This window comes from Puma concolor, chromosome A3 (assembly GCF_028749965.1).
Source record: "Puma concolor isolate L17-30 chromosome A3, mPumCon1.1.hap2, whole genome shotgun sequence".
NCBI lineage: Eukaryota > Metazoa > Chordata > Mammalia > Carnivora > Felidae > Puma > Puma concolor.
The window spans coordinates 80,535,632-80,607,720 of NC_141669.1; the positions used below are offsets into that span (position 1 = coordinate 80,535,632).

A 72,089-nucleotide genomic window follows, 5' to 3' on the forward strand; every position below is an offset into this window, starting at 1 on the left:
GTTGCAAAGGGCAAGATTTCATTCTTTTTGATTGCCGAGTAATACTCTATTGTATATATATACACCACATCTTCTTTATCCATTCATCCATCGATGGATATTTGTGCTCTTTCCATACTTTGGCTATTGTTGATGGTGCTGCTATAAACATTGGGGTGCATGTGCCCTCTCAAAACAGCATACCTGTATCCCTTGGATAAATACCCAGTAGTGCAATTGCTGGGTCGTAGGGTAGTTCTATTTTTAATTTGTTGAGGAACCTCCATACTGTTTTCCAGAGTCACTGCACCAGTTTGCATTCCCACCAGCAGTGCAAAAGAGATCCTCTTTCTCCGCATCCTCGTCAACATCTGTTGTTGCCTGAGTTGTTAATGTAAAACGGCATTTTTAAAGAGAGGATTTTAAATTCAATACAAATAAGCATCAAGATGGCAACTAAAAAGAAGTAACTGGTAGATAATTCCACCCCAAGAAGACAAACTAAGGGCTGCTTCACAGGCCAAACCCAATGGGGCTGGCAAAGAGGGGTATCTCAGTCAGTCACTTTTAGGGTCTTTTAACTTTCAGAGCTCCCTCTCTCTCAGGAATCCTGTGTCCTTATGACCCCCTGGCTTGCAAAACCCCTCACTCTGGGGATGTTGCCACCACGACATAACCAATGATTATTTAGTGATTTCTCAAACATTTTTTCCTTCAGTCTTCACAATAGTCTTCACAGCCCCTGAGGCTGGTCTTCTTATTAGGGCCATTTGTCATCTATGTTCTTTTAGTATATCTGTGACCTCTAATAATGTTCTCAGCACTGACCGTCCAGAAAGAGATAGGATGAGAGGGTAACCATGAACAAGTCCAGCTAGGGAAATGGTTTTAGATATTTCTTTTTTATGCTTTGAAAACTATTTATAAGAGAATCTTCTTCATTTTCCAGAGACAGCTTAGTTCTTAGACAACAAAAAGAAGTGACACTATGCACACTAGGATGTAAACATAGAGCCATTCATTATCTCTGAAGAGGGTACAGGCAAAAAATATAAAGAAAATTGAGAATGACTGAAAGAATATTTAATGGAGTCACATTTGAGTCTAACATCTCTAATATTGTTCTCAGAATCAACAGGAAAAAAAGAGTGGGACAGTTTATTATATCTAATTAGTAATTGTAATAGATTATGGAAAAGCTTGACATGGAAATCATGAGGCATAATGAGGCTTATGTTTATTTTATATTGTTCTTACTATGTTGTTAGGTTATGGAGGAAAGCAAACAGTGTTGGAGGGATTTTTCCAACCCCCACGTATCTCTAATCTGTGAAGTAGATGGTGCCAGTGCCTTTCCCACATCCCTAGATAGTTCAGGATTCTCAGGTGATTTCCATCTGCCAGTATCTGCATCTCTATGCCTACAATCTCTTTTCCTTGGAACTGCAGAAAAGTGTGCTGCCTACTTGCATGGCAGACCAGAGGAGCAAAGAATTAACATGCCCTCCCTTGGCCCCCAACAGAAAAATCCCTCAATCAGTGACTCTGAAAAATTGTATATAAACACCCCAGCCCCTTGTCCTTTGGGTAGAATAATTCTAAACTGTGTGTTGTACATTCCTTGAGGTGTGCTTGGAAGGTAGAGTCCCAGTATGCACCATGGTAGCTGGCTTCATGACACTTCAGGCTTTTTTCCCTTCCCTGTATCACCAAGCCACTTCACACCAGTATTCTCTGCACCTCTCAGATAAGCTACCTGGATCTGAATCCTTTGTCTCAGGTGGGAACCAAACTAAGACACCTTAAATATGGACTCTCCTATAGAACATCTCTTGGTATCCCAGTCATAAAGAGAATACTGGGGGAATCAATTCAGAGTCTAAGTCAGCATACTATTTCTTATTTTTCAAATTACTTGGAAATTATCTCACCTAGATGTACTTTACTGCTTAGTAGTAATAGTGAAGGGGCTGGCAATTAGGTGGAGTACATGCTTGTGGAGGAAAGTCCAGAAAAAATCATTCTTGAGCAAAGGGAACATCTAAAGAACATTCTGGATTGCCCACATATAGGGATGATAATCAAAATATTTAACAACTGGTACAGTATGGTCCTTCACCAATCATAAAAGATGGACTGTATGCTGCATGGCTGCCATACTAGATGACCATTGGCTCTGCCCAGTGAAACACAAGGGGCCTGGTTCTGCCTTGGTCAGATCTTTAGACTGGGTTGAGAGGTTGTTGGGCAGAATGGTTTACTTGGCTTTCTCCGGGTGCACTGGAGTGTAGGTGGGTTTAATTTTTATTCCTCCTCAGAAAGAGAAATAACGAGTAGAAACTTTTATCAAATATTCCCAAAGGAAGCTAAAGGCCAAGCAGGAGCCATGTTGGCAGGGACTTTGAGGGATTTACACTCCAGCATTATTATTTGTGTCCTCTCCTGAGTATGTAAGGAAAGCCACAAACTGCACCAAGTTTCATTCTAGAGAACTGTCTCTTTTCCATCACGGATTGTTTGTGCAAGACCAAAGAGCAAAGTAGCCAAGGCATAGGTATGTAGATGCCCCAAGATAAGCCCGTCAGAGCCTCTCTCCTGGGACTATGAAAGTGAAGCAAAATGATGAAAGGATGGGAGAGAAAGTCTCTGGAGTCTATTTATGTAGGGAGAGTGCTAATCTATTCATGCAGTGGGAATGCTATCAACTATGGTCAACTGGTTCCTGCTGCCCAGAGTTGCCTGGTTTCTGTTCATGTCCTTGACCTTGTTGTTTCTGGGAGTCTTTTGATATCCTTCTCATAATGGCCATTCATTCCTTAAATTTTCCAGAATTGGTTACTTTTGCTTAAAACTAAAGAACCATAACTCAGTCAGGTCCTATATGCTTATCTTCAGTCATGTTTTGTGGGAAGTGGACTTGTTCAACAAGTGTGTGGCAGGAGTTACTGAAATAAGCCAGTCCCTGGATCTTCAGCAAATAAGAGGAAGAAGACAAAGAAGCTTGATGTGAGTCAGGGATGTGGAGTATATCACTTTCAGATCAGCTTTACCACAGTCAGCTCTCAGTTACTTGTGAAGCTAGAATTCCATCTCTAGCTTCTCCATTGTCCCACAGGTTGACTGGCTTATGAGTAGGCATATCTCACAATCACACCCTGGTGGCTTAGACAGATACTTGGAGAAAGACAAAAGCTCAGGTCAGGCTCTCTTGTTAACAATTCCAGTAAAACAAGGGTCAGTTTATCCCATTGAAATCATGGGATAAAATAAGGCCTCACTGGAATATGTAGATGTCAGTCACCATGATATTTACACTTAAAATAATTATGCATATGTCTATGTGTGTTTCATGGGAACTGTACTATGAACTGGGTGGGTTTCCTTTTCTTTTTTTCTTTTTAATTTTTTTTAACGTTTATTCATTTTTGAGACAGAGAGAGACAGAGCATGAATGGGGGAAGGTCAGAGAGAGAGGGAGACACAGAATCTGAAACAGGCTCCAGGCTCTGAGCTGTCAGCACAGAGCCCGACGCGAGGCTCGAACTCATGGATGGCGAGATCATGACCTGAGCCAAAGTCGGACGCCCAACCAACTGAGCCACCCAGGCGCCCCTCCTTTTCTTTTTTAATGCTTATTTGCATTAAGAAAACTGAGATATGAATTTTCTGTCATAATTGCAGCTATTTCTTTGCCAGTGTTGGGTATAACGCATCCATTTCAAACTCTCAAAGGGGGGCCATCTGAATACCTGCAAACTCAGCCCACCCATAGAGCTTTGCCTAGAAGCCATGTCTTTTATAGAATTTAGCTCGGGCGAGAAGATCATTGACCAAGTCATTGTCTATGTCCACTGGGGTTGCAATAGCATCGATTCCTGACTTAAAGGCCGAGAGACCACCTGAAATGAAACAGAAGTTCAGAATGAAACATTAACTTCCAGCAGAAATCAGCTTTGAGCATTCCCAGGATGTAAGCCCCCTAGGTAAATCCAAAGCACGCAGTCCCAGATCCTTCCCTTTTCCTCCCCTCCTAAAAGGATCAACTACCCCAAGAATCTCTGGGAAAATTCCAGATTGCTTTCCTTCTCTCTCCTTTTAAAAGTCCTTTGTATTTCTTGCTACAAAAGTTGTATTTGCTTCTTATACAGTCCAGGTCTGACAAAAGTAGATCCTCAGCAAATCAGTCTGAGAATGCTTATAACATTCTCTCAGCCATTAAATATCTTACTAATTTTTAAAAAATTACTTATTCACTCACTTTTTTAGGCATTCAGTTAATGTTTTTAAGCACCTACTATGTGCCAGGATGGGTGCCACACTGAGTTCAGGGTGCACAACGGTATCCAAGACATAATCATTTCTATGTAGGGATATGTGTGTGTAGGTGTATTTTACCAAGAATTTTGATCTTCAATAGCTAGTTATGTGTTTAACATAATTATGCTCTGCTCTGATGTATAGAGGAAAAGCTCCCTGGTCCTGATCCCTGATTTCAAGGAAAAAGAAATTGTTTGTTCTAAATTAAGGATGTTAAAGGAGGAGAGAGGTATATACATACCATGAGTCCATAGAAGGTAGAGTTAATAGGACTTGGTGTGGTTGGATGTGAAGACAGAAAGAACCAGAGAACCTAAGAAAACAATCTGTTTTTCTGGCTGGAATGACTAGACATATTTTGACACCTTTCAGAGGTAGAAAATGCAGAAGAAAGAGCAAGTTTATAGTGGGAAGCTAGTGACTTAATTCAGTCTGGAAGATGCTGAACTTGAGGAGATCTGTGATCAACCAAGCAGAAATCTCCACTTGGACATGTCATGGTACCTAAAGCCCTGATGTCACTGAGAATGCTCACAGAGTAAAAATTTGTTCAAACAATTCATAAAGAGGTTAACAGTTTCTTTCATCAAGAAAAAAAACTATCAGAGGGAGGTAAACATATTCTTTTAAACTATGGCATTAATACTCAAGACATCACTCAGTGGCTCAGTAACCAAGGAGAGAGGTAATGAGAATGCCAACGTCTGGCAGAAGAGGAAATGGAAGTTGGGAAGGAAGACCACTCAAAGTAACTCAGTGGTTTGGAGAAAACTAGTACAGTCATCCGGCAGCTCCTCCTATGCCCACTGTTGACCCCATGAGAATGCCCTCAGGGAGGCCCAGGGCACATCTGGTCTTCAGGGGTCTCACTCACTGAACTTTTTAACAAAGCTCCACAAATATGGCCTACCTTTGAGGTGTTGAGCCACACTCCACGTGGGGAACTTTTTCTGGATTGCCTTTATTTTGTCTGTTAGAATCCCAACAGCCTGCAATAGGTGTTCTTTGCTGTCCCAGGTACCAACAGGGTGATGAATTTTTTTATCAAGCTAGAAAAATCAGATAATAATGTCAGCATCTAGATGAAACAATGCATTTTTCTGCTATTCCTGATTTCTCTTCCTTGTATTCAAGTACACAGACAGTGGCCTCGGCCCCCTTACTTTATCTCCACAGAATCAATTCTATAGTCCTTTTTCTCACGAAAAGAGAGTTGGAGAAACAAAGTATGATTTAGGAGATGTGAATGTGGCATAGTTTTAGTTAAGCTCTCAAATAGAAATAAATATATGAAAAAGTTGTTTCAAAACAAATAATTAGCACTCAATGTCTAGATACTTGCAGTCAAAAATAAAAATTTGTTTCTAACTGGGACAGCTAAAGTCTGGGTTTCTACAGACAATTTAAAATAAAGACTGGAAGCAAACATCCAAATAATTTGGATTGTCTTCTCCAATTTGCTTAAAAAAACAAGTTCGTTCAAATAGAGCTTAATTATAGTGTTTTGATCTACGTGGATGAAATTTACTACTTTATGAACCCCAAATGGACACCTTTAATAGTACCCTTTATAAGATTTTCTCAATTAAGTGTATTACATTTTATTAGTTGCAAACTATAATTATAAAACTCATTAAATACTTTTTCTGAAGACAGCCAATAACTGATAAATCTTGAATGAAATAACCAAAGATAAGTTAGAGAAATACAGAAGTGCAAATGATGCTGAAGTACCAGGGTGTTTTGAAGACTGGAAGTACTGCAAATGAGTATCCAGATTGGATTGAGCTTCCAAAAGGAAGGATAAAGTGGGACTGACTGAAAATGTCCTTGCCAGGTACCTGCATCAAGCCAAATCTAAGTCCTCTGTGGTCCCAGCCATCTTGCAGGACTGCTCCACCATGGCTTTCTCTGGAGATGATGGCTGCAATGAGAGCAGGGTCCACACAATGCCTCAGCCCAACTTCTTTAATCAGAATCTGGTAAGGCTTTAAGGCCCTCAAATCCATCTCAGCAAACATTTCAGAACCACGGATCCCTAAGTCAATAGAAAATAAACTGTTTACTCCAGAAGAAAACCCGCTTTCAAAGTTTAGTAAGTTAGTCATGGCACCTGACCACATCTTGGAACTATTCTAGGACATTTTCTGATCTCTAATTGCATAAACCTTGAAAGGTTCACAACCACTGGCAGATACCACTTCTGCTCTCTTTCTTGATCTTCTGCTACCCGCCACATTGGTGCATTGGGAAGACTCTTGAACTAGAAGTCAGCCAGCCTAAATTTGAGTCTGGTTCTGCCACTACCTAGTTCCAGACCCATGGGAAGTCTCTTCTTGCTGAGCCTCCGTTTTCAGATCTATAAATCGGGGGAGGTAGGATTAGATTGACCTTGTTGTTGCTTCCAGTACTGATTTTCTAATACTGGGATAACATGAAGAAGACTTTGGAACAGGATTCTCAAAAGACAAGATGTACAGAGAGCAAGAGGCGTGCTTAAAATGCTCATGCTGTAACATGAAGTAAAAACCAACAAAAAAACATAAAACAAAGCCAGAATGTAATATTTTATGTAAACAGGCATTTCAATATGTAGAAATAAACCCATTAAGACAAAGTTTGGAAAGAATAGGGGGAAAATGAAAAGAAACAGATTGTTAGGTTGGTGAGGATTCTGCTTTCTTCTAATTTTTAATTTTGGTATCATTGTTGTAACAGTGATTATACCTTTTTAAAATGAAGCTACTTCCTAAAAATGAATCTGGAAATGATGAAAATGGGAAAGCCAAATGTTTGCTTTGCTTTTCACTTACCACAGTTAATCAACCTGGTTATATCACAAGAAGCACCAGAGGTCTCCATGGTCATGATATCACCGTAGCAGCCGTGGTACAGGCGGGGATGCAAGTGAGGGCTCATTGACTGAGTGAAAGGGTATGAGCCCCTAGAAGTGCCTGGTGGATAGAATGATAATTCACATGAAGCCTGTGAGAAATATCACTCGAGTTGCTATAATTAGCGTTACTAAACCAAAGGCGAAGCCATAGATTTACTCCTCCCCAAGTCCCTCCCAAGACCCTTCGGATGGTTCATTAGACAAAACAGAATAGAAGATTCCTCCTTCCCACTTTACCAGAACCTTAAAAAAATTTTTTTTTAAGTAGTCTTCACACCCAACATAATCTGGAGATCAAGAGTTACATGCTCTACCGACTGGGCCACCAGGCATCCCCCCCCCAAATTTTTAATAAAGCACTAATTCCAAACATTGTAGAAAGTATTATGAAAATCAAATTTTTATAGGTCTCAAAAACATTTGCTGTAATCTTGATCAGAATTAAAATTGCCGCTAGAGGGGAGTCTGTTTGGCTCAGTCAGTTAAGCCTCCGACTTCAGGTCGGGTCATGACCGCACAGTTTGTGAGTTCCAGCCGCATATCGGGCTCTGGGCTGACAGCTCAGAGTCTGGAGCCTGCTTTGAATTCTGTGTCTCCCTTTCTCTCTGCCCCTACCCCGCTCACACTCTGTCTCTCTCTCTCAAAAAAAAAAAAAAAAAAAAAAAAAAAAAAAAATTAAAAATTTTTAAATAAATAAAATTGCTACACTAGAGTTTTAAGCAGGAACTTTGAGAGAAATGTTAAGACGCTTCTGACACAAATACTTCTGGGATATAAGCACTTATATTAACAACTGCTTTTGTTTAGGAATATAAGAAAGAAGGGTAAAAATACCATGTAAGATAAAAAAGAAGGATGCCATTACCTTAAAATATCCATTTTATATCATGTTTCTACAAATTTGAGTGTCTAAGTATAGTTAGTAACCTTGGAAATAAAATTTAACTTACCATAAAAATTTAAGTTAAATTCATTCTTATTTTTTATTTTATCATTATGAAGTGACTTTCTGTCCAAGTCTATTTGCTAAAGGAGATAAAGAGCTTTTCTGTAAGTTGGAAAGTTTGTTCTAATAATTCCTAAGATTGTTGACTAATATCTTAAGACTACATATATTTGTTGTAAGAAATTATGTTTGTTAAAACACTTGATGTAAAAAATTATGTTGGGGCACCTGGGTGGCTGAGTCAGTTAAGCGTTCAACTCCTGATTTCAGCTCGAGTCATGATCTCACAGTTAGTGAGTTCAAGCCCCACGTCAGGCTCTCCCTCTCTCCCCCGCCCCCACCCCTGTACCCTTCCCCTGCTTGCTCTAGCTTCCTCTCTCTCTCAAAAATAAATAAATAAACTTAAAAAAAACGCTGTTGTTTCATTTAGTGTTGTAAATGGTGTTTTTAAATAGGACCATTCACCACAGTTAATCTGGTTCTGATTAACTTGACAGTATAAAGAGACTCTCTTAGAATTAGGCACATAACCAATGGAACTCTTCCTTAAAAATATTTATTTTAAAAGGAAAACAAAGCAACTCTAAAGATTAACTTGTTTAAAAAGCAAAACTCAGGGCACCTGGGAGGCTCAGTTGGTTGAGCATCCCACTTTCTCTCAGGTCATGTGATCTCCAGGTTAGTGAGTCCGAGCCCTGCATTGGGCTCTGTGCTGACAGCTCAGAGCCTGGAGCCTGCTTCAGATTCTGTGTCTCCCTCTATCTCTGCCCCTACCCTGCTCATACTCTGTCTCTCTCTCAAAAATAATAAATAAATAATTTTTTAAAAAAATAAAAAATAAAAAGCAAAACTCATCTAAACAAATAAAAATACAGGCACAATCTACTCTCTCCTGTCTACAAACAGGCAAAAAAACCAAAAGTTTGTAAATGGACAAGGAAGTCAGACAGTGCAACTATCAAGTAAACTCAGAATAGTAAGAAAGCCTATTTAGATAATAAAAGCAGCAGAAACTAGAAAAGCTTTTCAAAGCAGTGTGGATTTCCATGTGATGGCAAAGAGCAGGAACCATCACATTGGCACTCTCCATGGCCCTCGGTATACCTTGTGCCTACAATATGTGTAGGAAATATACATGAATGAATTAATGAATGAATGAGTAGATTTCCATGACATAGATTATATGTAAGATAGAGGCATGGAAGCTGTGAGTGAGGGTGCAGACTGACAACATATATCCAGAATCTAACCACTTCTCACTACCTCTGCTACCACCACCAGGGTCCAAATCACCATTGCTAATCTTGATTATTGTAATAGCCTCCTAACTGACCTCCCTCCTCCACCCTTACAGTCTAATCCCCAGCAGCCAGAGTAGTCTATGGAAACATGCCTGGAATCATATCAGTCTTCTCTCTTAACCTTCCAATAGCTTTCCAATCATTCAATTCTGGCTTCCAAGCCCTACTTGATCTGGACTGAACCAGAACTTGATCTCTACTTGAACCAGAACTGTTTCTTACACATTATAGACACATACTAAAACATTTACAGGTGAAATGTTTTGATGTTTTGGGTTGCTTTAAAATATTTCAACCTCCCCATCACCAAAAAAAAAATTTTTTTTTGTAGAGATGAGGGATAAATAAAAATAAGAATACAAAGTGTTGAAAACCATAGATGCTTGATGGGAGTTAATTATGGGTCCATGGGAGTTAATTATGCTATTCCCTCCCCCATTTTATATGTTTGAAACATTCTACAACAAACTTTTTAAAATTACCTTATTAAAGAGCCTTTTTTCCTACTTACATTAAAAAGGCAACATACTCATGCCTCATTCCTTGTCACCCACTACCTTACATTATTTTATTTATATCACGTATCACCATCTGACATGTCTTCCTTCCTTTCTTCTTTTATTTCTTCCTCTCTTTTTTCTGTCTGTTTCTCTCACTAGAACATTTTTTTTCTACTACATCTTCCTCAGCACCTAGAACAATGCCTGACATAAAGTGGACATTCAGTACATATTTGTGAATAGATACATGAATGGATGGATGGATAGATGGATGGATGAGAAGTAAAGGGATTATCTGTATCAAGTGTCCATATGTCAAAAGTTTCCATTTCTTTCCACTAGAGAGTCAGCCTTTGCCATGCTCGATATGTGGCTCAAAGGCCACAAGTATCAAAGTGATCTGTATGCTTATTAAAAATGCATATCTGGGGCGCCTGGGTGGCGCAGTCGGTTAAGCGTCCGACTTCAGCCAGGTCACGATCTCGCGGTCCGGGAGTTCGAGCCCCGCGTCAGGCTCTGGGCTGATGGCTCGGAGCCTGGAGCCTGTTTCCGATTCTGTGTCTCCCTCTCTCTCTGCCCCTCCCCCGTTCATGCTCTATCTCTCTCTGTCCCAAAAATAAATAAACGTTGAAAAAAAAAATTAAAAATACATATCTATGGCCTCCTCATTCTAGGTCTATTGAGCCAGTTTTTAGGTTTAAGGTCAAAGAATCTCCACTTTAACCAGGATTCCCAACAGATTCATGCATACCAAAGTTTGATTTAAGGGGATTATAATATGACCATGGACTTTACGCTACTTGTATTGACATCGTAAACACACAGGCCTTCTTAATTATAGTCACCTTTCAGTTAAACATAGTATAGTAGCTTATAATTAGTCTACTAGCTATGTAACTCTGCTGTCACCTGGGAATTAAAGAAGGAATAAAAATTCTAAACTATGTTCCCCTGCCTTTGACCATATAAATAATTGGAAATCATCACTTTTCTGTAGTCTTACTTTTTCAAATTTAGAATTAAACATTTTAGAAACACTTTCTTCTCAATCTTCACTCTATTCATAAAGACAATTTGGACATTGTTTACAATGTCTTTTTATTTTTCATAAGCCAAAATTTCAATTTTTTCTTTTTCAAAGTCCCTCACCATCTCACCAGCCTAACTTTTTAGCCTTCCCTTCAGAAATCGTTACTTCTGTTCTTGTCACGCTGATCTGTTTATTGCATCCCAAATACTTTTCATCCATTTCTGCTTTTCTGTACTAAAGTCACTCTATCCATTCAGTGACTCCTTTCTTCTTTTATCAAAATACAAAATGTTCCTCAAGTATCACATCCCCTAGGAAAGCCTTTTGGTATCAACATCCTGACTAGATGTGAACTCTTCATCCTAAACTCCTCCAAGACTAGTGTCTTTTGTGTCTATATTCATTTAACTCTTATTTACTGCCTGGTATTGATAATTTTATCTTCATATGTCTTGCCTCCTAAGGCACTGTTCCATAAATTCTCACTGAGATCACCTTCACCTGCTTGGCAAGCAGAATACACTCTTGATTATAGATATAAGCAGTTGATTGATGGCCAGGCTGATTAGGAGTGCCCACCCCTCCATTGCATGTAATCATTGTCTTTTCTGATTCATGACTGTGCTGCATATTTTTGTGGACACCCTGAAAACAATACTAAATGTCAATCAGTGACTTACCAATGAGAGCAACAAGTCCCCAAAACAGGATAGAGGATAGCATGGTGGTGAATCTTATCCTGCAGCACCTGTTATGATTTGAAAGAGAAACTGGCTAATTTTAAAACTTGAAAGGTTCCTAAAGGAAACTTGTTTTGATTTTAAAAAGTTTAGAGTCATTTATAATATAATACTTTTTCACCAGTTCCAAGATAGTATTCTCATAGGCTCAGAATTATGGTTCACTGAATCACTCTCTTGTCTAAGTATAACCTCCCAACTCTTTTTAATCCAACTTCATATTGACATGAGTCTATGAAATGTTACACACACACACACACACACACACACACACACACACACACTCCCATCCCATCTCCAAGATTGCTTACATCATAATTTTGTTCCAATTCTTATACCAATCTCCTTAGAAAATCATAAGAAATCACGAGAAGAGCATTAGAGATCATGACTCAGAAGAGGTTAGCTGTGCTCCCTACATTCCTCCATTGACTCTATTCTTGGTGTCATTCAAAAGACAGCTTAAGTGTTCTACAAGACACAAGAAGGCTAGCACTAACCTGGTTTGTGAACTTGCAGAGAAAGTCTCCCCTCTGAGTTTGGGAAGGTTCCCCGTTCTCAGCACCACCTTGCACGCCAGGCTTTAACAAAGCAGTGGCCTTCGTCCTAAAAGGTTAAAAAATTTAAGAATCCATTAGTTGGTAGATCTGTGAGTACCTGGCTTCAGTCCAAGCAGACTTCAGTGTGGATCTGCCACGGTGGAGGGAAGTTTTAAATGCCAGCATGTAGACTCACCTGCCTCTTCTTACCTTCATCCTGTACCACTGATCATTGGAGGAGGTTTATATATGGTTTAAAACCCTCTCTTTAAGCCACTGACCTCATTAGACCTGATTATAATAATACTTTGGACTTAGGTGGCCCTTTTAATAAAAATATTTCAAAGCATTTATTAACCACTATTAATTAATTAATCTAATGAACCCCCAAGTTGTAGTGGAGGCATATATTTGGTGGACAGTATCTAAAATTGAGGAAGGTCAACAGCTTCTAAATTTGAGAACAAGAAGCAGATAATTAGCATAAAAAAGATAAACAGGAACTACTAGCAGCTCTCATTCCTGGATTGGTTGTTTGCCTGAGGTTTGAGCCTCCTGCTCTTTGTTCCTCATTCCATTGTCGCATGATCCACATACTAATATGCCACAGGGCTTCTTGTTCCAATTCTACACTGACAAACAGAGCCAAGATTGACTACCTGCTCTGGGAGATCAGTACAAAGCCAGGGAGTAGCAATATGAGTGCTGGTTTCCCAAACTATCTGAGGAAATGGGAAAAAAAGATTTGGCCAGGTATGAACATTTTTATCAAGGATGGAGTATTTTTCTTCACATTTATGTCCAAAGGAAGAGATAAAAGCACATTGTGCAGTGCTGGGAACAGGAAATGGAAGAGACATTCTTGAAATAGACAAAGCACATTTTCCAAAGGGGAGGAAGTTTTATATGGGTCCCTTTCACATGTATGAGAAGTTTCTAACACTGTACACAATCCTTCCATAAATCCACAAGATGAAGACAGGTGTGAGAGAGACTGAGCAGGAGATGGGAAAGATGAAGGGCCTGAGTCAACCAACTTGCCAGGCTCCCTGGCAATGAATAAACCACAACTTCTAGGAGATCATGCCTTCATGAAGCTGATCTCTGCACTATCTCATTACATTCACTTCTGCCCTGACTGCCTTCCTGTCTGTAGAATAGATTTCCTTTTAAGTGGCCTCCAGTCTTCTATTCCAAAAAAAAAAAAGGTGGGGGGAGGAGAGAGGGCAGGGATGTTCTGAACCAATGATGATTCCTGCCCTGACTATCATGAAAATGACTTGTGGTGGGGGAAGGGAGACAGCTCTACCATCACCACAGGTGCTGTAATCAAGGCCACTCTTTAATAAGAGGTTTTACATGGGTCCAGCTTCTCCAATATTTCCCTCAGGAACAAATGAGCCATCACCATTAACAGTGGCAACATCACATTGACATTGTGCTCAAGGCCCCCATGAGTATTTTTTATTTAAAAATAAAACACTGAAAGTACTGTACTGTTAAACGTGAAGCATATTTTACTCTTCTCCCTGTTTTCATATAGTAGAGTTATAAGTCCTTCTGGGCATGAAGGTCTTAATGCCCAGGTCTTCTGCAATTTAAATAAATGTTTTCAAACTGATGCGGATTATTAAGCTTTGCTCAAGTTGTGAGAATACAAATAAACATTTATTTGACACTCATCATACATCAGGTTTCTATGTGCATTATATCATCCAATCCTCCAACAGCTCTGTAAGGTAGGTATTATTCCTTATTTTAGAGATGAGGAAACTGAGACTCAGAGAAGTTAAGCAACTTGTCAGAGATGGCACAACAGGACATGGCAAAGCTGGGATTTGAACCCAGGTCTATAAGATTCCAAAATCTGTGCTCTTCCACTATGTACAAGGTGCTAGCACTATGCATCAATGACCCTGCACAGTAATTATTACAATAGGTTCAAATCAATCAATTCAAAGCATTGTCTATGGTCTGAATAAATGATTCCAATTGCAGATATTTCACAGTTATTTGTTTGTAGATGCTGTTGTAATTTTTAAATACAAATGTGAGTTAACTGAATCCACAGTGGCTTTTTGTCACTTTATATCTTCTCCACCAATAACATGCATTGAGCTTGTATAGTAAGCCTGGTACAACAGTAATAAGGTGCATGGCCAAGGTCTGCACCCAGCTTTGTTGCGCTCTAAAGTATAACTTTTAACTACTATAATCTACAACCCAGTAATGGTTAAGTGTGGGTACTATTGTATAAAGATCTGAGAAAATTTTTGATATTTAGAAAGTAATTTACTAAATGATTCCCCATCTCTTCCCGGGGGTGACAACAGTGACTCTGCATATGAGTTGTACTGATGTTGCCAGGAGGAGCTTGGCGGGACCAGTTACCTGGTATAATCTCCATCAGCATCCCCGAGTTCCCAAAATAAAAATATGATCTATATGCAAAACATGTCCTTGCTATACAAATAGAACTCTGTGACCAGTTCCCTGATCTCCTTCCCCTCCCAGTCAGTTGTCCACCTCTAAGACTTTTCAATATAGCAATTCTTTGATAGCCTCTGGTAGCCAAATAATACATTTGTGGTTCCTGGCCTTGGGGATGAGGACTCCAGTCATGCCTAACATCTAAATGACCTCAGCAAGAGACCTTAAGCCAAGACGTATGTAGGTTCCACAAAAACAACTTGTTTTCCATCAGTCCCACCAAAACAGGGTGTGGCAGGAAGAGCTCTGGCCCAGAAGTCTAGAGATCCAGCTTGTGGTCTAAGATCTGACTCCAACCAGCTGAGGGCCCTTGGGCCCTTGAGTTGAGGGCCCTTGGGTAGGTCACCAGTCTAGACATCATTTTCCCATTTATAAACCTGGATGACAGCAGATGATCTCCAAGCTCTCCTCTGGCTCCAACAATCTACTGGATCCAAAAGAGAAAATACTGTGGGAGGTCAAGCAGAGAGGATTAAATATGCATTAAGTCTACATTACAGTTTTTAGTGTTTTTCATGAAAAACTTGAACTTCATTTTAGTTTTAATCAAAATCACAAATTCCATGAAAGTCATCCTGTGTTTTAGGGTGGCTTTCAAAATACATTTTCTTCTCTATCTTGCAATTGGCAAATCGTAGAATTCCTTTGTCATATATAGGCACAGAATTGAATTCAGAATCCTAGTCATCAACCATTTTCATTGACAAGGATAGTAAGAAAGAGGTGTCGTTTATTTGCTTGCTTGCTTGCTTGCTTGTTGGTTGGTTGGTCTCAATCATAGCTACAGATTTTTCCCGTCAGGCTTGGTGAATTGCAGGAGATATGAGTAAGGCCAATGAAAGTTTCAACTTTGCATATGTCAAAGTAGCCTCAAAATTGCCCAAAATAATGTAAGTGGCTGAAAAATATAACAAATTGAAAAAATCAAGATTCTTTTTGCCAAGAAAGTCTCAGATCTGGGTTCTGATCACTGCTGCTCATAGTTTGGGGCTAGGTGGAGGCCACAGTCTGGGACAATCACTACCACTGTGATGTTCAGACCCAAGACAAAACTCAAATACTCTGGCAATTCCACAGAATTTTTCAACTTTTCTTTCTGTTGACTCTCTACTTCCTAACCTCAATGTCCTACTCTCCCTTAGGTTAATCTAATAACAATTGTATTAATTAGTGACAGAAACTTAAAGTAATATCATGTCAGGTACAATTTAATTTTAACCAGGGCTTTGAATTCCTGAAATCTTGTTTTTACAGTGAGAAATAAGTCAGTCTGCCAAAAGAATACAGAAACCAGAGGACAAACAAGATAACACACACATGCACATACACACACACACACACACACACACACACACTTTTGCAAAAGGGTCATTATTTTTATTATAAAATACATGTGTTTTAAAAATACCCATGTATTTTTAAACTTTATTGTGGAGAAAAATGTGAATTCTACATTAAAGTTTAAGATAAAACACCAGATTCAGAAATGTCTCTCTCTCCCTCTTGAAACTCTGCTCCAGACCACCACCCACCCAGAGTGGCCTTTATGTGCCTCTGCCATTGAGAAAGCTTCAGTGGAAAAGTTTAAGAAGTACTGTCCTAATTAATAGAAGGAGAAAAATGATTATGGAATCGGAGGTACTGTGTGTGCCCAAAGAAGGGAATGTGGGAATTCCTTGAGGGACTCCTCAAAACATATCATAGAAAGAGATGCACTTGTGCCTTGAGCTAGCCTAGGTCAGCACCCTTTGGAGTTATAAGAGCTCAGTATCTGAAGCTTGCTTGGTCCCCTTTCTTTTCTCATCCATATCTACCTCCTTTTCAGCACTGGTCTGTGGTTTTAGAGACTGGGTTGCCTCTTCCATGTTGTCATTTGTGGATCCCAGTCACAGCTCTCTTTTCTCAAGAACAACCAATGATGATTACCATGGCAACTCATTTAACCTCTCTGAGCCTTAGTTTGCCTCATCTGTAAAATGGAGATGATAATGATGCCCCATGACTGTTTTGATGTTAAAAATAAATTATATGTGTGAAAACATGTTATAAATTGCAATGCTTCATAACACGCCAGTTATTACTATGATGGAGTTGCACACAGATCCTGATGAGTTGATTTATTCATTTGTTTGTTTATTTGTCCATGGGATACCAGGAAACATAATGAAGAGTTGACTAATAGGGTAGGAAGTAACAAGTGAAGCCAGGAAGGACATATGACAAGACAAGAAGGGCTATTGCTGGGACTCTGCAGTCTGCCTGGTGGGACTGGAGGAATGGTAATATCAGAAACAGTCACAAGCAGCCTAAGCATCCACTGCACAGCTTAGAAACTAAAGAATGAAGGGGCTGCCCAAGAACACATGGGAAAGGCACTTTAGAAATGAGGGCTGGTGGGAAGGCAGAAGAGGAGCCCTTGCACAAAATTTCACTAAAAAGCTTGATTTAACCTCAAGATATTTCTATGCCTGGCTTGAACTGCTTAGTGCTTTTCTTTTCTTGTCTTGAGTTTAATATACTCGATGGTAAATAAAATGCCATACCCTGCGGAAGGTACATGATCTTCCAGTGTCAAATATTTGACCAACAGTTCAGAAAAGAGACACAAATGGTCAAAAAACTCACAAAAAGATGCTCAACATCATTGGGCATCAGGAAAATACAAATTAAAATCACACTGAGCATTTCACACTCTCTAAAAAGGCTAAAATCAAAGACTGGTTATAACAAATATTGGTGGAAATATGAAGCAAATGGAACTCTTGTACATTCCTAGTTAGAGTGTAAAATGGAATAATTGCTTTGGAGAACTGCTTAGCAGTTTCTTATAAAGTTAAACATGTGTTGGGGAGGAAAATTTTTTCTCTACCCTTCACAAATCTAGCTAGTCTAAGAATTAAATGACATGAGACAGATTCACAGAAGAAAAAAACAAATTTTAATTATGTGCACATGGAGGCCCAATAATGAGATTGAGATCTAAAGAAATGGCCAAGGCAGGCAGTTTTTATATTTTTTAGATAAAGAGACAATAACTCTGCAGGTAACTGACAAGACAAAGAAGACTTATGTTTGGGAGCTTCAATTACTATGAAATTCTGCACAGAATTTGGGCTGGGGTAGTAAATTAGTAAAAAGTACAAAGTTTGTTGATAAAGGCTTCTTGGCCCTGAATCCCCTCTCTCTGTTGATAAGGATATCTCTATGCCTCTTGTACAGGGAGGATAACTTTCATATAGGAGATTTCTTTCCTGCTTTCTGGAGACAAAGCAGGGTAGGAGTGTTCTTGCACTGGCTGTTTTTTGTTTTTTTTTTTTAACTAACTTTAATTTAAAATAATTACTATGCCAAAGTAGCACTTTGTGGGGTGGTCTGATTTGGTCACTTATACATATATCTACCATAGGACACAGAAATTCCATTCCTGGGTATTTATCTAAGATAAATGGAAACAAATGCCTCCAAAAAGACTTGCACAAGAATGTTCATAGTAGCTTTATTTATAATAGTGAAAATACTAGAAACACCAAAAACTCACCAACAGGGGAATGGATTAACAATCGTGGTTTAGCCATATAATGTAATAATACCCAGGTTAATAAACAAACAAATTAGGGAAGAACTCCAATTAACCTAGATTGGGTCAAATGCCCACTTCTGGACTATTCAACTATGTCTAGGAATAGATTTGTTTGAAAAGGAGAAAAGAGAAGTCTGATTTTTTTTTTTAATGTGTCATAGTTGTTCACTATACCTGTATTGGAGAGAAGAGCTAGGACAGTATCTGAAGGAAGACTTGAGTCAAAGCCACTTTGTCATGATTTATGCTGGGAATGACTTGAAATATTTAAATGCTGTAGAAGATATTGAGGATATGGAAATGGAAGCATTATGTGATCACAGAAGGTTAAAGTCATGAGTTCAAAAGCCTAGGAATAGAGATTGGCATGAGGCAGGAATGGGAACACTTCTTTTATTGTTAACAGAAAGAAGAAGAAGACAAAATCAGATAGTAATGCAGTTAAATGTATAGTCAATGGGAAAAAACAGAGTTCTCTAATGGTCCCTAATTCTTCTATGAAATAGAAGGTCATGGGGCGCCTGGGTGGCTCAGTCGGTTAAGCATCCGACTTCGGCTCAGGTCATGATCTCGCGGTTCGTGAGTTCAAGCCCCACGTTGGGCTCTGTGCTGACAGCTCAGAACCTGGAGCCTGTTTCAGATTCTGTCTCTCTCTCTCTGACCCTCCCCCGTTCATGCTCTGTCTCTCTCTGTCTCAAAAATAAATAAACGTTAAAAAAAAATTAAAAAAAAAGAAGGTCAAATCATGTGCTAAGTGTAAAAATTATGTAGAATTAGATGCTTATGGAAATGGAGAAAATGTAGAAAAACCACTCTTGAGGTTTGAGACTTGACAAGAAAGCCAAAAAGATAGTAGTGTCCAGATATGGACTAGTTGAAGTCAGAGTCCATAAATGTTTTAGAAGCACCAAAATGCTAGGCCCCCCAGAGTGCAGAGAGAGGAAGCATGGATTAGGAGCCTCTGCTGGAGGCTTTTTAATAATAAGTTTTCTTGTTTAACAACAGGAAAATGTTCGTGATATACTGTTAAGCTCTTTACTTAAGCGGGTTGTTAAATAGTATTAATGAATGGTTCCAATTTTATTTTAAGTGTGTGTATATATACAGTCATGGAAAATAAGCTGAATTGCATCTTCACCTGCACTAGATGTTAGAAAATTTTCTTCAAAGAAGCTACACCACACCTACCCTCTAAAGTGGGATATGAATGTTCCCAATGTCCCATATCTCCACCAACATTTGCTGTTATCAGACTTTTTAAATTGGGTGGGAAAAGTCTCATTTCCTGGATTGAGGTTGGGTGTCTTTTCATCTATGTATATTCACCATTACACTTACAGCTTCTCTAAACTATTTACTCATATCTTTTGATAATCTTTTACTAGATCATTTGCTTATTTCTCATTTTTTAAAGTAGGAATACTTAATCCATTGTAGTCTGGGTCCTAGTCCTTTGTTAATTATATGAAATATAAAGAAAGGAATTGCAGAACATAAAGCAAAATAATACATAATTTATGGGGGTGTAATCACAGTATCTTTCATATCTTTCACATATTCTACAAAGAATATGTATTAATTTGGTTATCAAAAGGAATGCTATTTCAAAATTCTTTGGAATTTTAAAGAATCCTGTGTTCTCCAGAGTGTAGCTAGGTCTGATCCCACAGGTGGACACTGTAGAGATTTCCTTTTGATGGCCCTTGGCCTCTAGAGTTTTATAAAAACTTCAAAGACACCTTCCAGAATTCTAGCCCCTTGGCCCTCACCTCAGTAGGTGACTGGGAAGGTGGGATAGTCAGAGGACATTTACATTTGCCCATTCTTCTTTGAGTCAAATTGAGAGCTGAGGGAATGAAGTCTGAGTTTTAGCTCCAGATGTGCACAGGAACAGAGAGGCCCAGGAAAACACTGGCCTCCCTGAGGGTCCAGTCCAGCAACAGGCAAGGAGGAGAGGCCTGAGGAGTCATAGCTGTCTGTCTCCCAACCTGTTGACCCAACCTCAGCCAGTATTCCTGAGGCTGGCAAAGGGGTGAGAATGCCTCAGGCATCACTGGCTTCTCCTGGCTCCTTTGTAGGAACTTCTAACAACCCTGGGGCTGGAGAACTCACTGTTCAAGAAAAACAGGGAAGTGGCCCCAGATGGTCATGCCACATTGTTAACAACAGAGAGCAGCATTGTGCTGCCTTTGCCTCTGAAAAGAGCCAACCCAAGAAGATGCCAGCTTGGGCAGAGTGAGCAGCTCAGCCCAGAAACATCATCTTACAGCAATTCTTATACTATTTTATTATCTCAGCCTGATTTACTTGATTTTGTCAGGTTCCAGAATTCTCATCCAAAGGAAATTGTAACTACCATAGAAAAAAGAAGAAAACGGGAGCTTCTGGCTTTCTTCATCTTCACTTTCTTTTGCTTCTCTGCATAGACGTAAGCACAAAGACACCAATATGTTCAATGACAAATTGTCTATACAGTAATTACTCACTTAGAAAATTATCAACAACTCTCTGTACAGCTGGATTGAGCCAGGATTATAACATAGGCAGTGTCTTTTTAATATCTTATATTTGTACAGTGTTTCAGAATTTCAAATGGACTTTTGAATAAGTTAAAATACCTGAAATAACCCTCTGAGAAAGGTCAAGCAAATTTATCTCCTCCATTATACATAGAAGAAAAGAGATTAAGTGATTTTCCCAAGATGTCCCAGCTAATAAATGGTGAAGCTGAGACTAGAACTCAAACATTCCAACACTGCGTCCAAGGCATTTCCTTCACATTATTTACTGGACCAGATGATCCACAAGGCATTTATTTCTTAAATCATGAAATTCCAAGATTCAGTGACTTGTTTTCTCATTTCCAAAAGCCAGACACTAATTCCCTCACTTACCACTTGGCTGCACAAAGACCTCTTTTCCGAGCCATGTAGGTCCACTTTAATTTCAACACGGCCCAGCATCTGTCTTCCTTCTCTGATATACACTCACTCCCATTGGAAAATATACTTCTTAGAGTTCTATGTTCAGAGGTTTTCCAGACCAGCACTGTCCAAAGGAACTATAACATTAACCACAAATTTGATTTTAAATTTTCTATTAGCCACATTGAGAAGGGGGAAAAGAAAATGAAGATTAATTTTAATAGTGTATTTTATTTAATCTAATACATCCAAAATATTATTTCAACATGTAATCAGTATAAAGACAGATATTTACAATCCTCTTTTTAATACTCAGTCTGTGTATTTTAGAATCACAGCACAGCTCAGTTCAACTTAACCATGTTTCAAGTGCTCAGTAGTCACGTATGGCTAGTGGCTACCATACTGGGTGACACACTTTTATTTTATTTTATTTTATTTATTTATTTTTTGTTATTTATTTATTTTTAACCAAGTTAGTTAATATATAGTGCAATAATGATTTCAGGAGTAGATTCCAGTGATTCATCCCCTATGTATAACACCCAGTGCTCATCCCAAGTGTCTTTCTTAATATCCCTTACTCCCCACCCATAACCTCTCCAGCAACCCTCCATTTGTTCTCTATATTTAAGAGTCTTTCATGGTTTGTCTCCCTCCCTGTTTTTATATTATTTTTGATTCCCTTCCCTTATGTTCATCTGTTTTGTATCTTAAATTCCTCATATAAGTGAAGTCATATAATATTTGTCTTTCTCTGACTGACTTATTTTGCTTAGCATAATACTCTCTGGTTCCATCCATGTACTTGCAAATGACAAGATTTTATTCTTTTTGATTTCCGAGTAATACTCCATCGTATATGTATTTTTTTAATACGAAATTTATTGTCAAATTGGTTTCCATACAACACCCAGTGCTCATCCCAATAGGTGCCCTCCTCAATGTCCATCACCCACTTTCCCCTCCCTCCAAGCCCCCATCAACCCTCAGTTTGTTCTCAGTTTTTAAGAGTCTTTTATGGTTTGGCTCCCTCCCTCTCTAACTTTTTTTTCCTTCCCCTCCCCCATGGTCTTCTGCTAAGTTTCTCAGGATTCACATAAGAGTGAAACATATGGTATCTGTCTTTCTCTGTATGATTTATTTCACTTAGCATAACACTCTCCAGTTCCATCCACGTTGCTACAAAAGGCCATATTTCATTCTTTCTCATTGCCAAGTAGTATTCCATTGTGTATATAAGCCACAATTTCTTTATCCATTCATCAGTTGATGGACACTTAGGCTTTTTCTATAATTTGGCTACTGTTGAAAGTGCTGCTATAAACATTGGGGTACAAGTGCCCCAATGCGTCAGCACTCCTGTATCTCTCGGGTAAATTTCCTAGCAGTGCTATTGCTGGGTCATAGAGTAGATCTATTTTTAATTTTTTGAGGAATTTCCACACTGTTTTCTAGAATGCACCAGTTTGTATTCCCACCAGCAGTGCAAGAGGGTTCCTGTTTCTCCGCATCCTCTCCAGCATGGGTGACACACTTTTAAATGATGACTGTTTAAATGAGATTTTCCTGCCCTAAGACAAATGATTCATCTAACATAGAATTTTTATATCTATGGAGGAGATATTTTTAGGTATTTCAAGTTGCACTGTACCAGGTCCTGTCAGCCCCAGTGTCCCTTGAAGTATTTGTAGTGCTAAAGTCTTGGACTTTAGTTCAAAACCTGCTTCTTAACTGGCCATTTGACGCGGAGAAACTGACTTAACCTCCCTGATTAACTAACTTAACCAGAATACTATTATTTATTTACGATATTGTGAGAATCATATTTAATTTTATATATAAAGTACCTATTATGATGCTTGTCATACACAGCAACCATTCAACAAACAGTACCTCTTGGTTACCAGTATTGATCCTCCTATGCTGCTCAGTTGTGCTGGACTTTCCGTGACTAGATCAGGCCAGTAGGCAGCCATTATACAGGGAGGAGGGGAGTAAATGTCCTCGTTGGAGCACCCTGTACTCCCCCCCCCCCCCACCAGCATACTCTTTATCACCCATGCTGGGTCAAATAAGGTCACTTCAAAATTCACAACCACCAGGAACCAGTGAATGAATGGGATCTTATTTAGAAATAGGATTTTTGCAGATGTAATCAAGTTAAGATGCGATCATACTGGATTAGGGTGGGTCATAAATGCAATGACTGGTACCCTTAAAGGAAGATAATGTGAAGACACATGGGGACACACAGGAAGTAAACATGTGAAGCCTGAGGCAGAGATTGGAGTGATGTGTTTACAAGCCAAGGAATGCCAAAGATTGCAGGAAACCACCAAAAGCCAGAGGAGCATGGCCCTGCTGACACCTTGATTTTGAACTTTTAGACTCCAGAACTGTGAGCGATTAATTTCTGTTGTATTAAGCCACCCAGTTTGTGGCAGTTTCTTACAGCAGTCCTAGAAACCAAATACACCACTGAATTTCAATAGTCTCCTTTCTGGGTTGTCTCTCTCACAGTCTGTTGATTCATGTCCTGTCATCTTTCTATCCCTAGTACTTGGCATAGTATTTGGCATATCATGGGTGCTCTATACATGTTTGTGGACTAGAATTGAAGTGAGAAAGCACATGGGAAAACCAACTCTGATAAACATGTAAGGATGTCATTCTACTCCTGATAAATCTCTAAGAACTATTAATATGAGCCAGGAAAAAAGCACACTTGGAAAAATCTGTGGGTTACTATCCTGGAGAACAATCCATGAAACTCTGACTGGAGATGTTTTTGGTTTTGGTTTTAGTTTTCCTGATTGTAGAGTTTTGACGTAAGACAAAGAGAGTAGAGTAGCAAGAAGCAGAAAAGTCCACAGAACGAAGGTGGGAAGCGGAAGCCATGAGGCAAGAGAAGCCCTGAGTGAGAAGACAGGAGACCAGAGATTAGTCAGAAAAATCATTTGGCTGTCAGAAGTAGTAGCTGTTTATACAGAGATGGAGCGTTCCTGAATCCCAAGAAGAGATCACTAGGAGTTGCTCCTAGGCCACTTATGGGGCTGTGGTCTTCTGAAGAACATTCTGCTTCTCCATACCACCTGCTCATTCCCTGCTGTACCAGCTTCCTCTACTTTCTGATGGTGATCAATAGATCACCATCATCTGAGGTAACCTGAGCATTTCCCTCCACTGCAGACCTAAATATATATATTTTAAAATGTTTATTTTTGAGAGGTGGGGAGGGAGGAGAGAGAGGGGGACAGAGGATCCGAAGCAGGCTCTGGGCTGACAGTAGAGAATCAGATGTGGGGCTCCAACTCACAAACTGTAAGATCGTGACCTGAGCCAAAGTCAGACGCTTAAACTGAGCCACCCAGGTGCCCCAGTCCTAAATATATTTTAATTCAATTTGACTGCTTCTGATGTTATTTTTACTTTACAGATGAAGAAATTGCAACTTATATTAGCACATTGGTGGGTTTATCATATATATATATATATATATATATATATATATATATTTATATATATATATATTTATTTATTTTGAAAGAGAGAGAGAGAGCAGGAGAGGAGAAGGAGAGAGAGAATCCCAAGCAGGCTCTGTTCTGTCAGCACAGGCTCGAACCCATGAACCGTGAGATCATGATCTGAACTGAAATCAAGAATTGGACGCTTAACCCACTGAGCCACCCAGGCACTCCTAGTACATTGATGGGTTTAAATCTTGTTCTTTCTCTCTCTCGCCTTCCCCCCTCTCTCTTGCTATCTTTCCTACTCTCTTTAAGTTAGTCAGAAAGCATAGAGCACGATAGAGAAGACAGACAACAGGAGAAGTACCTTTTGATGGAATAAGGTAGGTGTTTGTGTGAGAATCATTAGGGGGTAGTTGGTGCTTGGGTGGAGGCAGCAGGGCAGCAGGTTACCCACAGGGAAGAAATGCTTGAAGAGAAATTCCCAGTTTTTCTTAGGAATAAATTTTTAAAAATCACAGACTGTAAACTATTTCCCACAGAAGTCAAGGAGAACATGAGAGTAACAAAGACCTTTAAAAAATTTTTTTAAATGTTTATTTATTTTTGAGAGAGAAACAGAGTGCAAGTGGGGGAGGGGCAGAGAGAGAGGGAGACACAGAATCTGAAGCAGGCTCCAGGCTCTGAGCTGTCAGCACAGAGCCCGACATGGGGTTCGAACTCACAAACCACGAGACCATGACCTGAGCCGAAGTTGGCTGCTTAACCAACTGAGCCACCCAGGTGCCCCAACAAAGGCCATTTTAAAAATGTTTTAATTTAGGGGTGCCTGAGTGGCTCAGTCGGTTAAGTGTCCAACTCATGATTTTGGCTCAGATCATGATCTCATGGTTTGTGAGATCAAGCCCTGCATGGAGCTCTGGGCTGATAGCATGCAGTCTGCTTGGAATTCATTCTCTCTCTCTTTCCCTCTTTGCCCCTTCCCCATTCACACACTTGTCCACGCATTCTCTCTCTTTCAAAATAAATAAACTAAAAAAACACCCTGGTAAATAAATAAATAAAAATAAAAATGTTTTAATTTGAATGTTTCATCATTGTATTTTCACTCTGCTGAGATTTAAAGGTCATATCATAGAAGCAACTCTGAGCAGAGTCCTATTTACCTGGCATGCTGTGATCACGTTGCTACCCTAAGCTATAAGGAAAGTTATAACCAGCTTTCTCTCCTGAGATGTTTCACATAAGATGTCCCAATGCAGATTCATCAAATAAGGCAGCAGCAGACTGTGAGACCATATAAACACTGTGGGTTTTTTTGGAAGATTAGATTGCATAATTCCAGCGTCATGGACATCTGTGGTCTCAGGCAGATGAATGAACAAAAGATGAAGTCATATGCCAATGAGCAAAGTGTGGGTGGGGGTGGGGAATGGTGGAGGCAATCTTTCATCTGAGGAGCCAAGAAAGGGCTTCCCTTCAGGACCGACACATTATGCACCCTCTTCCCCTGGAAACTGAAACCACAGCTGTGGGTCTGAGCTCTAATGCTGGACTGGCTGCTGGAAGATATCCCTGAAAAAAAAAAAAAAGCCTTCCCAAGAGCAGGGCAGGCATTTTGCTCTTTGCTACATACAACCTTAGGGTTTTTATCTTCTTTCAGAACATGGAAATGAAATCATACCAGTGCTAGCAAGAACAATTGTCTTTATTTTTCTAAACTGATTTTTTCCCCCTCTAAGCTCTTATATCAGTAAACAAGGACATCCCAAGCCCCTCTTTCATTTTTTTCCAGGTAATGATGTTTGTGTGTCAGCATTCAACCCAAGAGGAGAGACTGTCTGGGGTCCCACTGCCACAGTTGATCAGTACAGCCTTGGGCATTCATATTGATCTCATCAAGATGAAAGCCTAAGAATATCCTATTTGCCCCAAGAGCCCTGCTAGGGCTTCCTTAGACAGGATCCTCTGTGAGTACATGTGAATTCCATCACATGAAATCTTGACCCCTTGTTACGAGGAAGTTAATTAACTGTACATCTATCCTGTAAAATAATACTTATTTTTGTCATTGATTGACTTCCTACCTGTGTCAGGGGCTCTAATCAGCATTTTACACACATTGTTTCCTTTTTTAAAAATGTTTTTTATTTATTTATTTTTGAGAGAGAGCGAGAGCATGAAGGCTAGCGAGGGAGGGGCAGAGATAGGTAGAGAGAGAGAATCCCAAGCAGGCTCTGCACTGTCAGCACAGAGCCCAGCATGGGGCTCGAACCCACAAACTGTGAGATCATGCCCTGAGCTGAAATCAAGAGGTGCATGCTTAACTGACTGAGCTACCCAGGCGCCCCCACACATTATTTCCTTTAATTCTCATCCCACAGATGGGGAAATTCAAGCAGAGATATGTTCTGATGTGAAGCCACGTCTCTCTTGCTGCATGAGGGGAGCTGCCTTTGTTAAACTGGTATCCAAAACAATTTTCCAATATATGTTTAGATTAGCTGAAGTGGATATGCCATATGAGCAAATATTTAGCATAACAGGCAGTCAAAACAGATTATAAATACAACTACCTAGAGGCAGTATAATTATATTAAAAGAAATTTACACCTGGTAGGAAATTCAGAGCATCAACATGTCCAACCCCTTAATTTCTAGATAAGGAAACTGAGGCTCAGAAAGCTTAAGTTACTATAAAAGTATACACAATAAACAGAAGCAGAGTCTAGACTTCTGACCAAACGTGTACTGTGACAATCCACCTTCTTCCCTTAAGACAAAATATACCTACCTCTACTCCCCAGCCAAGCACTCAGGGATGTCAGGAGGCAGGGAGCCTTGGTGCTAAGAATTCATTCCTGCCTTGGCATCCACAAGCTATGTGACACCATGTCAGTCACTGAGCTTTCTGGGTCTCAGGTTTCTCTTTTGTAAAATGGAAATAACATGATTCTACCTATCTCACAGAGCTTCTGTGGAAACATAGTTCAATAATGGATATGAAGGCATTCAAAAAGGGGAAATGTACTGTTGGATGTATGACATAATCACTATCAAAAAGTGAGTTAAGGAGTATTTTCTTTGTTAAGATATGGGTTTGGCTAATGTAACAAAGATCCAAAATCACAGTTATTCAACAAATTAGTTATTCAACATGAGTCAGATTCTTCTTCTACATACTGCTCTGCCTTCCCTAAGTTTGCCTTTTCTTCATGGTCCAAGTTGGTTCATCTCCATGCCATCAAAAACTGAAAAGACAACCCACAGAACGGGAGAAAATATGTACAAACATAAACCTGATGAGGGACTTGTATCTAGAATGTGTTAAGAATTCTTACAATTCAAAAATGAGACAAGTAACTCAAAAGTAAGCAAGGCATTTGAATAGACATTACATATCCAAAAGAAGACATACAAGAAAGCCAATAAAAGGATGCTCAACATTATTAGTCATCAGGAAAGGCAAATCAAAACCACAATGAGCTCCCACTTCACACCCATTAGATGGCTAAAATTATAAAGATGGACAATAACAAGGATTGACAAGGATATGGGAGATAGGAACCCTCATTCATTGCTGGTGGGAATGTAAAATGGCAGAGCCCTTGTAGAAAGCAGCTTGGCATTTCGTCCAAAAGTTATCCATAAAGTAACCACATGACCCAGCAACTCTGCTTCTAGGTGTACACCAAGGAGAAATGAAAATATATATGTGCAACACAAAAAGCCTGTACACAAATTTTCATAACACTATTATTTACATTAGCCAAAAGTAGAAAACAATCTAAATGTCCATCAACTGATGAATAGATAAAATGCACAAATCCATACAATGAAATATCATTCATGAATAAAAAGAATTCAGTGCTGACCCATACTACAACAGGAATGTACCTTGAAACCATTACGTTGAGTGAAAAAATCCAGACACCAAAAGCCACATATTATTTGATTTCATTTATGTGAAATGTCCAGTAGGCAAATCCATGGAAAGAAAGTAGATTAGTGGCAGCTGGGAGTGGTATTTGGGTATTTGGAGGGGAGTGGGGAGTGACTACTTAATAGATATAAGGTTTATTTGGGGGTATGATGAAAATGTTCTTGGGGCACCTGGGTGGCTCAGTCCATTAAGCGTTGGAATTCAGCTCAGGTCATGATCTTGCAGTTCATGAGGTTGAGCCCCATGTCAGGCTGTCGTGCCGACAGCTCAGAGACTGGAGCCTGCTTTAGATTCTGTTTCCCCCTCTCTCTCTGCCCCTCCCTCCTTCATGATCTGTCTCTCTCTCTTTCAAAAATAAATAAACATTTTAAAAATTTTTTAAAAAAAGAAAGAAAATGTTCTGGAATTAGACAGTGATGATGGTTGCACAACAGCATGAATATGCTAAAAATACTAATTGTATACTTTAAAGGGTAAATTCTATGATATATGAATTATATCTAACTAAACTGCTATGGAGGCACCTGGCTGGCTCAGTCAGCTGAGCATTAAACTCTTGATTCCAGCTCAGGTCATGATCTCATGGTTTGTGGGTTCGAGCCCTGTGTCAGGCTTTGGATTCTCTCTCTCCCTTGCTCTCTGCCCCTCCCCCACTCATGCGTGCGTACACACTCTCATCTCTCTCTAAAAAATAAACAAACATTGGGGCGCCTGGGTGGCTCAGTCGGTTAAGCGTCCGACTTCAGCTCAGGTCACGATCTCGCGGTTCGTGGGTTCGAGCCCTGCGTCGGGCTCTGGGCTGATGGCTCGGAGCCTGGAGCCTGCTTCTGATTCTGTGTCTCCCTCTCTCTCTGCCCCTCCCCCATTCATGCTCTGTCTCTCTCTGTCTCAAAAATAAATAAAGGTTAAAAAAAATTAAAAAAAAATAAACATTTAAAAAAATGAAAAATCTTTAAAAAACAAGACAAAGCAATATGTGTAATATACATGTTATGCATAAGACTAAGCAATATACATTATATTGATAAGAAGGGAATGATAAATATAAAATACAGGAAAATGGTTGCAGAAAGCAGAGGATGGAATAGGAGAAGAACCATATAGGTAGAGGTCATTTATTGGTAATATTCAATTTTTTTAGATTGGCATCGATCCTCAAGTGCTCATGATATTTTTTTAAATAAACAGATAATAGAAACCCATAAGTCACAGGGGTGAAAGGCACAGCATAGGGAATATAGTCAATGACATTGTAATACCACTGTATAGTGACAGATGGGAGCTACACTTGTGGTGAGCATAGCATAAAGTATAGAGATGCTGAATCGCTATGTTGTACATCTGAAACTAATGTAACATCGTGTGTCAACTATGTTGACATTTTTTTTTTTAAGTGTATGTATAATGGGGCAGGGCACCTAGATGACTCAGTTGTCTAAGTGCCAGACCTCAGCTCAGGTCCTGATTTCACATTCGTGAGTTCAAGGCCTACATTGGGCTTTGCACTGGGTGCAGAGCCTACTTGGCATTCTCTCTCTCTCTCTCTCTCTCTCTCTCTCTGTCCTTTCCCCACCTGTGCACTCTCTCTGTCTCAAAATAAGTAAACTTTAAAAAAAATAAAGTGTATGTATAACACTTAGTCTTGTGCCTGAAAAAGTTTCTCAACATCTTGAGTAATCAGGGAAATGCATATTTAAAGCACAATCCAATAACATTTCACATCCACCAGATTGGCAAAAATTTTAAATGTGCACAGTGCTGGGGGATGTGGCAAGAAGAGCATTCATACATTGCTGATGAAAGTGTAAAGGTTATAACCACTTTGCAAAACACTTGGGTATCATTGAAAATTAGATCCAGCAATTCCACAGTAAGATAGATACCTTATTGAACAGCACTGTCCTAGAAATAGAATGCCAACCATATATGTAATTTTTAATTTTCTAATAACTCGTGTAAAAAAATAAAAAGAGGGGCACCTGGCTGGCTCAAACAGCCAACTCTTGTTTTCAGCTCAGGTCATGATCTCACGGCTCCTGAGATGGAACCCCATGTCAGGCTCTGTGCTGACAGTGTGGAGGGAGGCCACTTGGGATTCTCTCTCTCCTCTCTCTCTGCCCCTCCCCTCACTTGTGCTCGCTCACGCACTCTCTCTCTCTCTCTCTCAATAAATAAATAAACATTTAAAAAAATAAAAAAATAAAAAGATTTAGTTGAAATTAATTTTAACAATATTTTAACTTAAGCCAATGTATCTAAAATTTTATCATTTCAACATGTAATTAATATAAAAACATTAATAGTGAGATATTTTACATTTCTTTTTCATACTAAGTCTTCACAATTCAATGGATATTCTAGACTTGCTGCACTTGGACTGGCTATATGTTAGGTGCTCAATAGCCACATATGGCTAATGGCTACAGTACTGGATAGCACGGCTCCAGAAACTTGAAGCATGCAACAGGAGGCTTGCACAACAAAGTCTATAACAGCATTGTTCACAGTAGCAAAATCTGTCACCACCCAAATGTCCGTCAACTGTGGAATTGATAAACTGCCACATGCATACAAAATGGAATATCAGATACTAGTGAAAATAGATAACATTACAGCCATAAGTACCCACTTGTTTGTTTCTCACAAACAAGATCGAGTAAAAGGAACAACTTACTGATTAACATCTACAAAATGACCTCACTGATATAAAGTTCATAAGCAGGCCCAACTAAATGCTATATCATCTGAGAATACATATGTAGTCCGTAAACATGAAAAGCAAAGCAGAAGTCTGGTTAATACAAAAATTCAGTCCAGGTTCCCCCTGGTGGTGATGGAAGAGAAGCACCTTGGAGATAGAGTAGCAGTGGTGTTCTGGTTCTTAACCCGACAGATGGCTATATGGGTATTCATTTTGGTGTTCTTTAAACTGTACATAAACACTTTATATAACACTGTGCATAAAAGTATATATAGTATGCCTCTGGTTGTGGGGAAAATAGTAAAGCCCAAGAATATTACATGCATATTTATTCATATGTATAACATATGTCTGAAAAAATACAAAAGAATAGGTAAAATTAGTTGCCCCTGGAGGTGCCTGGGTGGCTCAATCATTTAAGTATCCAACTCGTGATTTCAGCTCAAGTCGTCATGTCACAGTTTGTGAGATCGAGCGCCCTGCGGGCTTTGCACTGACAGTGCGGAGCCTGTTCATATTCTCTCGAAAGAAAGAGAGAAAGAGAGAAAGAGAGAAAGAGAGAAAGAGAGAAAGAGAGAAAGAGAGAAAGAGAGAAAGAGAGAGAGAGAGAGAGAGAGAGAGAGAGAGAGAGGGAGGGAGGGAGGAAGGAAGGAAGGAAGGAAGGAAGGAAGGAAGGAAGGAAGGAAGGAAGAAGAAAGAAAGGGAGGGAGGGAGGAAGGGAGGAAGGAAAGGAGGAAGGAGGGAAGGAAGGAAGGAAACAGTTTCTCATTGGCTGCAAGTGGCAATTGGTGTGCTGTTGGCCTCCCTACAGCAGGGAAAGATCTTGCTTCTTTAAGACCCGGAGATGAAATTCACACGTGAAAATGTTTTCTCTTGTCAAGGTAATTCTCTTCATTCTTTCTGCTGGCTATGCAGGCTCAAGGAGTGGCACAGGTAGGAGTTCCTCCTTCGGGGCTTCCTGGCTCCATTTTAAATGAGGTTTCCTTTATTTTCACAATTAACTCTTCTAACAGCAGCGGAAAAGGAGAAGTAACAGGATTAACATAGTTGTTTTTTTTGTTTTGTTTTGTTTTTTTTGTTTTTTTTTAAGTTAAAGAGGTACTGTGGTATAACAGAAAATATATATTTGGTCTCTGTCCCCAGGTCCTGACATAGAGTTCCTAAAACCCTCATAATTTCCTAAGTGATAAGAACACTAGGAGCATCTTTTGTTCTAATGAGGTGACTCTGGGTGGACTCCTGGATGGGGGCTGCTCATCAACAAGACCAAGCCATAATTAGAAGCTTGGAATTTTCAGCTCCACCGCCTCCCCAGCCTTCTGAGGCGGGAGAGGCGCTGGAAATGTAGTTAATGATTGATTGTGCCTGTGTGAGGAAGCTTCTATAAAATCCCAATAGAACAGGGTGCAGAGAGCTTCCAGATGGGTGAACACTTCCACACCAGGAGGGTGAGGCACCTCACCTCCACAGGGACAGAAACTCCTTTACTTGGGACCGTCCCAGGTCTCATCATCTGGCTGTTCATCTTCATCCTTAAATAAACAGGTAAACATAAGTATTTCCCTGAGTTCTGTGAGCCGCTCTAGCAAATTAATTGAACCTAAGGAGAGGGTAATTGGAATCTCTGATCTATAGCCAGTTGGTCAGAAGCATGAGTGACAACAGATTGGTATCTGATGTGTGTGGGTGCTGTCAGAAGTAGGGGGGCAATCTTGTGGGACTGACCTGTGGAATCTGACAGGCAAAGAGTGTCAGAATTGAGTTTTGCTCAATTGAGCAAATTGAGCTCAATTGAGTTTTGCTCAATTGAGCAAATTTGCAGAATTGAGAATTGCTTGGTGTGGGGGAAAACTTCCACACATGTGGCAACCAGATGTATGGTATGTGGCTGATAGCTAGTTTGTGCAAGCATACCCCGCATGCACCTGTTAATGACTATCTTGAAAGAGATCCTGTCTTCCCTTCATATTCCCATCAAGCAGAATGTGCAGCAGAATGTGTTGCAGGGTGAGGTGCTCTGGGGCAAAGGGGCAACCCAGAGCATTTCCCTTGTAATGAAGAGTGTCCAGGTGGCAGGCCTTGATCTCCTTAGAAATGCTAGCCATGCAAGGAGGGAGAGGGCCACTGACAGTTGCTGCATTAAGTTACTATGATTTAAAAACTTGCTGCACATAGATCCCAGCAATAATGCTTTGACCAGGTTTTGTGTGAGTAGTAAAGGTGGCTCCCAGAGAAGAAACACACAGTAAGGTAGAGGTGGGGTTTTCCCTAGTAAGAGGGAAAAAAAAGTTCTTGCCTTACAGGTATTCATCAGGAAAGCTACAAAAAGAAAGAATTAACACATTTGCTCCAAGGAAGTATGATTGGGAAAGGGGTAGGGTAGAGTGTGTTGTCTCCACTTTCATTATAAACTCAGCCTCTCTTTTTTTTTTTTTAAACCACATATGTGTATTACTTGATTTTTTTTTTTTTTTTAAAGGGTGGGGACTACAAGAAGTATGACAGAGATGCTGGTACATCCCTCTCCAGGATCAAGTTCAATCCCCCAAGGTGGGGTGGGGCTGGATAAGGTTTTTTGGTTTTTTTGTTTTGGAGAGAGTGTGCAAGGTGTGGTCAGAGGAAGGGAGAGAAAATCTTAGGCAGGCTCCATGCCCAGCACAGAGCCTGAGGTGGGACTCAATATCACCACCGTGAGACCACACCTGAGCTGAAATCAAGAGTCTGATACTTAATTGACTGAGCCACCCCGAAGGGGGTGGGCTGTTTTTAAGTGTTATGTGTTCAGATGGGGCCTGTAACTGGAAGCAAACAGGCTGATTGGAGAGTAAGATAGGAAGGAACTTCAGATCTTGTTTCATGACCATTCTGCATTACCTTGGAAAACAGGGCCTGCTTATATTTGCAGCCTGGTTCAGGTGTCCCCAGGTGTCAAATTAAGCAAGCACAGAATCTCTGGGCTTTGGACGAAGAGAAGCAGGTGGGTACCAACTAAACTTCCCCTACCCTTTCCCTCCTGGAACAAATGATTGGCTGGTGCCCAAGACTCTCCCCCTTGGGGCCCATTCCTGCCCCTCCCCTCCCCCAGCCTCAGCATCACTGGGGCCTTCTCTGCTAGGCCTATGCTTCTGAAGCAGCCTGCAGAGAGAATACCCTAGGGCAAATGGATTCACAGTCCAGGGTTACTAGACCTTTGAGGAAGCATTTCAAAAGGAAGATAACATATAGATCCCATCAAAAGCAAAAATATTAGCAGAGACCAACAAATAATTTTAAATTAGCCTAATTTTAAATTTAGGGAGAAATGAAAAATTTGATGGATAGAAACAAGTATTATCCGACAATAATCTATAAAGCAGGTGTCCCAGAAAGAGAAAAAAATAAAATGAAAAAGGGGGCTTATTTCAAGAAATACTGGGTATTAATTACCTAGAATTTTAGAAAAGGTGATAAGCCTCAGATTGAAAGCGTCCAGAAAGTGCAAAGAGGAAAGGTAATAACAAATTCACATCTATACATTATAGGATAATTTAAGAATATTAATAATAGGATAATAATAAAGAATAGTGATAGAAACTATCTTAGGAAATACAATTTTATACCCAGCCAAAGATGGGTATGATAAAAAATACATCCTTATGCAAATATGGCCTCTGAAGAGATGCCACACAAAAAACCTACATTGGAAAATTTTGGATGAAATATTTTAAAAAGAGGGGTAATATATCCAGGAGAGATTCCAACGTGTAAATGAAGGAAAGAGAATGAAACGCTTTAGTCAACTTGGTTGTGTGAAAGGATTTCAACCTAAAATGGAGCCAGAGAATATGAAATGGAGAATCTCATGCGAGCACCCTCAGAAGAAGGGACTTAAGAACTGAGGGACTGATTTCCTGTAAACGTCTAATTTACAGAAGATGGAGACTTCTCTCCTGACCAGTGAATATCCACCAAGAATCTGTCTGCATCCCCAAGCCAATGAACTCACTGCTTGGACTCTGCTGGATTTCCCCCTCTGAGCTTTTTGCCCATCAAAGAGCCTGCCCCAAACCCTCAATGGACTTGCCTGTACTTGCTACATGTTTCCTGAATTGTAGTCGCGTGGCCATTCCCGAATAAACTCAATTTCTGGTAACTTGAGCTTGCCTCAGCTTACCTCTCTATTTAGGTTGGTGGTTTTTGCCTTAAAAAAAAAAAAAAAAAGGAATAGAAATAAATCCATAACTGAAAACTGAAAATCTAGAAAACATCAACTTGGTAGGTTTGTAATAGAGACCAATGAATGTGAGAGCCTGCTAGTTTCTTGTGTTATTTAGGGAGAGAACAAAATATCAATAATTTTTTTAATTATAAGAAATAATTTTTAAAAAACACAAAATGAGTAGGCAAATCAAAATAATAAATTAAGATGATAAAAGTAGGGGTGCCTCCATGGCTCAGTCGGTTGAGTGACTAACTCTTGATTTCAGCTCAGGGTATGATCTCATGGTTCATGAGATGAACCCTGCATTGGGCTCCATGTTGGCAGCATGGAGCCTGGTTGGGATTCTCTTTCTCATCTCTCTTTGTCCTTCCCCCACTTGTACGTGTGCTCTCTTTCTCTCTCTCCCTCAAAATAAACATTTAAAAAAATGGTAAAGGTATGTAAGGGTTAAATTGTAGTGTAGGGCTAACCTGTAGCCTTAAGAAATAACAGAGATAATAAGAGATAACAGCCTTGTCCTGTCAATCAAGGGAACAAAAAGTCAAGGAAAATCAACTGGATTAATGTTTTGGATTGGGGTAAGGACATGTCTGAACTGTTTCCACCCCCATCTGGGAACTATTTCTTTGTTCTGTTCCCCGGTGATGATAAGATGATATGGTTGGCTATAAAAACTCTGTACCCTGGCTGTTCGAGACCGCACTCTGGTCAAGAGTGTCCGTCCCGATTGGTTGGCCTTGCCTCTCATTGCAATAAATTTTGTTATGACTGTCACTGGTGCCCGTAGCATTCTGTTTCAGGAGTCGTTTGGATGCAAGAGGTAGATCCAAATTCATGATTAATTTTTATAAATGTGAATAGAATAAATTCACTATTCATTGAGTTTATTGAGCAATTAAATTTTTTAAAAAATCCAGATATATTCTGTTTATAAGAGATATATCTAAAATCTAAGGATATAAAAGGCTAAAGTTAAAGGGCTGAAATGACATTTCTGGCAAATATTGGCTAAATAAAACTGGTGTGGCAACATTGTATCAAATAAAATAGGCCTTAAGATAAAAACACATTATTAAAGATAGAAACATTAAATGAATGACAAAGATTTAATTCATTAGTAAGATGTAGCAATGCTAAACATGCAAGGATCTAATAGAATAGCCTCAAAATATATTAAATGAAATTTGATAGAACTACAGAAAGAAATTAATAGGTCTACTGGCATAGTATCTTCCCTTGGTTATTGATATTTTGTTGTTAAGAAACAAAATTCAATCAAGTAAATTTGAAGATCTAATTGACTTTATTAAACAATTCATGAATTGAGCAGCTTCCCATCTAGCAAGAAGAGGACAGCTCTAAACAAAACAAGAGTTTTTAAAGGCAGAGAAAGGTCATTAAAAAAGAAGACAGGAATTTATTAGTAAGGAATGCACTTTTTAGGCAAGGGTATCCTCCTAAGAGGGAGCAGAAAGGTTCTATCAGTAAATTTCCCAGCATTGACCAGGAAATTCCATGTTGACTGGTTAAAGGTTACATTCCTAGGGCGTTGAAATGGCAGGCTAGGTATTAAGCCTTAGTTTACTGACTGGAGGCTTTAACCTATGTGATGCCAGTTTTGGCTTGTAGTTTTCTTTTCTTCTGTTTTTACTAATTAATTTATTTTTTTAATGTTTATTTTTCAGAGAGAGAAAGAGAGAGACAAAGTATGAGCAGAGAAGGGGCAGAGAGAGAGGAAGACACAGAATCTGAAACAGCCTCTCGGCTCTGAGCTGTCACACAGAGCGTGACATGGGGCTCGAACTCACAAGTCACAAGATCATGACCTGAGCTGAAGTCGGGCGCTTAAATGACTGAACCATGCAAGTGCCTCGGTTTTCTTTTTAATAATGTCTTGTTAGTCACCTAGTTATGTTCTTTGGATAAATGTCTATACAAGTCCTTGGTCTATTTTTTAATTGGGTATTTGTTTTTTTATTTTTTATTGTTGCTTATTTTAGAAGTTACCATAATGAGTATGAGATGGTATCTTATTGTGATTTTGCTTTGCATTTCTCTAATGACTAGTGAAGATGAACACCTTTTCATATGCTTAGTGGGGCTGTTTGGTTTTTTATTGTTGAGTTTTGGGAGTTCTCTAAATGTTCTGGATATTAATCCCTTATCAGATATGTGATTTGCAAACATTTTCTCCCATTCCATGGATTGTATTTCTACTCTATTGATAGTGTATTTTGATGCACAATTTTAAAAATTTTGATGGAGTCCAATTTATTTTTATTTTGTTGTTCTCTCATCAAGAAATTATTGCTAAATCCAATTATCATAAAGATTTCTCCCTATCTTCTGAGAGTTTTATAGTTTTATCTCTTATATTTAGGTTTTTGATCCATTTTTAGTTAATTTTTTTTCATTTTTAGTTAATTTTTATATTTGGTATAAGGTAAGGGTCCAGCTTCATTATCCAGTTTTCCCTGTATCATTTGTTGAAAAGACTATCCTTACTCTCATCAAATCATCTTGGTATCCTAGTCAAAAATCATTTCACCATGTATGTAAGAGTTTATTTTTGAGATCTCTATTCGATTCCATTGGTCTTTATGTCTGCCTTTATCCCAGTAGCACCATGATTTAGTTACTGTAGCTTTACAGTAAGTTTTGAAATGAGGAAGTAGGAGATCTTCAACTTTGTTCTTTTTCAATATTATTTTGACTATCTAGGGTCCTGTGAGGTTCCATTTGATTTTTAGAATGGGTTTTTAATTTCTGCCAAAAAAAAAAAAAAAAAGTCTGGGATTTTGATAAAAATTGCATTGAATCTGTAGATCACTTTGGGTAGTATTGATATCTAGTCCTAACAGGTTTTGTGTGTAAGTGTGCATGTGTGTGTATGTGTAATCTTTAGTTATCCACATATAAGATCATATTATCTGCAGAGGTAATTTTACTTCTTCCTTTACAATTTCAGTGTCTTTTATCTCTTTTTCTTATTTGCTTGCTACAGCTAATACCCTTGAACATAAGTGACTAACTTGAACATAAGTGACAAAAGCAGACATCCTTGTCTTGTTCCTGAACTTGGAGGAAAAGATTTCAATTTTTTATCATTCAGTATGTTGATAGCTGTGGGTTTTTCATATATGGACTTAATTATGTTGAGCTAATTTTCTTTTGTTCTTAGCTTGATCAGTGTTTTTATCATGAAAGAATGTTGAATTTTGTCAAATTATTTTTCTGTACCAATTAAGAAAATCATGTGGCTTTTTTCCTCATCATATATTTTTTTTATAATCCTAAAAACTAAAATGAGAATGAGAGGAAAGCAAGGGAATGATGAACACAGGATTTATGTTGATAGGTGGAGAAGCTGCAAGGGGATATAATGGTGAAGAGGAAGGAACAATATATTTAAATGTATCTTATTTATTGTTAACATCCTAGGTTTTATTTGGGCATCCACATGATTGTTACATTGCTAAAAATACCTAATTGTATAATTAACTATATATAGCTATATCTAATTATAACAATAAAATCAGGCCATATTTGGATTATTTGACTAGAGAGTGTCATTAACCAGTATTTATGATTAATATAATTCTGATTCCTGAGGCCTGGGAAAAATTATAATATAAAAGTGATAATTGGATATTATTTAGCATTAAGGAGTTTACCATAAGAAGGACTATAAAGGAAAAAATTAAAAGTGGTTGCTTTTACTCAAAAATTCCACTTCTATGTATTCACCTAAGAGATGTGAAAAAGATATGTCCACAGAAAGAGTTGTACCAGAATATTCATAGCAACTTTATTCTATAATAACCCAAATCTAGAAACAACCTAGGTGACTGTCAACAGAAGCATGCATAAACAGAATGGGATAGCTATACCACAAAGTATTAGTCAACAAGGAAAACATACGAATTACTAGCAAATACAATAATGTAGATGAACTTCAAAAACATTTTGCTGAATGAAAGAAGACTTGTACAAAAAGAATGCATGCTATTTATTCCATGTAAGTGAAATTCTAGAACAAGAAAATTTATGGTCTGGAGACTGAGCAGTAGTTGCCTCCATGGGAGGAGATTGGGCAAGATCGTAGAGGATTTTTTGGAGTGGTGGCAGTGTTCTGTAACAGGACCAGGATTTAGACTGTATGGGAGTAACATTTGCTAGAACTCATCAAATGGTACACTTAAGATTTGTGTGTGCAAATCTTACCTCAAAAGAATAACAGTAAAAAAGAATCATGGACAAATATTGAACTCCTGTTATCATATACAGACTGAAGTATCTGGGAGGAAGTAGAAATAATGTCTCTAAATTAGTCTGAAATGCATCAAAAAAATTGATGGATTGATGGATAGACAGAGGATGGATAGTTGAGTAAATGTATATATAATAAAACAAGTTTAGTAACACATTAAGGGGAAGAATCTAAGTAGTACAGACATGGGTGCCCACTGTAAAAGTTTTCAACTCTCTGATTTGTTTGAAAATTTCCAAAATAAAATGCAGGGGTGGGGAAGAATGTCAATGATCCAAACTTTCTTTAGGAAATTTATTAAATAATGATACATCCACATAATGGAATGAAGTAAATAATTATAAAAGAATTTTGTTGCTTTAAGGATGTCTGAGGAGGGATGGAATGGGAATACTTCTGCTTTTTATTATTTGCACAATTCTATTTTTCTGTGTTTATATTACTTTGGTAAAAATAAAAGCAATACAGAAACTTTTCATAATGAAAGATAATTGATTTTTGGGAAGCAATTATATTTCCCTAATATTTATCTAATTAGGTAATCTACTTGATTCTGCACTGAATACACTTCCAAAATATAAAGTGGTTTTGTTTGGCAGTAGGACAGACCAGCCATTACTTTGATAGTGGTGATATTGGTTATCTATTGCTGCATAACAAATTACCACAAATTTAATGGCTTAAAAAATGCATTTATTGGGGTACCTGGGTGGCTCAGTTGGTTACGAGACTGACTCTTGTTCTCGGTTCAGGTCATGATCTCATGGTTCATGGGTTCGAGCCCTGCATTGGGCTCCATGCTGACAGTGCAGACCCTGCTTGGGATTCTCTATCTTCCTGTCCTTCTGCTCCTCCCCCACTTGCACACACTCTCTCCTTCTCTCTCTCTCTCACAATGAATAAATAAACGTTTTCTTAAATGCATTTATTATCTCAGTGTCTGTGGAATCCAGGCATAGCTCAGCTGGATCCTCTGCTTCAGTGTCTTTCATACAGCTGCAATCAACCAGGACTAGAATCTCATCTCAAAGCTCAACTATGGAAGGACCTGATGCAAAGCTCACTCATGTGGTTTTGGGGAGGATTCAGTTCCTTTGAATCGGTGGAATGAGGGCCTCAGTTCCTTGCTGTCGGAAGCCATCCTCAGTTCTTTGCCACATAGGCTTCCCTAACATGGCAACTTGCTTCATCAAAGCCAGTCAGGGAGTTTGCTAACAAGACAGAAGTTACAATCTTATGCAGTGTAAACACAGAAGTAACATCTCATCATCTATGCCATACTTTATTTTTTAGAAGCAAGTCCCAATTACTACCCACAATGAAGGGGAGGGAATTCCACAAGAGCATGAACACCAGGAGAAAGGGACCCTAGAGGCCATCTTAGAAGTCTTCCTGCTACAGTGATCTACTTGGATCTACCAAGGCATAAATCCACAGCATGAGGAAGCTATCAACTTTGCTCTAAGTATGATACAGAGAAACAGCAGAAATTCTAGTTGAAAACTCCTCGTCCTTGGAAACATTTCTAGACCCTGATAGATAAAAGCAACAGTTGTGAAAGCTGGAAAACACTTGGACAAGTTGGTCACTGATAAAACAGGCATAAGAAGTGAAATCCTAGCTTGGCAGTGGGAAAGCAAAGAACCAACTTAATTCATGTTGTGAAACCTTCAGAAGACTCAGAAATTAATGGCATTGGCCACTTCTGGAAGTTGAGGGGAACTCAGGTAAAGAAAAGATGTTTAAGGTTGAAAGGTGATTAAGAAACAGCTGAAACCCTGGATCTCTTCCCTGATCCTGGCAGAGATTTTCCTTTCTGGAAAGGGTAATACAGAGGGCAGGATAATATCTGGCAAATTTGGGAAGGCATTCATACAGAAAAGAGGGAGACCAAGTGAAATGCATGCTGAATGCTGAGTTCCTCAGCCTGCTACCTCCTCTTGGATTCCAGAATACCACCAGACTCTATATGGGTTTTTTTCTCTCAGGCGTATGAATAGTCAAAAGAAAATATCTAAAGACATACAGACATAGAGGATTTCCTAACAAATAGCCCAACAGGACCACTTTATGGGATTGCTCACAGATGATAAACTCCATCCATGTGCTCAAAGTTTCTGATAAACTTTCTAGTTCCTGCACTTGTAATATGTCCAGATAACAAATAATTACTGACATTTGAAGAAAGCCTCCAATATGAAATATAGATGCCAGAACAAACAGAAAAAGGCACCCAGAAAGAAATAGAGATTGTGGAAGAAGACTTGGAGGAGTGGGGAGGACTCTCAATAATACCCAGAGAAATAAGAGAAAATATTGCATTGATGAAACCAAAGCAAGATGCTATTAAAAGAAGTACTCAGGGTCCTAGGAAGCTGGCGGTGTAGGAGGACGCTGGGCTCACAGCGCGTCCTGCTGATCACTTACATTCCACCTACACCTGCCTAAATAACCCAGAAAATCATCAGAAGACTAGCAGAATGGAGTCTCTGGAGCCAAGCAGAGACGAGACGCCCAAGGAAGAGGGTAGGAAGGGCGGCGAGGCGGGGCGCGCTACAAGGACTGGCGGGAAGGAGCCGGGGCGGAGGCGTGGCCCGCAGGCCAAGCAGAGCCCCCGAGTCTGGCTTGCAAGAGCGGAGGGGCCAAACGGAGTGTGTTCCGACAGCAAGCGGGACTTGACATCTGGAAGGTTATAAGCTAACAGCTCTGTTCGGAGAACGGGAGGGCTGGAGGAAAACGGGAGGGAGAGTTGTTGAGCCCGGACACAGAGCTCAGCTTGGTGGGGAACAAAGGCGCTCGCCAGCGCCATCTCCCTCACCCATCCCCCAGCCAAAATCCCAAGGGAACCAGTTCCTGCCAGGGAACTTGCTTGCACCGCGCAAACACCCAACGCTGTGCTTCTGCAGATCCATCCCTCCAGCAAGTCTGACTCCCTCCAGGTGCCGCAGGGCCCCTCCTGAAGCAGATCTCGGAAGGAAAAGTGAGCTAAGCCTGCCCCTCCCGCCCCTGTGCACCTTGCTGATCCACCCCAGCTAAAACGCCAGATCCACAGTACCACAAGCCTGGCAGTGTGCAAGTACCCCAGTAGGGCCACGCCACCCCACAGTGAATCCTGCCCCTAGGAGAGGGGAAGAGAAGGTGCACACCAGTCTGACTGTGGCCCCAGCGGTGGGCTGCGGGCAGACATCAGGTCTGACTGCGGCCCTGCCCACCAATGCAAGTTATTCAAGACAGCAGAGGGGAAGTGCCTTGCAGTCCCGCAACACTCCAGGGACTATCCAAAATAACGAAATGGAAGAATTCCCCTGAGAAAAACGTCCAGGAAATAACAACAGCTAACGAACTGATCAAAAATGATTTAAACAATATAACAGAAAGTGAATTTAGAATAATAGTTATAAAATTAATCACTGGGCTTGAAAACAGTACAAAGGAGAGCAGAGAATCTCTTGCTACAGAGATCAAGGGACTAAGGAACAGCCAGGAGGAGCTAAAAAATGCTATCAGTGAACTGCAAAATAAAATGGAGACAACTACCGCTTGGATTGAAGAGGCAGAGGAGAGAATAGGTGAACTAGAAGATAAAATTATGGAAAAAGAAGAAGCTGAGAAAAAGATAGATTAAAAAATCCAGGGGTATGAGGGGAAAATTAGAGAAGTAAGTGATGCACTAAAGAGAAATAAGCTACGTATAATTGGTATTCCAGAGGAGGAAGAGAGAGGGAAAGGTGCTGAAGGTGTACTTGAAGAAATAATAGCTGAGAACTTCCTGGATCTGGAGAAGGAAAAAGGCATTGAAATCCAAGAGGCACAGAGAACTCCCTTCAGACGTAACTTGAATTGATCATCTGCACGACATATCATAGTGAAACTGGTAAAATACAAGGATAAAGAGAAAATTCTGAAAGCAGCTAGGGATAAACGTGCTCTAACATATAAAGGGAGACCTATAAGACTTGTGACCAATCTATCTACTGAAACTTGGCAGGCCAGAAAGGAATGGCAGGAAATCTTCAATGTGATGAACAGAAAAAATATGCAGCCGAGAATCCTTTATCCAGCAAGTCTGTCATTTAGAATAGAAGGAGAGATAAAGGTCTTCCCAAGCAAACAAATGCTGAAGGAATTCGTCACCACTAAACCAGCCCTACAAGAGATCCTAAGGGGGATCCTGTGAGACAAAGTACCAGAGACATTGCTACAAGCATGACCTACAGACATCACAATGACTCTAAACCCATATCTTTCAATAATAACACTGAATGTAAATGGATTAAATGTGCCAACCAAAAGACATAGGGTATCCGAATGGATAAAAAAACAAGACCCATCTATTTGCTGTCTACAAGAGACTCATTTTAGACCTGAGGACACCTTCAGATTGAAAGTGAGGGGATGGAGAACTATTTATCATGCTACTGGAAGTCAAAAGAAAGCTGGAGTAACCACACTTCTATCAGACAAACTAGACTTTAAATTAAAGGCTGTAACAAGAGATGAAGAAGGGCATTATATAATAATCACAGGGTCTATCCATCAAGAAGAACCAACAATTATAAATGTCTATGTGCCGAATACAGGAGCTCCCAAATATATAAAACAATTACTCACAAACACAAGCAACCTTATTGATAAGAATGTGGTAATTGCAGGGGCCTTTAACACTCCACTTACAGAAATGGATAGATCATCTAGACACACGGTCAATAAAGAAACAAGGGCCTGAATGATACATTGGATCAGATGGACTTGACAGATATATTTAGAACTCTGCATCCCAAAGCAACAGAATATAGTTTTTTCTCAAGTGCACATGGAACATTCTCCAAGATAGATCACAAACTGGGTCACAAAACAGCCCTTCATAAGTATACAAGAATTGAGATCATACCATGCATACTTTCAGACCACAATGCTATGAAGCTTGAAATCAACCACAGGAAAAAGTCTGGAAAACCTCCAAAAGCATTGAGGTTAAAGAACACCCTATTAAAGAATGAATGGGTCAACCAGGCAATTAGAGAAGAAATTAAAAAATATATGGAAACAAATGAAAATGAAAATACAACAATCCAAACGCTTTGGGATGCAGCGAAGGCAGTCCTGAGAGGAAAATACATTGCAATCCAGGCCTATCTCCAGAAACAAGAAAAATCCCAAATACAAAATCTAACAGCACACCTAAAGGAAATAGAAGCAGAGCAGCAAAGACACCCCAAACCCAGCAGAAGAAGATAAATAATAAAGATCAGAGCAGAAATAAACAATATAGAATCTAAAAACACTGTAGAGCAGGTCAACAAAACCAAGAGTTGGTTTTTTGAAAAAATAAACAAAAGTGATAAACCTCTAGCCAGGCTTCTCAAAAAAAAAGGGAGATGACCCAAAGAGATAAAATCATGAATTAAAATGGAATTATTACAACCAATCCCTCAGAGATACAAGCAATTATCTGGGAATACTATGAAAAATTATATGCCAACAAACTGGACAACCTGGAAGAAACGGACGAATTCATAAACACCCACACGCTTCCAAAACTCAATCAGGAGGAAATAGAAGGCTTGAACAGACCCATAACCAGCGAAGAAATTGAATCAGTCATCAAAAATCTCCCAACAAATAAGAGTCCAGGACCAGATGGCTTCCCAGGGGAATTCTACCAGACGTTTAAAGCAGAGATAATACCTATCCTTCTCAAGCTATTCCAAAAAATAGAAAGGGAAAGAAAACTTCCAGACTCATTCTATGAAGCCAGTATTACTTTGATTCCTAAACCAGACAGAGACCCAGTAAAAAAAAAGAGAACTACAGGCCAATATCCCTGATGGATATGGATGCAAAAATTCTCAATAAGATACTAGCAAATCGAATTCAACAGCATATAAAAAGAATTATTCACCATGATCAAGTGGGATTCATTCCTGGGCTGCAGGGCTGGTTCAACATTCGCAAATCAATCAATGTGATACATCACATTAATAAAAGAAAAGATAAGAACCATATGATCCTGTCAATCAATGCAGAAAGGCCTTTGACAAAATTCAGCATCCTTTCTTAATAAAAACCCTTGAGAAAGTCGGGATAGAAGGAATATACTTAAAGATCATAAAAGCCATTTATGGCTAACATCATCCTCAATGGGGAAACAGCTAACATCATCTAACATCACAGCTAACATCATCCTCAATGGGGAAAAACTGAGAGCTTTTTCCCTGAGATCAAGAACACGACAGGGATGTCCACTCTCACTGCTGTTGTTTAACATAGTGTTGGAAGTGCTAGCATCAGCAATCAGACAAAAGGAAATCAAAGGCATCAAAACTGGCAAAGATGAAGTTAAGCTTTCACCTTTTGCAGATGACATGATATTATACATGGAAAATCCGATAGACTCCACCAGAAGTGTGCTAGAACTGATACATGAATTTAGCAAAGTTGCAGGATACAAAATCAATGTACAGAAATCAGTTGCATTCTTATACACTAATAATGAAGCAACAGAAAGAAATAAAGAAACTGATCCCATTCACAATTGCACCAAGAAGCATAAAAAACCTCGGAATAAACCTAACCAAAGATGTAAAAGATCTGTATGCTGAAAACTATAGAAAGCTTATGAAGGAAATTGAAGAAGATACAAAGAAATGGAAAAACATTCCATGCTCATGGATTGGAAGAATAAATATTGTCAAAATGTCAATACTACCCAAAGCTATCTACACATTCAATGCAATCCCAATCAAAATTGCACCAGCATTCTTCTCGAAGCTAGAACAAGCAATCCTAAAATTCATATGGAACCACAAAAGGCCCCAAATAGCCAAAGTAATTTTGAAGAAGAAAACCAAAGCAGGAGGCATCACAATCCCAGACTTTAGCCTCTACTGCAAAGCTGTCATCATCAAGACAACATGGTATTGGCACAAAAACAGACATATAGACCAATGGAATAGAATAGAACCCCCAGAACTAGACCCACAAACGTATGGCCAACTAATCTTTGACAAAGCAGAAAAGAATATCCAATGGAAAAAAGATAGTCTCTTTAACAAATGGTGCTGGGAGAACTGGACAGCAACATGCAAAAGAATGAAACTAGACCACTTTCTCACACCATTCACAAAAATAAACTCAAAATGGATAAAGGACCTGAATGTGAGACAGGAAACCATCAAAACACTAGAGGAGAAAGCAGACAAAGACCTCTCTGACCTCAGCCGTAGCAATTTCTTACTTGACACATCCCCAAAGGCAAGGGAATTAAAAGCAAAAATGAAGTATTGGGACCTCATGAAAATAAAAAGCTTCTGCACAGCAAAGGAAACAACCAACAAAACTAAAAGGCAACCAACGGAATGGGAAAAGATATTTGCAAATGACATATCGGACAAAGGGCTAGTATCCAAAATCTATAAAGAGCTCACCAAACTCCACACCTGAAAAAAAAAAATAATCCAGTGAAGAATGGGCAGAAAACATGAATAGACACTTCTCTAAAGAAGACATCCAGATGGCCAACAGGCACATGAAAAGATGCTCAACGTCGCTCCTCATCAGGGAAATACAAACCAAAACCACACTGAGATATCACCTCACACCAGTCAGAGTGGCCAAAATGAACAAATCAGGAGACTATAGATGCTGGAGAGGATGTGGAGAAACAGGAACCCTCTTGCACTGTTGGTGGGAATGCAAATTGGTGCAGCCACTCTGGAAAACAATGTGGAGGTTCCTCAGAAAATTAAAAATAGACCTACCCTATGGCCCAGCAATAGCACTGCTAGGAATTTACCCAAGGGATACAGGAGTACTGATGCATAGGGGCACTTGTACCCCAGTGTTTATAGCAGCACTCTCAACAATAGCCAAATTATGGAAAGAGCCTAAATGTCCATCAACTGATGAATGGATAAAGAAATTGTGGTTTTGGGGCGCCTGGGTGGCGCAGTCGGTTAAGCGTCCGACTTCAGCCAGGTCACGATCTCGCGGTCCGTGAGTTCGAGCCCCGCGTCAGGCTCTGGGCTGATGGCTCAGAGCCTGGAGCCTGTTTCCGATTCTGTGTCTCCCTCTCTCTGCCCCTCCCCCGTTCATGCTCTGTCTCTCTCTGTCCCAAAAATAAATAAACGTTGAAAAAAAAATTAAAAAAAAAAAAAAGAAATTGTGGTTTATATACACAATGGAGTACTACGTGGCAAGGATAAAGAATGAAATATGGCCCTTTGTAGCAACATGGATGGAACTGGAGAGTGTTATGCTAAGTGAAATAAGCCATACAGAGAAAGACAGATACCATATGGTTTCACTTTTATGTGGATCCTGAGAAACTTAACAGAAGACCATGGGGGAGGGGAAGGAAAAAAAAAGAGGTTAGAGTGGAAGAGAGCCAAAGCATAAGAGACTCTTAAAAACTGAGAACAAACTGAGGGTTGATGGGGGGTGGTAGGGAGGGGAGGGTGGGTCATGGGTATTGAGGAGGGCACCTTTTGGGATGAGCACTGGGTTTGACACTAAACTTCATATATTGAAAAATAAAAATAAATATAAAAATAAAATAAATAAGTAAAAGAAGTACTCAGCAGGGAAAAAAAAAAACCTCCTGGAAAATAAAAACATGATAGCAGAAATGAAAAACTTATTGGAAACTTTAGGAGGCAAAGAAATTTTCTAGAAAACAAAAGGACTGAAGTAAAAAATATGAGAGAAAAAAATCAGAAATTTAGAGGACCAGTCCAGGAGATCCATGCTTAATAACATAGGACAGAGAAAGATGGAGGGAAGGAAATTATCAGCCAAATTTTTTTATTTTGAAATTAAATTTAAAAGGACTGACTGAGTGCCCAGCATAATGGATAAAACCAGAATCTTACTAAAGCACATCATTGTGAGATATCAAATATGTGACAAGAGAATATTCTACAATCTTCTAGACGGGAGGACAGGATACATCATAAATAAAGGATTAAAATTGAAATGACATTAGGCTTCTCAAGACTAACCCTGGAAGCCAGAAGACCAAGGGCACAATGTCTTCAAAATCTTAAAGAAAAATTATTTCCAAACTATAATTTTGTTACAGGCCAAATGACCAATTCATGTGACAGTAGGAAAAATGAAAATGATACTTGTACAAGAAAAGTCTGGGAAAATTTACCTCCCATTGACTTTTCTTCAGGAAGCTGCTGGAAGATGTGCTCTATCAAAACAAAGGAGTAAGCTAAGAAAGATGCAAAAAATGCAAGGAGCCACAGAGGACAGCTGCTAAGGGCTGATGGTGAAAGGGATCCCAGGGTGCTCTCAGACCCTTCTGATTTACCTCAGAGAGGAGATTTAGAATTGAATTGGTGTTAAGTACAGAGAAAACTAAGGCAGTACGCAAATAAAGGGTGATTATTAACTCCATGGAAAACAAAAATTATTCAGGAAAGTACGGTAATCCTTGGTTACTACCTAACTTTTCTGTGAACTGATTGCACAGTGTCTGCTCTGGGACAGAACCGTTTGTGTGACGAGATTCACAATCTCTAGGAAGAAATTCCTAGCATCTTGATGAAAATCTTGTACTTGAAAAAGAGAAAAACTAAAGAACTTTGACATGATTAAGATTTATTCTGGAACACCAGTTCCTCACACAGCCGGCTGTCAGCCTAGTGTTGAGTGATCTTTAACCAAATATTCTTTTCTTTTTGTGTTGTTAGGGACTTAAAAGTTGAACAAAATGTCAAAAAGAAAGAGCAATTTTATTATTGAATAAGCATAAACCAGAACATGGACACGGTTGATCATCTGCAAAGAAATTATACATATAGAAATAAATTCTATTCTATTTACACAGCCAAGAAGTTATAATCTTTTTATGCTGCTCTATTTTCAGCCTTTATATACATATGAGAAGACCTAACAGCACCATTGGCTGTATATTCTTTAATAGTTTATCCTAAACTCACCTTTATCAGAAGTAATAAAAATTTTCTTGTTTCTATGACACAGAGATGCCCAGAGCTCAACTATCATAGTGACAGGAGCATAGATACTCCATCTTCCTAGATGTTTACATTTCAAAGAGGTGGCTCCCAGACCTTTTTTAAAAAAATCCTGAGTTATAAAGTAGACAAAAGGCTAACTCAAGAAGAGGTTAAAAAAATGTGTACATGCACACACACACACACCCCATCATTTATATAAGGCCTTCACTGGATGAGAACATCCTACCCAGTGTAAACTGCTAGATGCTTAGCATCACCTCAAAACACCAGTAATGTCCATTTCCCCTGCCAACCTCCTGCCCCAAGCATTGTGGCAATAACAAGACAAGGAGTGTGAGGAGGAGGGAGGGAAAGAAGAAAACTGCTCTCCGACATTTTCTTTTTTAAATTTTTTTTTTCAACGTTTATTTATTTTTGGGACAGAGAGAGACAGAGCATGAACGGGGGAGGGGCAGAGAGAGAGGGAGACACAGAATCGGAAACAGGCTCCAGGCTCTGAGCCATCAGCCCAGAGCCCGACGCGGGGCTCGAACTCACGGACCGCGAGATCATGACCTGGCTGAAGTCGGACGCTTAACCGACTGCGCCACCCAGGCGCCCCTCTCCGACATTTTCAAATACCTCCTGCAAGGGACAACACTAAGCTCACCTGGACTGGCCTGAGACCTTTCCCCTTTAACTTTCTCAGGTATAGCAGTGAACATCCCATGTCTCAGCAAACCCATCAACTCCGGACAAACTGGGATGGTTGGCACCCTAACATCAGCTGTGAAGGGCTGATGGTGAAGGGGATCCCAGGGTGCTCTCAGACCCTTCTGATTTACCTCAGAGAGGAGATTTAGAATTCAGTTAGTGTTAAGTACAGAGAAAATTAAGGAAGCAAGCACATAAAGGGATATTATTAACACCATAGAGACAGAAACACACACATACACACACACACCATACATATTAATAATCATCTAATTATGTGCATGTGTTCACTTAGGGAAAAATAAAAAGATTTTAAATGGAAGAAATCTGGGTTTGGATTTTGTTTCTGTGACTAAGGCAAGTCCCAAAACAGCTTTGGTTGGCAGTTCTTTGGTCTGATCAACTGCATAAAAATGGTGTATCCTCTCAGGGCAAGTGTGAGAATATAGCACCTACCTAGTAAAACAGCTTACTTAGCCTCTGGCTTGAATTCAGGCCTCAATTCTTCACCAAAGTTCCCACATCAATTTTTAGCTATCTCTTCTTTAAAGAAATTCTTATTGTGTCCCAAGTGTTGGTATATCTGTATCCCAATTAAAACAGGAGACTTTGTGAGCATGAATTTTGCCTTTACAGTTTTTAATACAGTGGTTGGCAGTTAGAAGGTTTTGCTCTACAAGTAAGGATTTGTTAGTAGCTGTATAATTAATACCCTATACTTTTACCAACTCTGATGCAGCTGAGCCTTCTCCAGAGCTCCTATTGTGATATCCTGGTGCTCCTAATTGGCTTTCTTTGACTGGAAATTTTCTCAGGAAGGACTCTACCAACATGTACACAAGTTACCCCTACTTACTGGGCATATGTGTCTGTAGTGGGAGCTGCATGACGCTGCCCTAATGGTGTGATTTCAGGAGGATTTTATTCACCCAAATATTTCACCTGTGGGCTGATAACCAGTGCCTCAGAATCTATTTCCTTTGTACTAATGAAATGTAAATCCCCAAAGAGGGTGTATTCATGAGGCTTCCTTAGTCATTTTTCCTTGGTGGGAACCCCTTAACTGCATTCAGCCTTGAAAGTAGGTCTAGGAAAGCAGTGGGTGGAGAGGCTAAGAAGGAAGTGGCCCTGGGTTGTTCAGTCGGTTGAGCTTCCGACTTCGACTCAGGTCATGATATCACAGCTCGTGAGTTGCAACCCCACATCGGGCTCTGTGTTGACAGCTCAGAGCCTGAAGCCTCCTTCAGATTCTCTCTCTCTCTCTCTCTCTCTCTCTCTCTCTCCCCCCTTCCCCCGCTCATGCTCTGTCTCTGTCTCTCTCAAAAATAAATAAAAACATTAAAAAAAAAAAAGAAGGAAGTGGCCCTGGAGGAAGTCAAGGGCACCAGTGGTCATGGGCAGGTTCCACAGGCCCCTGACACAGAAGATGAGCACTTCACACGGCTACCTGGTATAGGCCCTGAGTTTGTACCTTGTGCACATGTGTCGTTGGCTGTTATCCCCAACTATACTGTATGATTTAGTTGATTTAGTTGAGCTAAGCACACAGTTGTTGCTTAAAAAAAAAAAAAATACTGTTTGAAGTGACGACAGTTGTTCTAGAATGACACACTGCAGAGTATTGATATCATGTAGTAGGGAGGAATGGACATTTATTACATTTATAGAACACAACCCTTTGAATTAAATAATTTACCAGTATAGTGTTGGTCAATATCCTTGAGGGCAGTTCTGACTGATGAATCACTATCCTATGGCCTGGCTCTTTAGTCTTAAGTGCCCCAAACAGGGAATAATCTAGGTGAGTTGGGGAGTATGGGCACAGGAGAAGGTTATGTGGTCCAGGAAAGGAAAGGAAGAGGTAAAATTAAATGACAAAGAGACTGTCCTAGGGTTAAGCTAATGCTGCAAAGGAGCAACTCTCCTGAAACTTCTCCGCCCAAAAGATGGGGCTGGCCACTATCCCACCCTTTTTCTCTTTGAAAGTTTTCAATTAAAATTTATTTTTTAATGTTTATTTTTAAGAGAGAGAGAGAACAAGTGGAGGAGGGGCAGAGAGAGAGAGGGAGACACAGAATCTGAAGCAGGCTCCATGCTCTGAGCTGTCAACACAGAGCCCAATGTGGGGCTCCAATTCACGAGCTGTGAGATCATGACCTGAGCCGAAGTGGGATGCTTAACCAACTGAGCCACCTAGACACCCCTCAATTAAAATTAAAAACTATGATTTTTATCAAGGAATCAGTGATAAGAGTTGCCACATAGAATACCACATGCCCAGTTAAATTTGAATTTCAGATAAACTATGAATAATTTTTTAGGGTAAAAGTGTTCTAAATATTGCATGGGACTTATACTAAAAAATCAATCATCATTTACCCAGAACTCAGATTTAACTGGGTTTCCTGTTTTTATTTGCTATATCTGGCAATGCCAGTCAATGAATACAGGATTCATTTTGTGGAAATCCACATTGCAGCTAACTTCCATGGAAATACCTTTAAGGAGACATAACCCTTAATTTACATACACACCACACCACAAAATGCAGACAACTCTTCCTTTAATGTGATTCATGTTATTTTGATGACCTTCAAGTCAAATTCAGATTCACAGTTACAAGCTCCATTGGCTAGTTTTATCTGTGTAGCACTTGAGGCCTCCTGTTTGGTCTGAAGCATTAGAAGCCGTGTCTCTTGAAGTATTTGGCTCGTGCAAGGACATCATTGCAGAAGTCACAGTTCAGGTCTTGGCTGCTTCTGATGTAGCCAGGACCTCCAGCATAGGCACAGAGTCCACCTGGAATTTGTGAGATGGGTTATTGCTGACCCTATAGTCCCTCATTGCTTCAGGGTCTCAGCAGTTAGCTTAGATTCTCTTTCCTAATTGCTTCGTAGGAGGCAACTGAAGTTTGGGGGAATCTGATGTAATGTCTTGTATTTGTTCTTCTTACTTCATGCTGTGAAACCACCAACCCTGGGTTACACTTACCTCTCAGGTACTGGTCAGGGGTCCAGGTTGGAAACCTGGTCTGGATTTCTTTGATCCTAAGTGTCAGGACCTCGATTATCTGAGAAACCTGGGACTCGCTGATCCAGGATGTGGGAGCATAAAGGCCAGGGTCCTAGAGGGAGGCAGAGGAAAAGCTAAGTAAGCTAGGTGGGAGAGTGACAGGACTTCATGGGATCAGTGTTGCTTTTTAATTTCCCTTCTTTTTTCTCTCCTCCTCCTCTGGCAGAGCTAATGCCACCTTTAATCTCCCTGGGAATAAACAGTAAAAGTTACAAGGTTTGGGTAAGTGAAGCATGAGCAGACATTTTGCAACTGCTTCATTATAATGGTGAGAGGCAGAATTGAAAACCTAAGGTGACAGAAGTAGTGAACATCCCAGTCTGATGCCCTCCTTCAGTGTTTAAATGTAAGCCCTCCAAACCGGTCAGAAACGGCTTTTTCTATCTGTACTTGTAATTCTCCTTCCAGGTAATCTGAATGTCTAAAAGTACTTCTAATTTTTCTTATACATCTTTGGTTACCATTCCACATGAGTTTCAACATATTTAGGAGTAATCTCTGACTCGGGACAATTCCTTCATCTTCAAAGTAAATGGGCTCATCCTTTTCCCAAGGACAAGATTTCACAAAGGCAGAGCAAGGCATCAGAAATGATGCTGACCCTAACATCGCCCATGTTGGTATTGGTCCCTGTTTTGCATTTTCCAGCTGCCATGTGACTTTGCAGCAATGACTCCATCCTTGTAAAAACACCTCCTCGCTTGGAAAGGATGGATTGCATGCCTTCCCCTTCACCCCATCCTCATCAGATTATTGGATGAGTCCCTAAATCAAAATGAGATAGGGGCGCCTGGGTGGCGCAGTCGGTTAAGCGTCCGACTTCAGCCAGGTCACGATCTCGCGGTCCGTGAGTTCGAGCCCCGCGTCGGGCTCTGGGCTGATGGCTCAGAGCCTGGAGCCTGTTTCCGATTCTGTGTCTCCCTCTCTCTCTGCCCCTCCCCTGTTCATGCTCTGTCTCTCTCTGTCCCAAAAATAAATAAACGTTGAAAAAAAAAATTAAAAAAAAAATGAGATAAAGTATTTGAAAGTACTTTTAAATTGCAAAGTGTCACTCCAAATAGTAATAGGAAGCCAGTTTAAAGATCACTGAGGAGATCACATGCTCCTAAAAGCTAAAAAGATGACCACAGTACTTAAAGGCTTCCCAACAATTACAATAATAATGTCAAATGCAATAGAAAAAAAAATCACAGCACCATTGTCTCCTTGCCATCCTTGATCCCACCAGACACAATGAATTCATCAGTGGGGTTAATGCCCAGTTCCCTGGGAGTTTCTGTGAGACAAGTTGAGACCAGGCAGAATTAGTGCAAAAATAAAACTGGATCTTCAGAACTAAGAATTGCGTAGCAGAAAGAAAAGGAAAAGGAATTCAATATTTGCTGAGAATCTGCCAGATACTAACTAAGCACATTTTCCCATTATTGCATTGAGTCTTCATAACAATTCTATGAGGATGGCGTCTTATAGGTGAGGAAACTGACGCCTAGGGAGATTAAATGAGGTCATGTGGTTACAAACTAACAGAACAAGGAACCAGACTAGGGGACCACAGATGATATCCTGGAAACACAGTGTAGTTGATTTTGAAAAGAAACCATGGCTCAAAACAAAACAGTGATGCTACTACCTGCATCAGGCAGAGATGTGCCTCTCACAGTGCCAGGGAGCACCTTTCACTCTGTGTTCCATAGAACTGCACTTCAGGGTGTCCACAACAACAAATGTGAAGATGTCCCCTTAGCATCATGCCATGCAACACAACAGCCATATGTCATAACTGACAGAGAGTTACCTGCACAACCCCGATTCCATCACCCACATTGCCCACATTGACCATAATGTTGCCACCATGAGACTCCCTGGACAAGACACCAGCGATCACTGCAGGATCCATGCAGTACTTTTGGCCAACAGTACGAATCACAGGCTGATATCTCAGGATGTATGGCATGTCTATTTCAGCCAGCCTTTCAGAAGCACGAACTCCTAAAGCAAACACAGAAGGAAGGATGTGGCTTGTGTGACTTATGCTGACATGGGAGCTCAAGAGGACAGAAATCACACTCCAAGGATCTGGGCAGTGGTCTAGGACCAAGAAGCCCATGTTTCAGTCTGGAATCCCTAGTGGACCTGAAAGTATGATTCTTCTTTGGACTTGAGTTGGTGTCCACTGAGGCAGGGTCCTTTATGGCTTCCAGTGCCTCTTGCTGGACTCTCAGGGGATGCTCTGGCCCACACAAGACAATTCTCTAGGCACAGGCACACTGGCCCCATCCTAAGTACCCCAAACATATATGCCTATCCATCAGCTACAATGGGCACCAGATGTGAAAGAGAGAATCCCCCAACCCCTTTAAGAAGTCCTTGTTTCCCTGACAGGTTTGCTCACTCTTGCCCACCTTTCCCTCCTAAAAGGACATCCAGATATTGCATGATCTTAAACCATTGTAGAATAACAAGGATGTTGGGCAAAATTAAAACTAATACTGATTTACCTGGCTGGCCCGTTTACCTTGTAAGCATTTTTTGTGGTTTCAAAAGTATTCTCATCTACATTCTACCGACCAGAGTTTACAACAAGACTGTAAAATAAGTACTTTAAAGTCCTTTCAGTAGAGATGGAGGGGAACTAAATGACTCATTGAAGAACCACAGCACACACTTAGACAAGGTCTTTGGACTCCACGTCTAGTGCTCTTCCCACTACTTGGTAGTGTGGGGCTGTGGGAAATAGTGGGAGCCAAAGGATATGTTGAGAGGACCAAAATTTGTGAGGAAGGACAGGGAGGCGTGGGTTTGAAGTGTCGGGAGAAGGGACAAGATCCTGTCAAAGTCACCCTTGCCAAAAGGAGGCGCCTTCCGAGAGAAAGGGAAGTGGAGGGTGAGGTGGACATTGGGATTATAAAATACCACAGTAGTTCAGGCCTTGACGTTTTCCAATCCCACAAGATGCTCCAGGGGTGTTGAAGTTTCGGATGTTTCCATAGCATCCCCAGTTGCTGCTTTCAGATAAATCTACAAATTGAGAAAATTTCAATGTAAGGCATTGAACTAGACTCATGTTGATCATCTGTCCATGAATGAAGTACCATTAATAAAAAGAACTTTACCAAAATCCAATTACAAGAACTTCACTCTAAATTGAAACACTTTTGAAATTTACAGTATGGTGACTAGGAAATTATCACAGAAACCCCCTCGATACAAAATTGTCATCTCCTATCCTGCAGGCATGGGGAACTGTTGGAGCAGCTATACTCTTTGCAAAGCCCTGGGCTGTCCAATGTTGTTGAGTTGGTGTCTTGGAATCAAACCAGATGATCTCTTCCCTGTAACTAGTCCTCATCCTGTATCCTAGGGGAACTCTCAGTACTTCACCTTCAAATATTCCTGACCGGTTGGTCAGGTGAGATATTTATGGTTGCTCTGGAGAACCAGAGGGAAGTAAAGACTTCTCATTAGATTGCTCTTTTTTATTTACTTTCTTCTTTGCTCATATCATCAAATCTTCATGATTTGCAAATCTTTGGAAATAAATCTACTACACATCATCATATGTGTATTGTATATTTATATAAATGCCTTTTAAAGTTCTATTTTCTTACTGAGAGCTTCTTGAGATTGACATCTGAAAATATTAATATTTTGGAGTAAATACTTCTACTTTACAAACTTTTGATAAGTAATCTGAAAGAAATATGGAGATGAAAAGACCTGGTCTTTTATAAGTGTAGTAAAAGCTAAATGAGCTGATGTGTCTTTTTTTATTTTTTAATCAGTACATTTTTATATTTATAATTGGTGACAAATACCCTTAATATTGTAATTGGTTGTGTCATTCATTGCTCCTGCTCCATAGCCACTCCCTAGTCATATTAAATGCTCCTTTAAGTTCCTTATATTCCCAAAATATCTTGTTGAAATTTAAAAATACTTGTTAAATAAATGGATCAATCAATAAATGAATAAATGTAAGACCCTATCTGAGTAATCATCAGAAGTTACAGCTATGATAAAATTTGCTTCTCCTGAGAAACTATGCTTCCTCCTTTTATTTATCAAAAAATATGTACTTTTCCCTTTGCCCCAGCTGCAAGGAAACTTAAGACCAAATCTGAAATTTCAAGCATAGCAGCTATGTCAGCCTCAGTGGTTAGCTTAGTCACATGTTTTTGATCTCCTTCATGCTAGTTTTCTATTTGAAATTGCATTTGAATTATTACAGGAAGCCATCACAATTCTTCTACAGTGCTTATCAATGAGTACTTATCAATGATGTATATTTAAAGCCTACAGTACTTATCAATGAGTACTTATCAATGAATACTTATCAATGATGTATAAAGTCTATAGCACTTATAAATAAGTACTTATCAATGATGTATATTTAACGTCCAGCTTCCAGCAATGCTGTCTTAAGCCAAGCCTACATTCAGCGGAACCCCCTCCTTTGTGGGGCATCTGGAAAGAAGCTATTTTTCAGTGGCTGTTATTAAGTCCAGTATTTTTTGGACAGCTTAGAAAAAAAAAACATTTTCTACTGCAGTTTCAAGTATCAGAAATACCATTTTGTTCCTATGCTTACCCTTCCCATCTCCAAGGTCATGTAGGAGACCCTTACTCACCAGTAAGGGCAAGGAGACCCAGAAGCAGCCACAACACAGACATATTGATGAGCTGATTCTACTGGTCCTAAAATGATTTTAGAATGAAAATTAACTCAAAGATGTGAAAACATCAATCGTTATCATAACAATATGTAATGTTTCTATGGAAAGAGGTAAAAAAAAAAAAAAAAGAAAAACTTTTTCACCCATATCTTAACTAAGAAAATTAATTATTTGAATCATAATAAGAAAAGCAAAAGTAAGACATGTGCTCCATCCATCCTTTTAATTAGCTTTAAAATGATGATACTCCTGCTTGGTCCACAGGGACTCACCATACCACCAAGTTACTGGATAGTAATTATTTCAAGAAGACAAGATACTTTGATTCTCAACACAGAATCAAACATAGTGACCTGAGTTCAGATGCTGAAAAACAAACTTTGGATGCGTGAGCCTTATCTCAGTTGTAGCCCTCTCCTTATGAAAAGATAATGTGAAAAGGAGAATCTTATATTTGTGTTTCTCTTCATTTGGGTTCTTTTTTGTTCAGTGTAGAGGAAAGGTTATAGTGCCTTCAGGGTCTTGGAACATACTTTGTTTTGATTGGAGGAAGGAATTGGTAGACCTTTCTCACTGCTCTAACCCCCCAGCCTGGGAATCTCAGACCCCTTTGGCCACCTTAAGCCATGCTCCCCATTCCCCTTCTGCAAGACTCCTGTACAGGAGAAAACCTGGGCCAGAACCTGGGAAGATAGAGACACGGGTTGATTCCACCAGCAAAGTCAAAATCCCATGAAGTCAGGTCATGGGCAGGGGGCCAGAATTGAACTTACAAGATGCTCACTAGATGGGAGAAGTGATAAATGGTCAGTATCAAGCACTTGCACTCACCCACTTTCTCTTTCTCATCCCAACCATTTCTGTAACCAACTCCATGTGTGCAAAGAGCCTTGGTTCTCCCACTAGCTACCTAACAAATACACAAATGCCACCTAGCATAGTTGACTCCAGGCAATGCTGAAGGAGCTGGCCTTCTGTCCCCAAATTCTCCACCTCCCACTAACCCCTCCCACTGCAGAGTGTTCCTCATCCTCTCCCTAGGTCAGCTGAGCCTGACTACCTATCATTTTGAAATATTACTATCATTGTAAGTAAGAGTGTGCATAAAAATACAGCACCTGGCACTTTCTCATCTCTTTTGTTTTGAGGTTATTCTTTTTTTTTTAATGTTTTATTTATTTTTGAGAGATAGAGAGTGAGCAGGGTAGGAGCAAAGAGAGAGAGGGAGACAGGGGATCGAAAGCAGGCTCCAAGCTGACAGCAGCAAGCCCAATGCAGGGCTTGAACTCACAAACCATGAGATCATGACTTGAGCCAAAGTCAGACACACAACCAATTGAGCCACCCTGGCGTCCCTTGAGATTACTCTTTATGGGTGTTTCCTTCCAAACACCCAGGAAAAGATTATGTCTCAAGGTAAAGGAGAGGTATTAAAGAAGTCATTTGAATTAAGTCTTATACCAAGCAATTGTGTGCTCCTCAGACATGGCCATTTGTTTTGTTTTGTTTTTCTTCCCCACAACACTGAGATGGTCTACCTGATTTCCCTTAGTTGAGTGGAAAATGCCATGCTTAGAAAGTTACAGGAACGTGGAATTTTAGCTGGGTCTGCAAAATTTCTCAGGTTCAAACACTCAACAGGAATTGTTTATTATGTACCCACTGAGCCTCCAACACTGAATGAGAGAGGACACTGAGTCCCAGGAAAAAGAATGGAGAAAGAGCCAGTTAGGTATAGGAAAAGCTCATACAGTCTCATCAAAGTTTGTCTTCACAGAGACTTCTCACTGGCTTTATGGAAAGAATCCTAAAGAAAAAAGCACTGCTGGCATCCAGATGCTAAACCCAGGGCATTTTACTCTTGTTGCTGCTTTTCCAGGGAACAAAAATACTTCCTCTTGGAAACCCAAGTGGAAAAGGACTTAGTTTTCATTGCAACATGAAAGCTACCTCACATTCCAAGAATGGAACTTGAATGAAGCACTTGAATGAAAAGAGGCTATGTAATTATGTGTGTCAATTACTTAGAAATACAAAGTTACTTTTATTATGTTTTAACTGCATCAGGAAAGAGCAACAAGTGACAATGGAAATAAACACAGCATACTGAAATAACTCAAACTCTGTGACCCAAACTTACAGATGCCAAAAAGCACTCTGTGTTTTAGAAGGGACTGTTGAGGCATTGCTGGAGTGTTCTCAGGGTAACCAAGTGTCCACTGGTTACTTATGGCTAATTTCTTAATCCCCTGGGGCTCCCTGCACTTGAAACCATTATTAGAATGTCAAGCCAAGACAGCACAGTGCTCATAATTAATGCCAAGCACAGTATCTCTGGTGGCATCCCTCTTCCTCCTTCCTGAAGAGCAAAACAGTGACACACACCACAAGATGTCAACAAGCTGGAGCAGTAGCCTGATGGGCACACTGGAAACAGACAACCTGAGCATTCCTTGGGGCCAGTTCAAGTTCCTGATGGCCTCTACCCACCTTCCCTCCACTGAATGCTTTATAATTCCCAAAGCACTGGTTAGGTTTGTAAGGCATAATAGACCATCTTCTCCTCCCTTAAGCAATTTTTCTGAAAAATGTGGAAATAAAAGTTTTTGGTCTTTGTAATTCTCTCACTACAGAACTCATGTTCCTTTTCCATGAATGTGCTCTCAGGTCTTCACCAGAAACCTTAAATCATAGCCACTACACGTCCTTAGGTCCCTCCAACCAGCCTGGAAAATGTGTTGTATCAGCTCCCTGAGGTGCTGATGAGGAAGCTGACCCTGCCGCATCGTGGCCCCCTGTTTGATGCTAGAAGAATTGAGGACTGCCCTACACATGCATGTTAGACAGGTCTCCCACTCCACAGTCTTGTCGCCTGCTTTTACTGATAACTTGTCTTTCCGTCTGCTTGCTCCCTGTGGGCTGATAGGCCTTTCCAGTAGTATCTCGTCTTAGTCATCCACACTCTTGCTGACCTGTCTTTTCCCTCTCTCCTCACAGCAACACCCCAGCCCATTGCTCTGCAGATGGCTACCCACCAACAGGAATAAATTAAAATAATAGCAATGACAGTCACAAATATCAAATGTTTTCTACTATGATCACGTTTTCTTGAGAAAAATATAACTTTTAGAGTAAAATTTAAGGCTCCTTCTGAACTCACTTTTTGCAGAATTGCATGGTCTGTGAATATGTATGTTTCCTGAATTTGGATTATGAGCAGTTTACCAGCCCCAAAGAGCTTGGAGGTGTGATGGCATCTCTTCATTCTCTGCAGGCAAATCCTTTCTTCTCTCTCTGTAAGCCCTCTGTGCCCTATTCTCCTCATTTTGCCCATCTGGGCAAACTCTTCCCAGAGTTGAGAACTCCAGGAAGGCTCCTTTCCCTGTCCTGGGAGTTATCCCTGGCATATCTCTTTCTGAACAAAGATCAAATGAAAGAGACCATGGTCTCTCTGTTAATCTCCTTGAAGCTTGTCTCTCCTTTTACTTAGCCAGGCTTAAGCTGCTAAACATGTTGGCCTTAGCTCCTTCAAGGTTTCCAGAGAAAATAGGATTCTATTATAGAGCCATTATGTAAGGTGTATGAGGTTAATGCAATGTTGTCAGGAATGTGATGGTGGGGGAGAGATTGCTATCTGGCAAAATACCAACACCTCAATCCTTTGGCTTTGTTGTTGTTGTTGTTGTTGTTGTTGTTGTTGTTGTTTAATTTTTATTTATTTATTTTCAAAGAGAGAGAGAGAGAGCAGGGGGAGAGGCAGAGATGGAGGGAGAGAGAGAATCCCAAGCAGGCTCTCTGCTGTCAGCACAGAGTCCAACTTGGGGCTCGATCTCACAAACCATGAAATTATGACCTGAGCTGAAATCAAGAGCCACCCAGACACCCCAGTCAATCCTTTGGCTTTGAAATCACAGCAAAGACATCCTATTCAGCCTATTACACCTTCTGTTAAATGTACATCTATTTCTGTTCTTTGTTTTGCACAAATCCAAAAGTAACTCTATACTTGCATTAACAGAAATCTATCTTTTTATAAGTATTATAATGAACAGAAAAAAATCATCCCATCATCTACATAATCTTTTATAACTTGGGCTTTCCTGGCAAGGTCCTTAAGTTTTATCCAACTCCAAATTTTCTTGTTTACTTAGCAGCAAAGACACCATCATTACCAATTGATCACCATAGACTGGATCTTTCATTCTAAATAAGCCTGAAAGTAAGTTTCCCCAGTCCATCTTATACTCACCTGTCTTCTGTTACCTCTTGTCCTTAGAGGCAAGTCAGTCCCCAATGCTTTATATAGAGTCCCTGTCCTGCTTCCTCTTTTTAAAAGTGTTGACTTCATCCTCTTATGAAAAGAGTTATGGCTAACTCTCACAAGTTATAGTAATAATCACAATAATTACAAATACTTTGAACTTATATAGGGCCTTTTATTCAAGAATGTCCTGGCATTATGCAAACATTAACCAATTACTTTCCTAGCACACCTCAGAGGTGGATCATAGTTTGTAGATTCATGTTGATGCTTTCAGTCCAACATTTGCTTTTATTTGCACCAGTTTCTAGGATTTGGGGAAGGTAAGAAAAGAAGAAAGGAAGGAAAGAAGGAAGGAAGGAAGGAAGGAAGGAAGGAAGGAAGGAAGGAAGGAAGGAAGGAAGAAGGAGGGAAGGAAGGAGGGAAAGAAGGAAAGAAGGAAAGGGAAAGGAAAAAAAGAAAGATAGGGGGAAGAAACAAAGAAAGAAAGAAAGAAAGAGAAAAAAAGAAAGGAAAGAAAGGAAAGGAAAGGAAAGGAAAGGAAAGGAAAGGAAAGGAAAGGAAAGGAAAGGAAAGGAAAGAAGAGGGAAAGAAATTGAATTTGGAATGTCAAAAACTCATTCTTGGTTGGTGTTTCAAGCAAGGAGAACCACACCTTAGACAAACTGAATTGTTTTTATATACGGGTAGTTCATACATTTTGTTCCTAAATTCCTACCTCAATAAATACTTTGAGAAGTTTTATATGAAGTTTCCAGGAAGGACTCTGCCCTAGATTGCCCAAGGGATGAGTTTCATAAGTAGAAGAAGGAACCCTCTCTATTACCAACCACACCCTTTGTCCCATCTCTACTGAATGACTTGATTTTCCCTCAACACAGCCCCATCATCTGCTCTATACCTTCCCACAGGCTCTTCCCCCTGCCTGAAATGTCCTTAGGGACAGGCACTATGTCTCATGTGTCTTTATAACCCCACCCTAACACCCTGCCTGACACATAGGAGATACTCAATAAAATCCCTAGAATAAATGGCTTGCTCATTGTTAACTTGTTTGTAATCTGTCTCCTCTGCATCTCCTGCCTTCTCCCCCTGCCTCCACCCTGACACAACTAGAATGTAAGCTCTGAGCAGTGACCTTGGCTGCTTCATTATGACCGAGTCCTCAGAGCCCAGATCAGAGTCTGACATATTATGGGTGTTTGGTACATATATGTTGAATCAGTCAGGGCATGAAGAATTCCTACAACCTTACCCAGCAAGATTCAGATTGGGTTCCCAATGCCAGGTCCCAGGGTAAGCTTGCATTGCTCATGACCCATGCAGGCAGCCCTGTGGATATTTCTATCACAGCACCTGTGACACTTTTTTTTTTTTTTTTTTTTTTTGTCAGTCTGAAAACAACTGGAGAGCAAAGACTGGGTCTTTTTTCCTGTATCCCCTAAATAGCACATAAGGAATATTCAATAAATGTTTATGGAAAGAATAAGCGAATGAATTAATGGATAGGATATTTAAGACTGCAGCTCAGATTTTGGGGATTAGGATTTTGTTGCTCTCTACCAGTGGCTGAAATGATGAGGCCACAAGAATGCAGGGCACTGTGAGCAAGGACCCAGACCCAGAGACCCAGGGAGTCTGGATCCAGAGCCAGAGACCCAGGGACCCTGGATCCACTGGATCCAGAGCCAGAGACCCAGGGAGTTCCTGAACTTTAAATTTGGGAAGGAGGATATGAGAATGCTTGTCTCCTCTCTGTTATTGGCAGAGTTGGAATATAAAGCAGGGCAATAATGTGCCCTGAAGCCGTATCCTTACAAAAAAACGGAGCCCTTTCTTTTCATTTTGTCTAGCACACAACAACAACTAAAATTTATTACAGTGTAAGGAAATATGGAAATGCCTTCACCCCACCTGCCCTGACCATGTCACTAGGGCTGATCTAACCCAGTATCCACATTAGTATCCTGGAAGGTTCTCCCTAGTCGGAGGCCAGCATGTTGCCTGACAACAGCTCTGCAGAAATGATGCCCATATAAGCTTCAGGCTTGTTCAGCCCTTGGCTGGTTCCCATATGGATAAAAATTCCTTCCAAAGACCTGGTGTACAACAAACAGTAGGGGAGATGGTGTGGGTATGGGAAAAAAAAGCTTGCTGCACTTAATCTTAAGTGACACTAAATAGGAACAGTGCAAAATATTCCCTGTCATGCTCCCAGAGCCAGGAGAGCAATGAATGCCTCTACAATTCTGATGCCAGTTCTCATGTGTTTTTTGTTGTTGTTTTTTGTTTTTTTGTTTTTTTCTTTTCCATACAGGCAATTCTGTGACACCAGTTGGGTGTCTGCAATTTAACTCAATTCTGACACTATGTACCTGGAGACAGCATCAGATCTCAGATTAAGGGTTCAGTCTTACAAGAATGCTCCCACCCCAGTTCAGACACCCATCACAAGACCAGGTTGTCACCTGTGCTTCTGACAGACAGACAGACTATAAATCTGAGGTTCTGAATCCTTGGGGTCAATTAATTTGCTAGAATGGCACATAGAACTCAAAGAAACATTTTACTGACTAGATTACTGGTTTCTTATAAAAGGATATAACTCAGGAATAGCCAGATGGAAAAGATTTGTAGGGTGAGATATGGGGACAGGGTATAGAGCTTCTATGCTGTCTCCAGATACACTCCTGTCCATGAATCTCCACCAACCTGGAAGCTCTCCCAACCCCCTCGTTTTGGGTTCTTATGGCAGCATTACTTAGCCATGACTGATTGACCAGGGAGATTGAACTCAATCTCCAGCCACTCCCCCCTTCCCAGAGGTTGGGTTAGGGATGAGGGAACTGAAAATTCCAACCTTTTAATCACTCATTTGTCCCTCCTCCCACCCACCCTCCACCTTTCTTTCCAAAACCCACTCATTAACATAATAAAAGGCACCTTTATTGTTCTCATCCCCTGGGAAATTCCAAGGATTTTAGGAGATCTGTACCAGGAATGGAGATGAAAACCAAATATATATTTCATTTCTTTTTTCTTTTTTTTTAAATAATCCAATGGTATCTTTATAAGCACTAGAAGAGATACCAAGATGCATACACACAGAGAAAAGGCCATATGAGTGATGACGTTTTGGGGTGATGGGGGTTCATGGGGCCTGGAGCCAATGACCAAGAAAGAATTCTTGAAGTTGTCTTTGGTGCAAAAAGGTGATTTTATTAAAGCATGGGGACAGGACCCATGGGCAGGAAGAGCTGCACTGGGGTCATGACCTGCTCCTCAGGTTGGGAGGGGTTCAGGGATAGAGTAAGTCTCTAAGGAATTTTGGAAGCAAGATTTCCAGGACCTTGAGAAGGTAGATATTGCTAGGGAAACACCATTTATTACCATTTAATAAAACCTTAGTCATGAGACCCTTAAGATGGATATTGGGGGCCATTAGCTTGGAGTATGATTGCCAGCATATATCTTGGGGCAGTTGAGATAAAGGAAGTAGATTTACAGGATTCTCAAGGTTGGGATAATGTTAAGCTAAGGTTCTCTTTTGCCCCTAGCAAAGTGTTATCATTGAAGCAGCTGAGCTCCTGGAGGGAGGTCATTCTGCCAGTTACAAGGACTTGTCAGTGGGCTATAGGCAGTAAGGGAATTTAATTTTTCATTTGCTTTGGCTTCCCACATTACCGTGGCAAGCACTCAAACCCCTTTCCTTTGTTCTTGGGTAGCCAGGAGTGTCCAAGGAATATCACACATATTCTGCCTGGGGGGAAGGGGAGAGGTGCCAGCCTGTATTTTACCCTCAGCTTGCCCCACACTCCCTCAGCATGAGGACACAGCAAGAGAGTACCCATCTGCAAGCCAGGAAGAGAAGGCTCAAGAAAATCCCAACCTGGGATTCTAACTGTGGCTCAGTTAGAAGAGGATGTGACTCTTGATCTCGGGATTATGAGTTTGAGCCCCTTGTTGGGTGTAGAGATTACTTTAAAAAATAAATAAATAAAACTTAAAAAAAGAGAAAGAATCCCAATTAGCCAATACCTCAATCTTAGACTTTCACCCTCCAAAAACGTGACAAAATAAATTTATGTTGTCCGAACCCAAATGTATATTTCTTATTACAAATCACAATATTGCACTCCTTCACCTCACTCCCACCCCAGCCTTACTTCACAGACACAGGATCTTCTTCTTAGTTTGAGTCTGTGTATGGAATGAATTTAGCTTTCTTACTTTTACCTTAAGGCTGGGTTCTGCATGGTATCCCTCCATAGGAACATAAATCAATTGACAAAAACCCCCAAAACAAATGGATAGTTTTACAGGAAATTACCTTGAGAGGTACCAAAAAGAAAATCATTCTACACATCACCAAACTTCCTAAAAATCCTCTTTTTTCATCTATCTCTCCAAAGTTTCAGAAAGTGTCTTCTCCCAACCATATTTCTTCTATAAAATGTCTCTTAAACAATATCTTTTTACCCATCCTTCTCTACTCCCAGTACTTCTTGGCATTTTCTAATACCCTAATAATGTAGTATTACAAGATTCTTCTGCATTAAAATTGAAAGCATTTACTGAACATATTGTGGGTGTCCAGATTGAATGGGGATTGGTGGCCTTGAGTGGTGAAAGAATTTGCCCAAGGCAGAACAAAGGAGATAGTTTATTGAATACAGTGCAAGGGAGCAGCAGGCTGGACAGCAAAGAAGAGATTGTCTGCCTGGAGGCAGTAGTGAGGGGCTATAGTTATAGGGTAGAGAAGAGAGTATGGGAATGTATGGAATTTTCCGTCTTTTAGTAATCTTAGGAACTATTCCTGGTTGTAACTAGTCAGTTAGGGCCTATAGCTATTTTGAGGTGGGTCATTTAATGAGCCTGTTTGTGTTAGCTGGATGGTCACTGTGGGCCCTATTGCCTTGCTCAGGTTTCCACTTCTCAAGCCTGTTGCCTAAAAGCCAACATATCAGAATCTGTTACAAATGCCATTTCTATTACTCCTCACTTAAACGTCTGAGTTGACAGAGGAGGAAGGTATCTTGCTTGGGAATGGAGAGATTGAGTTAAGCACCCAGCTTCTCTCTTCCCCTGGATGCTGCCTTAGCATTTAGCTCTTAAATTCTGTACCATCTCTTTTAGGCAGGTGCTTCCTGGACTCCTGTTTTTTCAGTCTCCTGCCCTGCTCAGTGTTTAACATTTCAACTACCTTCAGTCCTGAGTGAAGCTACCATCTTTGGTTGCTGCTATTCATGTCTCTGAGAAATGGCTTCTCATGGACCCTGCCTGTGATAAGTTCCAATTCTTCTCCAATGTACCTGGGTCCTCTAACCCTAAAAATCCTAGTGGTCTAAGAGGGCGTTGTCCATGAAGAAAAATGATATCTTTATGTTTTAAAAGGACCCTCTGGCTGTCAATTAGATTAGAGGTGAACAAGAGTTGAGAGATATTGAAGAGGACCAGGTGAGAGATAATAGTTGCACTAGGATGATGGGTAACAGAGAGGACTAGATGCAGAGGACGAGGAAAAGAGAGGGGACATGAGCAACTAGCAGAATGGTGTTGAATCTTAAATGTGAAAGAAGACTAAGAATTGAGTTTTAAACATTGGAATTTGCAGCATGATTTTTCTCAGGTGTTAGAAATAAACCCATTGACCCAATCAAAGGAAGGATGCTGAGACTCAGAACATAGTGAAGGGAGGTTTTAATCAACGTTCTTGCATGAGTGGGTGTCTGATGGACAGGAACACTTGGGGCAGTTACAGCAGACAATTTATCTCCTAGCATGCAAGTCCCTCCCCTGGTTCCTCATTGGCTGAGTACTACAGAGATTACAGCCTTACCCAGAAGTTGCCTATGCCCATGTAAGGCAAAAAGTAACCTGATTGGAACAGGAAAATGTACATTCCCTGAAGTGCCACAGAGACTATCAGTTCCTCCTCCCTTTGTTCTTTGGCGCATGCTCATTGCAAAGCCCCCCAAAATAAGCCTGCAAAATGGAGAGGGGAAGAAGAACCAGGAAGTGAAGTGTCTAAGGGTTTGAAACTCCATTGTTGGTGTGGTGGTGGTGGTGGGGTGTTCATACATATTTCCAATAAGTTGTAAACCTATTATTAATTAGAACAGCTTTTATTTGGTATTTCTGAAAATGAATCATCTCTCTTACCTTTCACACCAGGAATTGCCCCTATCTTCAATTTCCTGTAACACAGGTGAGTACCATGAGAGTACCCATTTGTAACTTTACCCTACCTCTTGTCCACAGTCTCTTGGATCAGTGGTGGGAAAATAACCTGAGATGAACCAAGAAGCAACTTGGAACCAAGAGAGAGATGTGATAATTTCTCTCCAAATTGCTGAAACCAAGGACATGTGGATTTGGTATTTGTTGGTAGTCTAGAACAGGGATGGACAAACTGCAGCCCAAGGGCCACCACTTGTTTTATAAATAAAATTTTATTAGAATACAGCCATGGCCATTCATTTACATATTGTCTATGACTGCTTTTGTGCTACAACGGTAGATTTGAGTATTTGTGACAGGTACCACATGGCCCAGAAGTCTACCTGAGCCTCTAAGAAAAAGCTTGCCAACCATTGGTCTAGAATTTCCATTTGGTCTGAAGAGCTAAATCCAAAAAAAGGCAGCTAGAGAGAAAAATGAAGTAGCTGCACAGGAGGAATGAAGAGGAATAATTGAAGAGAATCCTGACAACATCCTAAGCCAGGTTCCAAAAGGCCTAACCACATTCCTGTTCTCAAGTTCAGTTGAGACATCTCAGTTGAGTTATACTACATTCCTGTTATTATTTAAAGTAATTTGAGTTTGGGGCGCCTGGGTGGCGCAGTCGGTTGAGCGTCCGACTTCAGCCAGGTCACGATCTCGCGGTCCGTGAGTTCGAGCCCCGCGTCGGGCTCTGGGCTGATGGCTCAGAGCCTGGAGCCTGTTTCCGATTCTGTGTCTCCCTCTCTCTCTGCCCCTCGCCCGTTCATGCTCTGTCTCTCTCTGTCCCAAAAATAAATAAACGTTGAAAAAAAAAATTTAAAAAAAAAAAAATAAAATAAAGTAATTTGAGTTAGGATAATTATAGCTGCAACTAAAGGATACCATTATTTAATTTACCCACTTATTTGTCTCTCACTCATTCATTCTAAAATTTTATAAAGGGCTTATTCTGTGTCAGGCATGATGCTGGTGAAGAACACAACTATGACCTGCCCTTGTAAAGCTTATATTCTAATATAATGAGTTAGGCTTCAAGTGCCTGTGAGACATACAAGTAAAGATATCACAATGGCATTTGGAGCTCAGAAGTGAGGCCTGGATTGATAACTATAAATTTGGGAGTCATTGCTATATAGAGGGAAGTAAGGGTGGGGAACTAGAAGACGCTGTTTGGGAAGAAACCATCAAGTGAGAATTGAAGTATGCCCTTTACCAGTCCCTGAATAACCCCAATATTTAGGGATTGAGTAGAGGGGGAAAAAAAACTGGAGAAGGAGCCCAAATAGGAGAGACCATACAGGAGGGGAAAACTAGTAGAGTATTGTTAAAAAGAAACAGCACGTTCAAAATGGAGTCACTTATGTTAGGCCCCACCAAGACTTAATACCTAACCTAATTGCAGTTTCAACCTCTCCCAGGAGTGGAATTTTAAACCAACCAGTTTGGAATGTCCCCAGACTGGTTGGAATGACCCCAGTGAGAAGTCGCCTGCATGATAAGACCCCCTGCTCTTTTCCCTAAGGGAAGGTGACCTGGCCTTTTTTTTTTTTTCTTTTGGTAATAATTTCCTTGTCCTACCTCTTTAGGCCTATAAAAGCCTTCCATTTTATGCAACTCCTCAGAGCATGCCTTCTATTTGTTAGAGGGAATGCTGCCAGATTCATGAATTGTTGAATAATAAAGCCAATTAGATCTTTATGTTTTCTCAGTTGAATTTTTGTTCTTTAACAATATTATATCACAGAGGCCAAGGACTTAGTGGTATCTTTGTTAAATGCTGTTGAGAAGAGAAGACTGAAAAGAGATTATTGCATTTAGCTACATAGAGGTCACTCAATACCATGCAAGAACAATTTCGATATAGGTGTATCAGGATTCATTTCATTGTAAGTAACTGAAAATTTGACTCAGTAAATATTTATTAACTTACGTAACAGTTTTTAAGTAGGGGTATTTGGAAATATGGGCAGGTATTTTTTTGAGTTATCTCAGTTCTAGGGTGTTGCTCCTGACATTCAGTGCCCCCTTGAGAAATGCTGTTGATTTCATTCAGTAGGAGCTTCCGCTGTGCCAGTCCTTTGAGGACTATGCTATTATACATATTCAAGTCCAGGAATTCTCCTGGTGGCCTTTTGTAAGAAGTAGCTGAATGGGGCAGATGTTGTGGTGTGTTCTGCTGACATTTCCTTGGGAAAAATTGGCAGCTCTTCTTGCCCTCCCCCGAGGCTGGTCCTACACACAGGTTTGGGGTACAGTCTCACAATACGTAGCCAGTACATACTGGGTGTGGCATGCACTTGCTTGGTAGGTAGGCCCAAGAGGGCTTTTCTGTTAGTATATCTTAGAAAAATCTTTGCAGCATTTCTCTGAGAGAAAAGGATGAAGTTTATCTGATCTGATGGGCACCTATAGTATCTTTATATTCATTTGAAGAAACCCTAGGATCATATCATAGATTATTCATAGATATCCATAGATTATCTTTATCATAGATTAGCCAAAACATCAGGAACAATAAAATTTATGCAATTTCTTTTCATACATCAAACATGGAACTTAGGGACTTTTTTTCTATTTGTTTTCACACTGTATGATGCCATCCTTAGAGAACAAGTCACAAAAAGTCAACATGTCACACCAAGCATTCTCACTGTGAAAGACCATATCATCCAGTTTTCTTTAAAGTCAATGAAGGAAAGCAATGGTTGAAATTTCAGCATAAGAGAAGTTTGAGAACCTAAACTTAAGATGAACCTCTCTCATAAGAGAACCTAAAACTCTCAGATGGAAAAAGGTGCCATGTCTATATATACTGCGGTTTGCTGCAAAGACCATTCAAAACCTTGCTGTGATTCTGTGTGTGATTTCTGGAGGAGAAGTAGATTGATTGCTCTTGCTCAAGAGAAACCTCCTGGTAGCTCTGGGGCTCAGAGAATTGATTTGTTCTTAATAGTAAAACCCCAGTTCATTGAGAGGGTCTACCATGTTTGTCTTTTTCTGGGGGAAAAAAATCCTTTATTTTACATTCCTGCTTTTTATCTTTGGCTTGGCACATCCCTAAAGTGTGAAATTCCCTTGTGTGTTAAGAGCAATGATTTAATACCAATTTATAAATGTGTGGGTAATTAAATACATTTAGACATGTAAACACATCTTTTATTGACTTTCCCCTTACAACTAATAAAATCTCCAAGAGAAATACTTTTCAAGTAACATGGGTCTGAGACTACTTTTGCCTGAAAGCATTGGGGAGATACATCATCTATGAATGAAGGCTGGCTCTTCAATGTGTTTTTGGTTTCTTCTGGTTTATATGAAGAAAAAGAATGGGCACTTGAATTATGAACCTGATACA

General features: G+C 40.0%; 2 protein-coding genes across 2 annotated transcripts; both read right to left on the minus strand.

Moving 5' to 3' along the window:
- Positions 1-980: 980 nt before the first annotated feature.
- On the minus strand, positions 981-12,476 carry LYG2 (lysozyme g2). The gene is made up of 7 exons (XM_025932525.2): positions 12,445-12,476; positions 12,210-12,315; positions 11,650-11,717; positions 7,110-7,250; positions 6,138-6,334; positions 5,207-5,345; positions 981-3,878 (listed from the first exon to the last, which is right to left on the minus strand). The coding sequence occupies exons 3-7, from the start codon at positions 11,690-11,692 to the stop codon at positions 3,760-3,762; spliced, it is 639 nt and encodes a 212-aa protein (XP_025788310.1). The 5' UTR covers positions 11,693-11,717; positions 12,210-12,315; positions 12,445-12,476; the 3' UTR covers positions 981-3,759.
- Positions 12,477-53,052: 40,576 nt separating this feature from the next.
- LYG1 (lysozyme g1) lies at positions 53,053-58,275 on the minus strand. Its single transcript, XM_025932515.2, has 5 exons — positions 58,207-58,275; positions 56,492-56,596; positions 55,374-55,567; positions 53,498-53,630; positions 53,053-53,305 (listed from the first exon to the last, which is right to left on the minus strand). Exons 1-5 carry the CDS (start codon positions 58,247-58,249, stop codon positions 53,187-53,189), a joined length of 594 nt encoding a protein of 197 aa, XP_025788300.1. The 5' UTR covers positions 58,250-58,275; the 3' UTR covers positions 53,053-53,186.
- Between the last annotated feature and the right edge of the window lie 13,814 nt (positions 58,276-72,089).

Coding starts and splice junctions, on each gene's coding strand:
- LYG2 (XM_025932525.2), bottom strand. CDS start 11,692: ATGCTATCCTCTATCCTGTTTTGGGGACTTGTTGCTCTCATTG. Junction 6,335..7,109: donor AACCAGGTTGATTAACTGTG/GTAAGTGAAAAG, acceptor CTATTGACTTAG/GGATCCGTGGTTCTGAAATG. Junction 5,346..6,137: donor TTAGATTTGGCTTGATGCAG/GTACCTGGCAAG, acceptor TGATTTTTCTAG/CTTGATAAAAAAATTCATCA.
- LYG1 (XM_025932515.2), bottom strand. CDS start 58,249: ATGTCTGTGTTGTGGCTGCTTCTGGGTCTCCTTGCCCTTACTG. Junction 56,597..58,206: donor GGGTCTCCTTGCCCTTACTG/GTGAGTAAGGGT, acceptor CTCAATTTGTAG/ATTTATCTGAAAGCAGCAAC. Junction 53,631..55,373: donor ATGGAATCGGGGTTGTGCAG/GTAACTCTCTGT, acceptor GCCTCCCTCTAG/GACCCTGGCCTTTATGCTCC.